The following is a 72089-nucleotide window of genomic DNA, read 5'->3' on the forward strand; positions in this document are numbered from 1 at the left end:
CCCGAGGGCAGAGTGCTGCCCAATGTCCCAATTGATGGCATTTGTAGCAAGCCGATTTAGAAGACTTGTCATGGTTTGAATACTCTTTGGCCCAATGCCCCGCCTGTCTACAGATTAGGCATTTGCCTCATGCCTTGTCCTTCAAGGACTCAGGATTTGCCATAGGGCTTTCCTGGAGAGCAGCCAGCATCTGGACATGCCTTGTCTCTTTCCTTTTCTCCCTCTCCTGGGCCTTGGCCTTCTGTTCTGTGTTATAAAAGGTATTGGTGGCTGTTTGGACCATCTCATCTAAAGAGGCAGCAGGGTCCTGCTGCTATAGTTGTAACTTTATCCTGATGTCTAATGCACATTGGGACAGGAAGTCCAGATTGGTAATCTTCTGGAGGGCCTCTTTCAGCCTTTCCAAAAAGGCAATGGGGTTCTCGTTGGGCTCCTGAGTTATTGCTGAGACTGGGCATAGTCCACAAGTAATAGGCTTCCTTCTATTTCCATGGGTGGACTTCCTTAGGGGTGAGTCTTTTTGAGACTTATCCTACCCAGTACTGTTGCAACCTAAGAGTCAGGCATCCCTGGGTCAGGGTGCAGATCCCCAGGCAAGCTGAGGTGTGACAGTCTCCTGGAGATCAAATCCCCAGGCAGGGGATTGAGGAAATCACTCAGTCATCTCCAACTCTTTGCAACCCCATGGACTGCAGCCTACCAGGCTCCTCCATCCATGGGATTCTCCAGGCAAGAATACTGGAGTGGGTTGCCATTTCCTTCTCCAGGGGATCTTCCTGACCCAGGGATTGAACCCAGGTCTCCCACATTGCAGGCAGATGCTTTAACCTCTGAGCCACCAGGGAAGGTGGTGGTCTTTTCAAATCTGAGACTGAGCCACGTGAGCTTTCTGCTGAGTTCGTTTTTTGCTGTACTGGTTTCCAGCACGCTGGGCTTCTTGTCATTTCCCCTGTGCTGGGTTTTCTTCGTGTTGCGCTTCCACTGCAAGAGCTTTCCCCAAGTTGGGCTCCTGCTGTGCTTGGCCTCCTCCTTGCTGGGGCCACGCCAAGGCTGTTTCAGCCAGGTTAAATCAGAGTCACGGCACCATAGATGTTAGGGGAGTGTAATTTCCTCGGTTCTATCTCGTCACAACAAAAATTTGAAGCGATGGACATTAAAGCCCTTGGTGCATCACAGCTCTTGGACAGTGTTACAGCTCTGTGTTACAGCTCAGTTTTATTTAGAAAATAAAGGAAAATACATCCTCAAGGAGTGAGGGCATGCTGACCCAAAAGACGTGAAGGGGAGACAGAGACCGCATGCCCATGTGTGCAAGAGAGAGCCCCAGTCCTTTGGCTCCTGTTTTGTATGTTTTTTCCTTCCCCTGGGCCTGCCCTATGTAAATTGGGTCAGCCAGGAGTGCTCTTTGTTCTACCTGAGGTCCTCACTCCAGTCTTTGGACTTTCCTTTGTTCTATTTTTGCAGGCTTTTCCCTTCCTTGTCTTTTAGCCACTGCCACTCTGGACTCCTTTTTCCTATTCTAACTACCTAACAGTGTGATAATCTCTAGCTGCATGCATATTGCAGCAAATGCACTATTGCATTCCTTTTTTATGGCTGAGTAACATTCCACTGTATATGTACCACATATTCTTTATCCATTCATCTGTCAATGGACATTTAGGTTGCTTCCATGTTTTGGCTGTTGTGAACAGTTCTTCTGTGACCATAGATGTGCATGTACATTTTTGAATTAAAGTTTTGTCCAGGTTTATTTTCAGGTGTGGGGATTGCTGGACCGTATGGTAATTCTATATTTAACTTTCAGAGGAACCTCCATACTGTTTTCCATAATGGCCATACCAGCTTGCATTTTCACCAACAGTATAGGAGGGGAAATCACTGATTTAGGGTCTTATAACTATGGTAGAGTACATCATGAAAAATGCTGGGCTGGATGAAGAACAAGCTGGAATCAAGATTATCAGCAGAAATATCAATAACTTCAGATATGCAGAAGACACCCTCATTTATGGCAGACACTGAAGAAGAACTAAAGAGCCTCTTGATGAAAGTCAAAGAGGAGAGTGAAAAAGTTGGCTTAAAACTCAACATTCAGAAAACTAAGATCATGGCATCTGGTCCCATCACTTCATGGGAAATAGATGGGGGAACAGTGAAACAGTGGCAGACTTTATTTTTCTGGGCTCCAAAATCACTGCAGATGGTGACTGCAGCCATGAAATTAAAAGACGCTTACTCCTTGGAAGGAAAGTTATGAGTAACCTAGATAGCATATTCAAAAGCAGAGACATTACTTTGCCAACAAAGGTTCGTCTAGTCAAGGCTATGGTTTTTCCTGTGGTCATGTATGGATGTGAGATTTGGACTGTGAAGAAGGCTGAGTGCCGAAGAATTGATGCTTTTGAACTGTGGTGTTGGAGAAGACTCTTGAGAGTCCCTTGGACTGCAAGGAGATCCAACCAGTCCATTCTGAAGGAGATCAGCCCTGGGATTTCTTTGGAAGGAATGATGCTAAAGCTGAAACTCCAGTACTTTGGCCACCTCATGTGAAGAGTTGACTCATTGGAAAAGACTGTGATGCTGGGAGGGATTGGGGGCGGGAGGAGAAGGGGACGACAGAGGATGAGATGGTTGGATGGCATCACTGACTCAACGGAAGTGAGTCCGAGTGAACTCCGGGAGTTGGTGATGGACAGGGAGGCCTGGCGTGCTGCGATTCATGGGGTTGCAAAGAGTCGGACACGACTGAGTGACTGATCTGATCTGATAGTACCAACTAATTACAGAACTCTCTCTGCTCAAAAAAAAAGTGTTCTCACGGAAGGATCCAGTGTGTCTTATGTGTGTCTCTAAAACCCTCAGGAACATGCTGTATGTGAACCTGGAAATCTGATTCTATGGACAAAAGATGTATTTTCTGCCTGTGAAAGTTCCAGACTGAAAGTTACTGAAATAACTCTTTGGTTGTTGGTGTGCTGTTGTTTTTTTTTTTTTTTTCTATTCAGTGCAACAAGTTCCTTAGTGTAATCAGTGCATTTTGTGAAAGAAACACTCTTCTTCCAACTCCTTGTTAGGAGGTCACCTCAGAGTACATTTTCACCTAACCAGGGTAGTTACAGGTATAGTACTAACTAATCACAGAACTCTCTGCTCAAACAACCGTTCTCTAGAAGGATCCAGTGTGTCTTGTCTGTGTCTCTACATGCTTCAGAAATATGCTACGTGTGAAGGATCATAAGAGACTACTATCAACAATTATATGCCAATAAAATGGACAACGTGGAAGAAATGGACAAATTCTTAGAAAAGTACAACTTTCCAAAACTGGACCAGGAAGAAATAGAAAATCTTAACAGACCCATCACAAGCACGGAAATTGAAACTGTAATCAAAAATCTTCCAGCAAACAAAAGCCCAGGTCCAGACGGCTTCACAGCTGAATTCTACCAAAAATTTAGAGAAGAGCTAACACCTATCCTGCTCAAACTCTTCCAGAAAATTGCAGAGGAAGGTAAACTTCCAAATTCATTCTATGAGGCCACCATCACCCTAATACCAAAACCTGACAAAGATCCCACAAAAAAAGAAAACTACAGGCCAATATCACTGATGAACATAGATGCAAAAATCCTTAACAAAATTCTAGCAAGCAGAATCCAACAACACATTAAAAAGATCATACACCATGACCAAGTGGGCTTTATCTCAGGGATGCAAGGATTCTTCAATATCCGCAAATCAATCAGTGTTATACACCACATTAACAAATTGAAAAATAAAAGCCATATGATTATCTCAATAGATGCAGAGAAAGCCTTTGACAAAATTCAACATCCATTTATGATAAGAACTCTCCAGAAAGCAGGAATAGAAGGAACATACCTCAACATAATAAAAGCTATATATGACAAACCCACAGCAAACATTATCCTCAATGGTGAAAAATTGAAAGCATTTCCTCTAAAGTCAGGAACAAGACAAGGGTGCCCACTTTCACCATTACTATTCAACATAGTTTTGGAAGTTTTGGCCACAGCAATCAGAGCAGAAAAAGAAATAAAAGGAATCCAAATTGGAAAAGAAGAAGTAAAACTCTCACTATTTGCAGATGACATGATCTTCTACATAGAAAACCCTAAAGACTCAACCAGAAAATTACTAGAACTAATCAATGATTATAGTAAAGCTGCAGGATATAAAATCAACACACAGAAATCCCTTGCATTCCTATACACTAATAATGAGAAAACAGAAAGAGAAATTAAGGAAACAATTCCATTCACCATTGCAACGGAAAGAATAAAATACTTAGGAATATATCTACCTAAAGAAACTAAAGACCTATATATAGAAAACTATAAAACACTGGTGAAAGAAATCAAAGAGGACACTAATAAATGGGGAAATATACCATGTTCGTGGATTGGAAGAATCAATATAGTGAAAATGAGTATACTACCCAAAGCAATTTATAGATTCAATGCAATCCCTATCAAGCTACCAATGGTATTCTTCACAGAGCTAGAACAAATAATTTCACAATTTGTATGGAAATACAAAAAACCTCGAATAGCCAAAGCTATCTTGAGAAAGAAGAATGGAACTGGAGGAATCAACCTTCCTGACTTCAGGCTGTATTACAAAGCCACAGTTATCAAGACAGTATGGTACTGGCACAAAGACAGAAATATTGATCAATGGAACAAAATAGAAAGCCCAGAGATAAATCCATGCACATATGGACACCTTATCTTTGACAAAGGTGGCAAGAATATACAATGGATTAAAGACAATCTCTTTAACAAGTGGTGCTGGGAAAACTGGTCAACCACTTGTAAAAGAATGAAACTAGAACACTTTCTAACACCATACACAAAAATAAACTCAAAATGGGTTAAAGATCTCAACATAAGACCAGAAACTATAAAACTCCTAGAGGAGAACATAGGCAAAACACTCTCCGACATACATCACAGCAGGATCCTCTATGACCGACCTCCCAGAATATTGGAAATAAAAGCAAAAATAAACAAATGGGACCTAATTAAACTTAAAAGCTTCTGCATAACAAAGGAAACTATTAGCAAGGTGAAAAGGCAGCCTTCAGAATGGGAGAAAATAATAGCAAATGAAGCAACTGACAAACAACTAATCTCAAAAATACGCAAGCAACTCCTACAGCTCAACTCCAGAAAAATAAATGACCCAATCAAAAAATGGGCCAAAGAACTAAATAGACATTTCTCCAAAGAAGACATACAGATGGCTAACAAACACATGAAAAGATGCTCAACATCACTCATTATCAGAGAAATGTAAATCAAAACCACTATGAGGTACCATTTCACGCAAGTCAGAATGGCTGAGATCCAAAAGTCTACAAGCAATAAATGCTGGAGAGGGTGTGGAGAAAAGGGAACCCTCTTACACTGTTAGTGGGAATGCAAACTAGTACAGCCACTATGGAGAACAGTGTGGAGATTCCTTAAAAAACTGGAAATAGAACTGCCTTATGATCCAGCAATCCCACTGCTGGGCATACACACTGAGGAAACCAGAAGGGAAAGAGACACGTGTACCCCAATGTTCATTGCAGCACTGTTTATAATAGCCAGGACATGGAAGCAACCTAGATGCCCATCAGCAGAATAATGGATAAGAAAGCTGTGGTACATACACACAACGGAGTATTACTCAGCTATTAAAAAGAATACATTTGAATCAGTTCTAATGAGGTGGATGAAACTGGAACCTTTTATACAGAGTGAAGTAAGCCAGAAAGAAAAACACCAATACAGTATACTAACGCATATATATGGAATTTAGAAAGATGGTAACAATAACCCTGTGTATGAGACAGCAAAAGTGACACTGATGTATAGATCAGTCTTATGGACTCTGTGGGAGAGGGAGAGGGTGGGGAGATTTGGGAGAACGGCATTGAAACATGTATAATATCATGTATGAAACAAGTCGCCAGTCTAGGTTAGATGCACGATACTGGATGCTTGGGGCTGGTGCACTGGGACCACCCAGAGGGAGGGTATGGGGAGGGAGGAGGGAGGAGGGAGGAGGGTTCAGGATGGGGAACACAGGTATACCTTTGGCGGATTCATTTCGATATTTGGCAAAACTAATACAATATTGTAAAGCTTAAAAATAAAATTAAAAAATAAATAAATAAAAATGCCATATATGGCTGCAAAAAAATAAATAAATAAATAAAAAAGAAAAGAAAAGAAATATGCTATGTGTGAACCTGGAAATCCGAGCCTCTTGGCTAAAGCTGTATTTTCTGCCTGTGAAAAGTTGGTGATTTTAGACTGAAAATTACTTGAAAAACACTTTGATTGCTTTTCTTTTATTCAGTTCAACAACTTATTTAGTTTAACCCTTGAATTTTCTGAAAGAAACATGCTGCTTAAATATGCTTGTTGGGAGGTCTTCTCAGAGTACATTTTCACCTAACCAGGTTAGTATAGGTATAGTACTCCCTAGTCACAAAACTCTCTGCTCAGACAATCATTCATGTAGAAGGATCCAGTGTGTCCTCTGTGTGTCTCTAAAGTCCTGAGGAACTTGCTGTGTGTGAACCTGGAAATCCAAACCCATTGGCAAAAGCTGTATTTTCTACCTCTGAAAACTAGATATTTTCAGATTGAAAGTTACTTGAGGAGGAACAAAATGGTGGAGGAGTAGGTGGATGAGGAATACATCTCTCCACGGATACATCAGGAATACACCTTCAGACACAGAAGTGCTTGCAGAACACCAGCTGAGAGCAGGCAGGAGTACCTGACCAGTGGAGAAGACAATATAGAATCATGCAAAACTCTGTAGAATGAAGGCAGTAGGTGGAAAAAAAGGAGAGTTAGTAGGACTGGACCTGCCGTCGGCAGGTTAGGGAAAAGAAGCAGGTTCCAATCCTCACACTGGAGCAATTGTTTGGAATAGAGGAGAAGCATATGAGGCTCACAGTGAAGCAACTGATTTGTGACAGTCTAAATAGAATGAGAACCACACAGACAATCCTTGCTGCAGTCATATGTACCCTGGATAAGGACATGGGCCCCCTGAAAGACACAGCAGCTGGGAGCTGGAGTGCAGGGATTGTGGAGCAATCCCAGGGCACAGTCTGCTGTTGACTGTGGAGATGACCCACAAAGATGTGGGGGAGGAGATTGTGCTGGGAAATACCTGTGGGGGAAAACCAGGCATCCATGGAAGCAAGGCAGTACTGCTGAATCGCATGTAGGGTGTGGAGCCATCACTGTAACATCTTTCTCCCCACATGCCAGGACTAGCAGCTGAACAGTAGAAAGGTTGGCCCTTCAAGCACCTTGACATACTGAACACCAGGGTAGAATCCCATTCAGCAGTGCCCCTTTATGTTCCTGTTGTGTTGAGCAACAGAGAAGACCCCAGCCAGGGGCGACCTCTAAATGCCTGCATAGGCAGAGCAACAGAAGACTAGACAAAGAGGCCTTCTGGTTGCCAGCTGCCAGAGTCTAGAAAAAGACTGTAATAGGGCCATAGTTCCTGTGGCCAAGGCAGTCCATGTTCCTGAAACACTTGGTGAAGTCAGGGTCCCCACAACCCAAGCAGCTGTGCCACTCAATTCTCACTAGGGCAGATATGCCACAGGCTAGGAAAAGCCCTAAGAGTGCCAGATCTCCTGTAACAATAGCCGCTGGTAGTCAGCATTGCCAGGATCCCTGTGATCTAAGTAACTGCACCACCTCTATGCATGATTTGCACTGGGACAGAGATGCTAGAGGCTAGAAAGAGCTCTGCATCTATGCATGCCACGTCACTCTGGTCATATACAACTGTTTATGATCCTGTGGACTGTGACCTGCCAGGCTTCTCTGTCCATGGGATTCTCCAGGCAAGAATAGTGAACGGGTTGCTATACCCTTCTAGAGCACCATATTTCCTGCTGCCCTAGCCACCAGCTCCCGTGAGTACCTGGTGCTGCCAGTGCCCCTATGATCCAAGCAGCTGCACCAGCTCCACAAGTGGCCCTCGTTGGGGCACACCCAAGGCTTCCAGAACAGCCTCAGGAGCAAACCCCTGTGAATGATCCATGTGCAGAGGTGGTGATAAAACCACAGTTGAAACCCAGGGGCAGTGTGGTAAAAGAAGAGGACCTAAACTTCCCACCAGCTGTACAAGCTTTAGATTAAATCCACATGATCAACTAGGCAGACTCTGTGTCTATGGAATATATGAAAGGACAATGAGAGTTCTAACAAAAGAAAACGCACTAGTTCTGACAGTGTGGACCTTGGAGGCTAGAACACACAGGAGTAGGAACAGATTAGAGTCTGAGTTGCCCGCACAGCAGGTCCAGAGACCAGCCCAGTGTTGGAGGGCATCCTAAGGAAATGAGGTGGACTGCGACTCTCAGTGAGGAAAGGACACTGACAGCAGAGACTCAAGAAAGACATTTATTATTCTTACATTTTGACATGTTCTTCAGTTCCTTCATTCTTGGGGGCTCCAAAATCACTGCAGATGGTGACTGCAGCCACGAAATTAAAAGACATTTACTCCTTGGAAGGAAAGTTATGACCAACCTAGATAGCATATTCAAAAGCAGAGACATTACTTTGCCAACAAAGGTCCATCTAGCCAAGGCTATGGTTTCCCCAGTGGTCGTGTATGGATGTGACAGTTGGACTGTGAAGAAGGCTGAGCGCTGAAGAATTGATGCTTTTGAACTGGTGTTGGAGAAGACTCTTGAGAGTCCCTTGGACTGCAAGGAGATCCAACCAGTCCATCCTGAAGGAGATCAGCCCTGGGATTTCTTTGGAAGGAATGATGCTATAGCTGAAACTCCAGTGCTTTGGCCACCTCATGCAAAGAGTTGACTCATTGGAAAAGACTGTGATGCTGGGAGGGATTGGGGGCAGGAGGAGAAGGGGACGACAGAGGATAAGATGGCTGGATGGCATCACTGACTCGATGGATGTGAGTCTGAGTGAACTCCGGGATTTGGTGATGGACAGAGAGGTCTGGGGTGCTGCGATTCATGGGGTCGCAAAGAGTCGGACACAACTGAGCGACTGAACTGAACTGAACTCAGTTGCTTCTGGATTTTTTTTCCTTTTTTCCCCTCTGTTGTTGTAGTTGTCAGTTTCATTCAGTCAGTTCAGTTCAAGGACAAGGTGGATAAGCTTATTGTGAGGCAAATTAGGGTGGCCGGTGTAGGCATGTGGTGGTGTGGGATAGGGATGGGCAAGTAGGTGTGTGGCAGCTCAGGTTGAAGACAGATGGGCACATGTGTGGGGGGATGGTTGGAATGAGGCATGAAGTCATGTCATAGGGCAGGTTGGGGCGTGGCGGGTAAATGGGTAGTGGAGCAGGTTGGGATGAGGCATGTCGGAGTGTGGTGGGATGGGTTGGGGTGAGGCTGTTAGATATGTGGCAGGATTGGAAGAGGCGGCTGGCATGAGTTGGAGTGATTTGGCAAGAGGCGGGTAGGTGTATGGCAGGGCGGTTACCAGCAAGGCAGGTATATGTGTCAAGGGGTACACTGAGGCAAGGCAGGTACACATTTTAAGGGGTGGGTTGTGATAAGGGGCTAGGCATGTGGAGGGCCGAGTTGAGACAAGGCAGACAGGCGTGTGCTCAGGCAGTAAGGTAAGTAAAGTAGACCTGTAGCAGGTCGGCTTGGAGTGAGACAGTTTGCTTGCAGTGGTACTTGTTGGGCAGGCTGAATATGCATGTGGAGGGGCAGTTTCATGTGGTGAGGGCGAACAAGTGGTTGGGCATGTTGGTTCAAAACAGTCAAGCATATGGCGGGGTGGCTTATGGTGAGGTAGTTAGGCATGTGCCAGGCGGGTTGGGGTACAGTGGTTAGGCCTGTGGCAGGGTGTGTTGGGTGAGTTGGGTAGGTGTGTGGAGGGATGAGTCCATATGAGTTGGGTACACATCTCATGTATACCCAACAGATGGGTATACATGAGATGTGTACCCAACACATCTCTTGGACCTGTTCAAGCAAGCTGTGTGACTGTCTGACAAAGGAATTGGGCAAGATGGATAGGTGTGTGACAAGGCAGGTTGGGCTGAAAATGGTGCATAGCAAGGCAGCTTGAGTGAGGCAGTCAGATGTGTAATTGAGTAGGCTGGGGCAAGGCAGATAGGCTTGTGGATCTGGGTAGTCATGTTACAGGGCAGGTTAGTGTGGTGTCTGTAGGCGTGTGATGGGTGGGTTAAAGAGAGGAGGGTAGGTGTGTGGCAGGGAAGATTGTTGAGTGGTTCAACAGCATGTGGTTGGGCAGGTTGAGACAATGTGGGTAGGCATATGGAGGTGCATGTTTGGCGTGGCTCTAGGTGTGAAGCAGTGTGGTTTAGGGTGAAGCTGGTAGACATGTGGTGGAATGGGTTAAGGACAGGTGGCTATTAGTTTGACAGGGCGAGTTGTGAGGTGTAGTGAAATGAAGCAGTGAGGTGTAGCAGTGAAGTTGTGTAATCTGGGGCAAAGTGGCTAGCTGTTCATGTTGCAGGGCTGGTTGGGGCAACATATGTAGGAAGTGTGATGCAGTGGGTTGGGACAAGGCAGGCTGGTGTTCAGCAAGGAGGATTGGGATAAGGCAAGTGGCACGTCGCAGGGCTGGTTGAAATGAGGTGGGTAGGGGTGTGGTGGTGTGAGTTGGTGTGAGGTAGTTGGCATGGGTGGGACAATTTGAAGTGAGGTGGGTACTCATCTTGCAGGTGGGTTGGGGTGAGTTGGGTAGGTGTGTGGTGGGATGATTTCAGTGAAGCATGTAAGCATAGGCAGGGCAGGTTAGGTTAGATGAGTAGGCAGGTCGTAGGTAGGGTTTGGGCAACATGGATAACCATTTCAAAGTCCTCGTAGGGGTGAGATAGGTAGGGGTGTGGCAAGGCAGGTTAGAGTGAAGCTGCGTGGTGGCATGCACTGGGGCAGGGTAGGTAGGTGCCGGGGTCCAGCCCCGGTGGATCCAGGGAATTCGAAGCGGGGACAGCGTCGGCGAGGATCAGGAAACAATTGCTTAAAATAAGGATAGCTCAATGAGAAAATTTAGTGGAGAAAAGAGGCTGAATAATTCAGCCAGAAGGTGAGAGAAAGAACGACATGGAGAGACCAAGTTTCAGTGAACAAGGCCCAAATATGAAAAACAAATAAAGAGATGTTGTATTACATCTTTAATTGCTTCCCCTGTGCTGGGAGCAGGAGCTCCGCCCGTGGCAGGTAGGCACGTGGTGGGCCAGGGTGTGGCATGGTGTTTAGGCATGAGATGAAGCAGGGTGAGGTGAGAAAGGTAGATGTGTTGTTGTATTTCTTGCATTAAGGGGTGTAAGCATGTGGCAAGGATGGTAGGGACAAACTGTAAGTGTGTGGCAGTATGGGTTGGAGTGAGCACAGCATGTAGATAAGTGGCTCATTGAGGCAAGGCAGGTAGGTGTATGTTGCATGAATGGGGTGAGGTGGATAGGCACATGGTAGGATGGGTTGGGGCAAAGCAGGCAGACGTGAGGCTGTCCAGGTTGGTGTGAAGCAGCAAGGTAAGCAGTGGAGCAATTGGGTGCAAAATTGGTGGACATGTGGCAGAGCAGGTTGGGACAAGGCAGGTGAATGTGAGTCAGAGCAGGTTTACAAGAGGCAGGTAGCCCTCTGGTGAAGTGGGTTGAACAAGTCAGGAAGGTGTGTGGCTTGGCAGGTTAGTGTGAGGAGGGTAGTCATGTATTTTGTTGGGTTTGGACAAAGCATGAAGGTATGTGGTGGGGAGGCTTAAAGTGGTAGGAATAGGAATGTGCCAGGGCAGATTTGGGAGAAGCAGGTATGCATTTGGCAAAGCAAGTTTGATGCGAGGCAATTAGACATGTGGTGAGATGGATTGAGTCGGGCAGGTAGGTGTGTGGCAAGGCAGGTTTGTCAAGGCATTTAGATTTGTGGTGAGTTGGGTTTGTGCAAGACATGTAAACATGTGGAGGGTTGTAGTGGGGCGAGGCTGTAGGTGTGTGGCAAGATGAGTTGAACAATGTTAGTAAGCATTTGTAGCTTTGGCTTGAGGCAAGATAAATAGGCGTATTGTGGGTGGGTTGTGGTGAATTGGTTAGTTGCATGGCAGGGCAGGTTGAGGTTGGTAAGCATGTGACATGGCGGGCAAAAGTATGTCAGGTAAGCGTGTGGAGGGGCATGTTGGGTTGAGGCTCATAGGTATATGGTGAGACAGATTGGAGTATGGAAGGTAGTCATGTGGCAGGGCAGGTAGGGGTGAGGCAGGTAGGTGTGAAGTGGAGCGAGGAGGTATGTGGAGGTGTGGATTGGGACAAGACAGGTATGGATTGGGTTGATGTGTGGAAGGGCAGTTGGGGTGAGGTGGAAGACTGGGGAGGGGCAGATTAGGGTGGCATGTGTAGGCGTGTAGTAGGTCGAGATTGAGCAAGGCACAAAGAGGTGTCCTGGGGTGGCTTGAAATGGCGGAGGTATCTTTGTTGCAGGGTGGGGAGAAGATCTAAGTGTAGGTAGAGTGAGAAATGCAAAAAAGCAAAATGGCTGTCTGAGGAGGCCTTACAAATAGCTGTGAAAATAAGGGAAGCGAAAAGCAAAGGAGAAAAGGAAAGATATACCCATTTGATGCAGAGTTCTAAAGAATAGCAAGGAGAGATAAGAAAGCCTTCCTCAGCGATCAATGCAAAGAAATAGAGGAAAACAACAGAATGGGAAAGACTAGAGATCTCTTATAGATATCAAGGGAACATATCATGCAAAGATGGGCTCTATAAAGGACAGAAATGGTAGGGACCTAACAGAAGTAGAAGATATGAAGAAGAGGTGAAGTAAGCCAGAAAGAAACACACCAATACAGTATACTAATGCATATATATGGAATTTAGAAAGATGGTACGATAACATCGTTTTCTTGTCTTGTATGTGAGACAGCAAAAGAGATACAGATGTATTGAACAGTCTTTTGGACTCTGTGGGAGAGGGCCAAGGCAGGATGATATGGGAGAAGGGCATTGAAACATGTAAATTATCATATGTGAAATGAATCACCAGTCCAGGATCTATGCATGATACAGGGTGCTTGGGGCTGGTGCACTGGGATGACCCAGAGGGATGGAATGGGGAGGGAGATGGGAGGGGGGTTCAGGATAGGGAACACGTGTACACCCATGGCAGATTCAAGTCAATGTATGGCAAAACCAATACAATATTGTAAAATAAATAAATAAATAAACATAAAAAATAAATAAAATTGCTACCAAAAGAAAGTAAATAAATAATTTTATAAAATTAAAAAAAAAAGAAGAGGTGGCAAGAATACACAGAAGAACTGTACAAAAAAAATCTTCATGACCCAGATAATGAAGGTGTGATCACTCACCTAGAACCAGACATCCTGGAATGTGAAGTCAAGTGGGCCTTAGGAAGCATCACTACGAACAAAGCTAGTGGAGGTTATGGAATTCCAATTGAGCTATTTCAAATCCTAAAAGATGATGCTGTGAAAGTGCTGCACTCAATATGCCAGCAAATTGGGAAAACTCAGCAGTGGCCACAGGACTGGAAAAGGTCAGTTTTCATTCCAATCCCTAAGAAAGGCAATGCCAAAGAATGCTCAGACTACCGCACAATTGCACTCATCTCACACGCTAGTAAAGTAATGCTCAAAATTCTTCAAGCCAGGCTTCAGCAATAACATGAACCATGAACTTCCAGATGTTCAAGCTGGATTTAAAAAAGGCAGAGGAACCAGAGATCAAATTGCCAATATCCACTGGATCATGGAAAAAGCAAGAGAGTTCCAGAAAAACATCTATTTCTGCTTTATTGACTATGCCAAAGCCTTTGACTGTGTGGTTCACAATAAACTGTGGAAAATTCTGAAAGAAATGGGAATACCAGACCACCTGACCTGCCTCTTGAGAAACCTGTATGCAGGTCAGGAAGCAATAGTTAGAACTGGACATGGAACAACAGACTGGTTCCCAATTGGGAAAGGACTACATCAAAGCTGTATATTGTCACCCTGCTTATTTAACTTACATGCAGAGTACATCATGTGAAATGCCAGGCTGGATATAGCACAAGCTAGAATCAAGATTGCCGGGAGAAATATCAATAACCTCAGGTATGCAGACGACACCACACTTATGGCAGAAAGGGAAGAAGAACTAATGAGCCTCTTGATGAAAGTGAAAGAGGAGAGTGAAAAAGTTGGCTTAAAGCTCAACATTCAGAAAACGAAGATCATGGTATCTAGTCCCATCACCTCATGGCAAATAGATGGGAACAGTGGAAACAGTGAGAGACTTTACTTTGGGGGGCTCCAAAATCACTGAGGTTGGTGATTGCAGCCATGAAATTAAAAGACGCTTACACCTTGGAAGGAAAGTTATGACCAACCTAGATAGCATATTAAAAAGCAGAGACATTACTTTGCCAACAAAGGTCCGTCTAGTCAAGGCTATGGTTTTTCCAGTGGTCATGTATATATAGAAAGCTGAGCACTGAAGAATTGATGCTTTTGAACTGTGGTGTTGGAGAAGACTCTTGAGAGTCCCTTGGACTGCAAGGAGATCCAACCAGTCCATCCTAAAGGAGATCAGTCCTGAGTGTTCATTGGAAGGACTGATGTTGCAGCTGAAACTCCAATACTTTGGCCACCTGATGTGAAGAGCTGACTCATTGGAAAAGACCCTGATGCTGGGAAACATTGAGGGCAGGAGGAGAAGGGGATGACAGAGGATGAGATGGTTGGATGGCATCACTGACTCAATGGAGTTGGCGATGGACAGGGAGGCCTGGCGTGCTGCGGTTCATGGGGTCACAAAGAGTCGGACAGAACTGAGCGACTGAACTGAACTGACTGAAGGTCACCACGTGTTTGGAGTGGCATCACTGCCAGAGATCCAGGTCCAAAAATGGAATGGCACCAGAAAACAGGCTAACTACAACATGTTAAAAGATCCTTCTCTGTAGAAAGAGCCAAGGACTCACAGTGCTGTGTTTGGATGCCCCAGGCTAAGAGTTGGCATGGGTGGGTTTTTATGGGCTCTACTGATGGAACTGTGAGAGTGATCTTGGTACCCAGCAGTGAGTGGTGACATGAAGTGAGAACTTAATTTCCTGCCCAGGAATTGAACCTGGATAGCCTGGGTGAAAACTAGAAGACTGAGCCACCAGATCAGCAAGGGCTAGAGGCTAGAAGCTATTTTTCTGGGCTCTTTCCTCCAGTGAAAAATGCATTTATTATGGAGGCAAAAACTGTAAATGCAGGTTCAAAGTTTATTATTAGAGGCACAGCACAACAACAAGTGGGGCAGCACACAGAGGAATGGTTTCTTAAGGTGGAAGCAAGGGAGAAATGCATACTCAAAGAGAAAGGGTATAGGTGTACCCCCTAGAGAGGGGGAGCACAATAAAGAAGTGGTTAAATCATTTATATATGACAGTTCTTCAGATCTTTGTTTATCTTCTGCCAATTATCTGGCTTCTTTTTCCACATCTGACCTACCCCAGAACCCTTCCCAACATGCACACACAACTGTTTTCCAAGATGGATTTCCAGTTGAGAGGCCTATGGAATCACATATTAACATCACATATTATGGGGCAGTACACCATTCTTTTGGAGAAGGCAATGGCACCCCACTCCAGTACTCTTGCCTGGAAAATCCCATGGATGGAAGAGCCTGGTAGGCTGCAGTCCATGGGGTCACTAAGAGTCAGACACGATTGAGTGACTTCACTTTCACTTTTCACTTTCATGCATTGGAGAAGGAAATGGCAACCCACTCCAGTGTTCTTGCCTGGAGAATCCCAGGGACGGGGGAGCCTGGTGGGCTGCCGTCTCTGGGGTTGCACAGAGTCGGACATGACTGAAGCGACTTAGCAGCAGCAGCACACCATTCTTTTTGACCCCAAGGAGCCTTTCTGCACATGTGAAATGTCTCTCTTGCCCCAAGGATGGTAAATATATAACCTCTTGATTTTTTACTCAAACAGGTTTAGCTCCTCTATGTTCCTGCCATAACTGTCACCTTAGGGTGTCCACAGGAGACAAAACTTGGCTTTTTATCCTGTTTCAGTTGTTAGTTCCATTTAGAAGAGCAAACAGGAGGCTGGTTGTAGATATCTAACCTGGAGCCCACCTATTGTCTATTTCGAGAAATGCAAACAGGTGGCTAGCTGTAAGTGTCTGGCCTGAAGCCCATCTTTTTCTTGCCTCAAGAAATGTAAACAGGAGACCAGTTATAAATGCCTGTCTCCTGCCTCAGTGGGAACAGCTGAGCCATGGCCAGGTTCCAAATGGACTCTCAGAGTCCCTCAGGAATGACCCAAGAAAGCTGCCCAGTCCATGCAGCATGCTATCGATGCTGGGAGAGCCACCTTTCATCCAGGTCTGGAGACCTCACTCCTGTAGTGATCAGCACATCCAGTAGTGGGTAGAAAAGGAAAACCAATGAAACATGATTCTGCTCATTGGCTATGGCAACGGTCTAGAATGGTGCAGAGGTTGAAACCCTTATCTGATGAGATCCCGGGAGTATTTATCATTCTGTTTCTCTGTTCCAGGCAAGTCATTTTCAAATTTGGCTCTGAGACAATTGTCTGGAACACTTGTATGAAATGCAGATTCCTGGACTCCACCTCCAAAGATTCTGATTCAAGAGTTGTGGAGTGTGCCAAAGAATTTATTTCTCAGTGTTCCATGTGGTTCAGAGGAGGGGCTCCAAGGACCAGTGTCTGGGAACAATCACCCTAGCCCACACCATCTCCTTATACAACCAATCACTGAGAAAGGGCTGCACTGCAAATGTAACACCCAGAGTGTCCCCGATCTCCCGCTTTGACCTGCTGCCCATTATGGGACATATATCTCTGAGCTCTGCCCTCCGTGAGCTCCATAGCTGTCCTTTTCACATATGCACTTCACATCCATTCAGTTCAGCCAGTGTTTATTGGGCGCTTCCTATAGGATAGGCACAGAACCAGGTGCTGCTGTGGGGAACAGAGAAGAGAAGGCTGGGCCTCACCCTCAAGGGGCTCACAGTCTAGTGGAAGAGACACAGGTACTGAAAATACAAGGGAGCATGAGATGAACTCTGTAACAGAGGCAAAACCAGTGGGAAGGCAGGGAACCCAGGCAGATCAAATGCTTGGTGCAGCAGGTGATGCTCTGGTCAGTCCATGGGAGATAAGCAGGATTCGCACAGGTGGAACTGAGCAGAGAAGGAAATTTCAGGCAGGAGAGAAGGTACAGAGGTGGGAAAGAACACTGAATGTTTAAAAGATAGAGGAAGAATGTATGCCTTGACTGAAATAGAGGATACTAATGGGGTAACAGGGAGCTAAAGCTGGAGAAATGTTTTGAGGGCAGATGGCAGAGGAGATCAACTTTGATCTGTAGGTGATGGTAAGTCACCCAAGGTTTCTGAGCCAAGGAGCAACATGATTTCATTTCCTCAATTCTCAGTGCTATAACATGTAATTAACTCTACTTCTGTTAACTTCACTCCATGGCCTTACACCCTCTCTTGGTCTCAAAGCAGAAGCTCTGTGGCTACACATACCTTTAGGACTGTACAAAGTTATGATGCAGTAGCCTTAGGCTAGGTAAATTTTTAGCTCACTTACCAGCTTTACACTATGTCCACAGAACAGGAGGGGCAGCCTTCTAGAATCATTTGAGAGTAAGGGTCAGGGCACAAGGAAGGTACTCAACGAACTTTTGTTGCCTAAGCATGGCATGGATAAGCTGCGGAAAAAAATGGGAGCACAAAGAGAAAATGGTAGAGAGATGCAGGTGACAAAATTAGTGTCATCTAAACCAAACCGTTTCCTAGGAGGCTTCTGCTACAACCCACTTCATTGGGTGGGGAGACTCTGCAGTCTGGCTCACTGGGATCAGTAGGTGGTTCTTCTAAGAGCTCTACATCTAGCAGATTCTCCACTGACACCTTCACTAGGATCCTGCTTAACTATGCAGTGAGGAGGGAGAATGGTGCCCACCCCTACCTGGGCTACCCCAGCCTGTAAAGGAATGTGAAGCCACTGCTGTCCAGGTGGACATGGCGATGCTGGTCAGCGAGGGCTCCCCCAGAACCTCCACACTAACCGAAGTGGGTGTCTGGGTGGAGACAGGTGAAGTCACAGCTGGGTTACCCAGGAGAAACGCTCCCGGGGAGTTGGCATGCACCTCTGAGCCCGACCCGGCGGGTCCCCCGCCACTGTTGTTGATGGTCCACAGGCATGGGTATGGGCTGCAGAAACAGAGAGAGAGAGAGAGAGAATGGTGATGATGCTCCTAGACAGGAGTGCAGTCTGAGAGCGACGCGAGTTAGAAACAGAGGATCTAATCAGGGCTTTATTTCCAGCTCTGACACACACTGGTCCCATTTCCGCAGAGAAGCAGCAAGATGTAGTAGAATAAGCATACAATTAGGTGTCCTGAGACCTGCATTTTGATGCTGGCCCTGCCTCTAGCAAGTTGTTCAGTTTTAACACAGCATTTTATTTCTCTAGGCTTCCTTTGCCGTCTGTGTAAATGGGCAGGGGAGTTGAAAGGATATTTGGGCAGTATCATCTGTGAGTAAGATCTCTCACTGGCCAAGAGAAGTGATGTGGCCTAATAACCAGGACAGAAATCTAGGTTTAAATCCTAGCATTACAGCTTATTAGCTCTGTGACTGTAAACAAATTATTTAATAGATAAGCCTCAGTTTCCTTATCTTCAAGATTTGGAGTGATAATTAAACATATCTTACCAAATATTTTTATGAGGATTGAATAAGAAAATGACTACATGAAATCCAAAATATAGCACTCAGTAAATGGTGGTTGTATAATTAATTCTTCCATTCCAGGTTTCTACCTATCAATTCTGGTCCCTGGTAGAAAGGCGGGGAACTGGACCACTTTCTTAGACTTTTCTATCCTACATCACTGGGTCACGAACTTGACTGTACATTGAAATCACTTAGCAAATTAAAAACATTTCTGACACTTGGGTTCTACCCCAAGAGATCTGATGTAATTAGTCTGGCATGAAGTATCAGAATTTTTTAAAGCTTTCCTATTGACTGTGATGTGAAGCCAATTTTGCACCTTAACATAGAACCTGGATTAAAATGACAGCAGTCAACAGGCAAAATAACTTCCAGTATTTTCATCATCAGTTTTCAGAGTCCCTACTTTGCTTGATAATAGGCTCATTACCCAATGACAGTACTGAAAACATTTTGCTTTTCTCTAGCAAAATATTTAGTCAGCAATGAGTTAAACATGCCACCGATGAAACTAGAGGTAGAAATGCACTCTGCCATATTTCAGATTCCACAGACCTCATTGGACCATATGAAGCCTGCAGAAACCTAGATAGGCCATGGGGGTTGTTGGTTTTTTTAGCCAGCTCAGCTTGCTGGGATTCTGACCCCAATTCCCCAGTTTTCAAAAGAAATTCTTCTACAGTAACAGTCAGAGCCCCTTTCTGAGGCTTCCTGGGCTGATTAAAAAACCATGGGCTCTGAGTTACTTTATTTACTGTCTTAGCTTCAGGCAGTTCTTAATGCCTCTGAGATTTAGTTTCTCCATCAGGAAAATAGGAATTTCAAAAGCAGCCTCATGGATGTCTTTGAATCCTATAAATGACTTACATAAAGGATCTAGTACAGAACTTGGCACATAGTAATTTGTCTAATAGCTTCAAGGACACTCTTTCCCTCACTTCCAATACAGCACCAATAAATGCATTTCCCTGAGGTCCTCTACTCAAGCACTGCCAACAGAAATAAAATGTGAGCCACAAATACGAGGCTAAATTTTCAAGAAGCCACACTTGAGGAAAGAATAAAAAGAAACAAATGAACTTATTATTAATACTATTTTATGTAACCAAAAATATTTAAAATATTATCATTTTTACATGCATCAGTATAAAAAATTATTAAGAATTTATTCTTTATTATCTACTGTCTTTAACATTCTGTGTGTTACAGCCCATCTAGTTTGGACCAGTTGCATTGCAAGAGTCCAGGAGCCAAAGCAGTTGGGGGCTGTTGCCTTAAGAGCACAGCACTAGATCCTCAAGGGCCATAGCAACATCAACATCAAAATCAAGATCACAGTTTACAGCAACATCAGCAACACCTGGAAGCTTGTTAAAAATGCAGAATCTTGGGCCCTATCCCAGACCTATTAATCAGATTGTGCATTTGAGCAACATCCCAGGTGATTCTAATGCACATTAAAGAGTGAGCAGCATTGATGTGAATCAACGTTCTATGACCCTCAAACTTTTTTAGATCTGCAACTCATAAGTCATCTAACATCTACCCCCCAAAAAGATAGGACATCTTTTAATTTTGAATTGCTTTTTGGACCTTCTCAAAAGTCTGCCTAATTATGTTGAACTTAACAAGACATATATATTGATACAATGTTATTGCTTACAGTACATATTATGCTCTTTTTAATTTTGGTGTTCACCATAACTCTACAGAGTAGCTCATATTATTGCCATGTTACAGATAAGAAAGTTTAAGCTTAGTGAGGCTAAGAAAATTTCCTAAAGTCACAGAGTCAATAAGAAGTGAAACCGGGACTGAAGGCCACATTTGTCAGATTCCAGGCCCCTTTCCTTTCTACTCATCACACCGATTTCCAACAGTCAGAACTGAATGCTGGTCTCTGGTATAAGAGTTATGCCATGGGTCCTACAAGATCCTCTCAGCCCTATTGCCTGGGTTGAGGCCGGGGGGCCCAAAATCTGTCTACCTGTTAGAATGAGTAGCTTGTGAGGATATAGACAATCAAGGGTCTTGAGGTTTCAGTGCATATTTACACTTTTCCCTTTAAATTCCCTGATGCTACCACCATTGTTCACAGTACTTCTTCCTGATTGAGACAAACAATCCCAGGCCACAATATCTTTTCCCTCTTAAAAAAATACCAAAGTTACAAATGAAAAGAGTACAGGACTGAGTAGGTGCTTTCTCATCACACTTTTTCCAGGGGCGAAGAGTTGACCTTGTTATTTTCACTTCTTAGTGGCTTAGAAGTCAGGACAAAAGCTTAGACCAAGGCATTCCAGGAAAAATATATGAATTCGAGGTCCCATGCCAAAAAGTAAACCTCCAAGGACAATGAGCAAGTTGATTGTGTTGGTCTTACCTAGGCCCTGGATTGACTGGTCCGCTGGTGTGGGGTACAGACAGGATGCTGGCGTGGGGTGTGGAGGATAAGGAAGTCCAATTGTCAGCTCCAGAGAAAACTTGCAGATTATTGCTGGAGCTTTCTATCAAATTCACTTTGGGGAAATAACAACAGTTCAATTTATGAAGCATGGAAAATATAAAGATGGTGACCAATGACATTATCCTAGGTCAAAATACAACCATGGCTTGTGCCACATGTGCCAACAGTGTGTTGATACTTTCTGAAGGAAACACGAGGGAGGAACTTAGGTTTATTGAAGTTTATTGAACGTCAACCATATGTCATGTACTGAAAGTGAAAGTTTCTCAGTCATGTCCAACTCTTTGCGACCCAATGAACTATACAGTCCATGGAATTCTTCAGGCCAAAATACTGGAGTGGCTAGTGTTTCCCTTCTCCAGGGGATCTTCCCAACCCAGGAGTCAAACTCAGGTCTCCTGTATTGCAGGCAGATTCTTTACCAGCTGGGTCATGTACTGTTCATCTTTTAATCTTTATAACAACTTCTCACCTCCATTTTATAGATGAGGCTCAGACAAGTGGAATGATTTTCCCTTTTTGACACAGATCTAACTCAGGTCACCATGCTTACATCCCCTTTAAAATGGGCCATGTCATCATCCCCTCAAAACAAGCCTAAGGCCACCAGTGCTTCAGATGAAATTCTGAGGATCAGGACCTATTTTTCTCAGCAACCCCAGGGAGATTTAAACATTTCAGGAATAGTGTCTTCTATGTATTTGAATCTTCATTTGCACAAATAGTGCATATATAATAGAGAGGAAGAAGGGAAAGAAGATGGGAAGGAAGGAGGGGAAAGATAGGAAGAGGATTTCATGTACATCCCTGGCCAAGTCACTCCTTTTCATGGTGTGGCCTTCAGCCTCAACTCCTGCATCCACCATATTGCCTCCCTCCTTCTCCACTCTTCCCAAACCATTCCCAGGTAACCTAGGTTCTCTCCTCCTTCTGTACCTTTGCTCATACCACTCTCTCACATGGAATGCCCTTCATTTCTGCCTGTGTCCCATGTCATCCATCTTTCACCCCTGCCCACTCCAACCTTTATCCTTTTCTATTCATTCTTCAAATCTCAACTTAAGCATTAAGCCCTCTGGTAAATCTAGTTGCCCTTTTCTTTCATTCCCATAGCACCGTGGCTTGTGTGCTTTATAGAATGTTTCTCTAACTTTAATGTGCATAAGAATCACCTGGGGATTTTGTTAAACTGCAAACTCTTTCAGAAGGAGAACCTGAGAGTCTACATTTCTAACAAGTTCCTAGGGAATGCTACAGGTCTGAGGACCACATTAAAGTTCTCACTATACTGTATTAGGATTAATTACATATATTTTCATAACCCTAAGATCCTCCAGGGAATAAATTAAACCTTAATCACCTTCCTTACCCCCCTGCTTACAAGAGTGCCTGGTGCATAGCAAATACTCAGATGTGTTTTGTGTGCTGACCCCAGGAAAGAATCAAGAAGTAAATGAGAACCCTGCTCAGTTTATGATATCATTAAGCTCCATTTTCTCCCTTCCTGGAAGCAGCTTGCTTCAAGGTTCCTGGGAGTAGCCAGCTATGGGGCACAGGGACAGGTAGCTGATGATCAGCAAAGTCATCTGCAGGTACAGAGCTCAGGATGTCCCTGAGGCTGGTATCCTAACACACTCCTCTATCTCCCATACCATGAACTTTACTTGTTTCCTTTAGTGTTAGTGTCCCCATATGAGAATAGAATCTCTGTGAGATGATTGGTTCTGTAATCTATTTTGTTCATGGACAAAACCTGGCACAAAGTCAACCCTTGATAAATATTTGCCAAATCAGACCAAAGCCTGGATGTAGGGTGAGCTAGCTTCCCAAAACTTCCTAATGGCTCTCCAATACTGGGCCCAATATTTTCTGGACTGAGCCATGTACTACAACTGTAGAAAAGAGTCATGTGAGGGCAATGAGCTGAGCGTCTCAGAACTCCATGACTTAACTTGGCTTTTAGAGTGCAGCCTGAAACTGCTTAGTACACCAGTGCCCTGGGAGGAGGACTTTCACACCCATTAGAAATTGGGAGACTGGTTGTCTCCCAGCTTTCATAATTATTTGAAATAATTATAAAACACTAATAATGCTATAATGATATAGTCAACTATTAGTATATAAAACATCAAAATTTTAATATATAACAATATTACATATATTAGATAAAATGGATTCTATCTTCAGATATTTACTTCTACTAGTTGTTTATCTACTTCTTACCACCATCCACACCCCCAAGGGTATTGTTAGCAGAATCACACACCTGAGGGAGAATGATTTCTATGCATGTATGCAGAAGGGTAGGGAGCCTGCCGGTGGTGTCCTCGGATGCCAGGATAGTGCTCACAGCCATGGTGGGTGTGGGGAGCAGACAGAGGCAAAGGAGTAGTATACTGGTAATTGGTGTTTCCTGCTGTGCACACTCCATCCGGATTGGAAAAGATCCAGCCTCCCACTGGAAGAGATAAGAGGAAGACACAGAGGAAGACTCTGTGAACTTCCACACCGAAAATCAGGTTACCAGCCACTTCGCATAGTTATATTTCTGAGTGAATGGCAATGTCTACCTGTGTGGAGTTAGATACTACCACCTCCGCTGCTACTTCCCTTCCATGTTAGCAGCAAAGTTGGCTTCTTTGGAGATGGATGACAGGTCCTATCAAGTTTGGAAAATCTCTTAAGAAATGCTGGAATCACAGCTATATAAAATATTATTTGAATGTATTGTTAATAGAAAATACAAAAGTTAAGTTGCTTCTGACTTAATTGGATTAAAAGTCAGTCCACAAAGGAGATGTCAGATGATATATTAATCATTGATTAATAGCTACTAGGGAATGTTTAATTTGGTTACCCAGAAAGAATGGAGCCCTCCCTGTTTCTGCCAAATGATAAATTATCTTTAGTTCTCACTCCAAGCAAGAGGAGACATGATGCCTCCCATCACCACCCAACAAAGAGGATTCTGAAGGCAAAGAGAGAGGGAGATGGCTAGCACAACTTGATAAGAATCTTGCAAAACATTTTGGAAAACTGCAAAATATTTCACAGAAATGTGTTTGTGAAAGACCATCTCAATTGATGCAGAAAAACCATATGACAAAATTTAACACCCTATCATAATAAAAGCGTTCAATAAAGAATACAGGAAAATTGCCTCAACATAATAAAGGCCATATAGAACAAGCCCACAGTTAACACCATGCTGCTGCTGCTGCTAAGTCGCTTCAGTCCTGTCTGACTCTGTGCGACCCCATAGATGGCAGCCCACCAGACTCCCCTATCCCTGGGATTCTCCAGGCAAGAACCCTGGAGTGGGTTGCCATTTCACCACCATACTCAATGGTAAAAAACTGAAAGCTTTTCCTCCAAGATCATGAGCAGAACAAGAATATCCACTCTTACCATTTCCATTCAGCATCGTACTAGAAGTCCTAGTCAGAGCAATTAGGAATAAAGAAAAAGAAACAAAGAAAAGGCATCCAAATTGGAAACAAAGAAAATTATCTCTGTTCATAGATGACACAATCTTGTATGTATAAAATTCTAAATATTCCATAAAAAACTTTTATAATAAACAAATTCAGCAGTTGCAGGATACAAAATCAACACACAAAAATCAGTTGCATTTCTATACACTAACAATGAACAATCCAAAAAGTAACTAAGAAAACAATCCAATTTAGAATAGCACCACAATTAATAAAGCACTTTGGAACAAAATATACCTACAGGGAAAAGACTCGTACACTGAAAACTATAAAATATAGATGAAAGAAATTAAAGAAGATATAAATAAATGGAAAGACATCCTATGTTCATGGATTGAAAGGCTTAATATTATTAAAATGTTCATACTACCAAAAGAAATCTCTATCAAAATCCATAAGACACTTCTATCAGAAACGTAAAGCAATACTAAAATTCATATAGATTCTCAAAGAACTCCAAATAGAACAATCTTGAGAAATAAAAATAAAGCTGGAGGCCTCACAGTTCCTGATTTCAAAACACATTACAAACCTACAATACTGTAAATAGTATGTGCTCAGTTGCCCATTTGTGTCTGATTCTTTGCAACCCCATGGACTGTAGCCTGCCAGGCTCCTCTGTCCATGGAATTTTCCAGGCAAGAATACTGGAGTCGGTTGCCATTTCCTACTTCAGGGGATCTTCCTGACCAGGGATCGAACCCAGTCTCCTGTGTCTCCTGCACTGGCAGGCAGATAGCTTACCACTGAACTACCTGGGAAGCCCCCTAATTAGTATGGTGCTGGTATAAAGACATATAGACCAATGGAAGAAAAGAGAGCCTATAGATAAACACCACTTATATAGTCAAATAATCTTCAACAAGGGTGCCAAGAAAGGATAGTCTCTTCAACGAACAGTATTAGGAAAACTGGATATCCACATGCAAAAGCAATAAATTAAACTCATATTACACCATATAAAAATTTTAACTTTAAATGAATAAATGTAAGACCTATAAAACTCCTAGAAGAAATGCAGGGGAAAACTTCATGAAATTGGATTTGGCGATGATTTCTTAGATATGACACCAAAAGCATGGACAAGAAAAGCAAAAATAGACAAACTATTTCAAACTTTAAAACTTCTGCACAGCAAAAGAAACAACTAACAGAGTGAAAGGGAAATCTATAGGATGGAAGAGAATATTGGCAAACTATAAAACTATAAAAGGGCTTAGCATCTAGAATATGTAAAGATCTCTTATAACTCAACAATAAAACAACAAAAATCCTAATTAAAACAAGCAAAGGACTTGAACAGACATTTCTTCAAAGATATACAAAAAGCCAATATGTATATGAAAAGATGTTCAACATCACTATTCATTAGCAAAATGCAAAACACAAATCGAAACAAGATATCACCTCGTACTATTAGGATGGCCATTATCCAAAAAAGATTAGGAAATAATAAGTGTTGGCGAGAATGTGGAGAAATTAGAACCCCTGTGAACTGTTCATGGGGATGTAAAATGGTGCAACTGGCATGGAAAACACTATGGAGTTTCCTTAAAAAATTAAAAATAGAAGTACTGCATGATCCACCAATTCCATTTCTGGCTATATACCCAGGAGAATTAAAGACATTTGCAGATTCATATTCATTGCAGCATTATTCACAGTTGCCAAGAGGTGTAAGTAAGCTAAATGACCATCAGCAGATTATGGGATAGGCAAATTTGGTATATACATGCAAGTGAATATTATTTCAGCCTTAAAAAGAAGGAAATCCTATCGTATGGTACTATATGGGTGAGCCTTGAGGAACATTAGGATAAACAGAAGCAGCCAGTCATAAAATATATATATATATATATTGCATTATTCCTCATACTAGGTATCTAAAGTCTATGGATATAGAGGTATAGAGTAGAACGGTGGTGGCCAAGGGTTTTGTTGGGAGGGAGGTGTGAAGAGATGAAGTTTGGTGAGTACATGTAGTTTTAACATGCAGGAATTGGGGTGGAGGGGGCAAGCAGGTGGTTCTGGGAATCTTTTGCACCAAAATGTGCATGTGATTTACAATATTGTACTATACATACAACTCTAGTGAAGGTGCATTTTATACTGTGGTTTTAAGCCACAATAAAAAATGTAGTTAGTATTATGAGGAAAAGGCTTTACTTCAAGTGAATTCACGGGAAAGGACAGAGAGGCCGTAGAACAAGAAACACATTCTTTCGCCAACCAGCTCTCAACTGAGGGGCCCACAGATAAAGATTCAGACAGGACCAGAAATGTTCCTTAAGAATATCGACTAGGGATTGTCACCAGGGCTTTTGTGATATGGAACTAGAACTTTTATTAAAACCATTTGCTTAATACTTCTTAAGTATAAGTAAACAAATTATACAGAATTCATATTACAAAATGTAGGTCAGTCATTCTTAATAAATCATTTTGTTATCTTCATTTTCTCTTTGTTGTATAGACATGTGGCTCAAGGGATCACTATCTGAATGACAGAATCAAGATTCAGGTGCTCAGTAAGCAAAGCCAGGAAGAACTAGACTTCTGTTGTGAAGTTTGCCACATACAAGGATGTTTACCGAGAAGGTTGCAACACATGAACTTGAAACAGTGTGGTTCCACATGTGATCCCATCCTATACAAAATAGCTTTTCATTCCAGGTCAGTTAAAAAGTGCTTTCCTTGGATAAATTGTTAGAAATGTACCATCTCCCACAACTGAATCAGGAAGAAATAGAAAATATGAACAAACTGATTACCAATAATGAAATTTAATCAGTAATCAAAAAACTCCCAACAAACAAAAGTTGAATTCTACCAAATGTTTTAAGAAGTAAACATCTATCCTTCTCAAACTATCCCAAAAACTGAAGAGGAAGGAATGCTTCTGAATGCATTCCATGAGGCCAGCATCACCGTGATACCAAAACCAGACAACAGCACCACAAAAAGAAAGTCACAAAACAAAACAAAAGATAACATTGCACCACTATTTACAATAGCCAAGGAAATGAAGCAAATCAAGTGACCACCAAGAGATAAATGAATAAATAAGGTGTGTGTATATATATATATATATACATACACACACACACACACACACAGTGGAATATTATTCAGCCATAAAAAATAATCATGCCATTTTCAAAATCATGGATGGACTTAGAGGGTATTATACTAAGTGAAATAAGTCAGGTAAAAAAGATAAATACCATATGATTTCACTTATATGCAGAATCTAAAAAACAAGCCACATGAACAAACATAACAAAACAGAACAGACTCATAGAGAACAAACAAGTAGTTACCAGACTGTGGGGAGGAAATAAATAGGTGAGGGAGATTAAGAGGTACAAAATTCCAGTCACAAATGAGTCATGAGGATGAAATGTGCAGTATGGGGAATATAGTCAATAAGATTGTAATAACTTTTTATGGTGACAGATGGTAACTAGACAAAGAAAAAAAAAGACTCCTAAGAAAAGGGTTTTTTTAAGTTATTTTCTGAGAGTTGTTTCTCTTTATGTGGCTATACTGCCACTTCTGCAATGAAAAATGCATCGAACTTTAGGGGAAGGAGGGAGTAAAGAATTTCATAGCTGGAAAACTGTAGAAGGGATCTTAGCAAACCATTATACTCTGAATTAAAGGGTATCTCAGACACTGATGCTACTGACCTTGGATTACTGCTGCAGCTTTAGAGGGCTTGCTCCACTGTGGAGCCTCCTCTCTGTTCTGAGACATGGAGAGGGTGGCACCCTATCAGGTACATCCAGTCTACCTGCAGAATTCCAGGTATATGACTCCACTAATACTGTAGTTTTCCAGTCAACAAATACAGAAGTTTCCTCATGTGCAAAGCTGTGGCCTTCCTGAGGCGTGGCAATGGTGATAAACTCAAAAACCAGAAAGTACTAAGAACAAGGAAACCCCAAAGCAGGAGTGGAGTGTCAGGGTAGAACCTATAGCCAGAATGCACTTTTATGAGCTCTTTGGCCTCCCTGACACAAAAATGGGAGTCAAAGAAATTCACTGTTTCCATTTTTGTCTCCTGCCTTGGATTTGTATACACTCCCCCAGGAGCAGTGGTTCTCTCTGGGAGTTCTTGAAAGGGCATATACTTGTCTTGAGTGGGAGAAATAACCGTTGGCTCTTGATAGAATATTGGGAACAAGCCTGAAGCAGTCATGACAGGTAAAAAGTCTGAGTGTGGTGGAGATGCTCCTAGTGTAGCCCCAGGCCCCTCCTATCCAGGGTTCACCCAACTCACAGTGAGAATAGGTCACATGCTGGCTCTCAGACATAGCTTCTGGAATATCCTTGAGGTGGTTCCTGAAAGAGCAATGAAAGTGCACCATAGCTGTCCAGCTTACCATTCATATCCAGCATCAAGTACACCCAAGATTGTCTTTGGAGAGCAATAAATTTCTCAAAATAAGAAAATCAAACACTTTTTTCCCCTCAAACTACTATCTTTGCCCCATTCTCCTTCTCCTACTTTATGTTCTTATGCAATTGCTCTTTGAATTGCAACTTTATAGTCAATCCAATTTACCTTATTTACACCTATCACTATGTAGCTTGATCTTACTGATTTGTGGTCAGTGTTTCTGCTTGCTAAAATTCAAGCAATGATTACAGCAGCTAAGATTTGCATAGGACTTCAGGGCACAGTCGCATCTGTGATATGCTAGGTCCACCAATTATCCTGTGATAGAATATTACTACATGCTTTCGCAGATTTAGAAAGTGGGTCCCAGAAAAGCAAATTGACTTATGCAAGTCAGGAAATGGTAAAGCTAGGACTCAAAGCCAGGATCTCTCTCTCTCAAAGTCCTAAATATTTTTATTATATGACTTTTCTTATCTGAAAAAAGGTATTTCTTCTACATCATCAAAATTAAGTCAAATATTGACAGGACAGACCCCTGTGACACACTATTATAAATACCTGTCCATTAGTCTAGAGCCTTTATGATGAAAAAGAAAGATTAGACAGTTATAGGAATTAGTGTAAAGATTTGAAACAGAAACAACAAAATCTCAACACTTCAAAGGAAATCATTCACAACCCCCAGAAGTCTTTGACTTAAAGACATGAGCCTCTCACCTTTATGAATTACTCACCTTTCCTAGGTGAAATCTAGCTTTAAAAAATTTATTGAAATCGTACTACTCAGATAACTGTGGTAAAGGAAGATTGAATTATTTAAAATTTAAATCACTTAGTTTTTTTTTTAATATGATTATATTAGTTTTAAGAATCTACCGTAAGATAGGGCAGATAAAACATGGCCAGTTCCAGGTCCTCCTGTTGTTTAGCTGCTAAGTCGTGTCCAACTCCTTGTGACCCCATGGACTGTAGCCCACGAGGCTCCTCTGTGCATGGGATTTCCCAGGCAAGAATACTGGAGTTGGTTGTCATTTCCTTCTCCAAGGGATCTTCCTGACTCAGGGATCAAATCACATTTCCTGCATTGGCAGGCGAATTATTTAACACTGAGCCACCTGGGAAGCCCCAGGTTCTCCTGGACCCCTATTATAAAGGACAAGTAATTATAAATTTGTTTTATCTTGCTGATTTTGTTGGACACTGAATTAAATATTAAAAACATGTTTCTATCAAAGGTAATGCAAATGCCACTAGTTAGTTCCTTCCAAGATTATTATAAACTTCATATTTGCAAAGATCATAAGATTTCCCTGAAATTTCTCTACTCACCTTTCCTTGGCATCCAAGAAGGCCTTGGCAAAAGGGTTGTACTTGATTTTGAGAGCTGTTATCTTGCATTTACAAAGACAAGTAGTGTTAGTGAAAGGAGAATATGCGTGGGGAACAGAACACTTTATCTTCACCCGTGAATTTCTGTAAAACCAGAATAATTCTCCTCTTTTTTTCTCCTCTCCATGTTTCATTGCTTCTTTCTGCACAAAATCACTATTGCACTGTCCAACAAGCAACGTTTTATTGTCACATATGGTGAAAATGGCAAATGCAGTATAAAGTGAGCAAAGAAACGACAAAGCAACAAAATTGCACAAACCTGAGGTGCTAAATCTAGCATTTATTCTATTATTCATTTTTTTCAATAGTAATTGAACACCCACCATCTGTCAGTTACTTTTCTTGTCACTGGGACACAAAGGAGAGGATACTGATGAACACCTGTCTCTAGACTCTCGAGTACAGACTAGAATCAACTCCCTGACCTCTTAAATAATCACTTACCCTTTGGGCCGTGTTTACACACACACACACACACACACACACAAACTATCAATTCCACCTATTGTCACCCTTTATCTCCCCTGGGCTTAGCCTACTTCATTTTCCTTAGAGCCATCTGACCAAATATATATTTATCATTTTTATCTCTTCTCACCAGGATATAAGTGCCTTGAGTACAGTGCAGTATTACCAGCATGTAGGAAAACATCCAGCCTGTAGTAATACCCAACAAATATTTGCTGAATAAAAGAAGATTTTTGGCTCCCTCATCCACCCCTGTACCCATTCTCAGGGTGAATTTACATTGGCAGAGATACGTTGTCAGGAGACAGAGGCTCCGAGGTTAGAGTTTCCCAGGTTTGATTCCCTTGGGGCATGTCCAAGACCAGAATTACAGCATCAGGCTAGTAGCCTGTTGAAAACATAGCCTTAGCCTTGCTACTAGTTCAGAGGGAAACCTCCAGCATGTGTCCAGGAAAATCTGAGCACTTAGCCAGAGGGCAACCAGATGACAGGTTCCACCTGCCATGGACTAAGAGAGCAGGCAGCATGTCAGTGGATAAGGGACATTGTCCAGAGAACAGAGGAGGTCAGGATGTAGCCCCCAACTCCTCCCCACTTTCTGAAGTTGCAAAAGCCCACTCAACCTTCATAAACCCAGAGGCCATCCTACAGAGAGTAAAAGGGGATGAAAGGCAATCTGAGAAACAAAATGCATCAGCCTATAAAAACAGAACAGTTTTTGAGGGCCTGTTTAAATTTTCAGATATTTGGTTAATTTTTCTTTCCACTGACCTGCTAAAGGGCTCGGCTGAGAGGCCAGATTAGTTATAGAAAAGAAATTACATTTCCCTGCACATCATCTGTAGGCACTAAGGCAGTAGTTTCCAAACCTGGATGATCATCAGAATCCTTTAAGAAGGCTCTTAAAACCAGATTCTGGGTATTCTCCCTGGAGATTCTGACTCAGTTAGCTGGATGGGAGCCTAAAAATCTTAAGCTTCCAAATAAAGAAATGCAAATTAAAGCCACAGTAAGATACCATTTTTTCTACCCTGTTGAATTATCAAAGCTGAAAATGTAGGTAATCACCAATGTTGAGATTGGTGTGGGAATTATAAATGGATATGCTCTTTGGAGGGAGGCAATGGGGCTTTGTCTATCACAGTTCTAAACATACACTCTCCTTAACAGAAAAATTCCATTTCTGAGTGCTTAATATTCTTTGCAGTGTTATTTATCATAGAAAATAAAACAACTGGAAATGACCTAAACATCATTTAGGTGGGAAACTGATTGCCTGAAATACAGTGTATCCTCTGCAATAATTTCAGAAAAGGAGATAAATCCTAATCCAATTTACATAGAAAGATATTCATAATGTACTCTTAAATACAGGGGGTGGGGAGAAATTTCATACTAATATGAACATGAGCCAATTTGTGTGAGGAAATCTATACACTGTGCATATTTATAAATGAACAGACTATGCGTGGGAAAAAAGCACACTCTAAGCTATTATTTGTAGTGTCCCTGGGGTGTAGGATTCACAAAATAGGGAAAGAGTAAATTTTTACCTCTAACTTTTCATTTCATTGTATATACTTCCATACTAGTTGTTTATCATGTGAAGTTTTTTTAAATAAACATGTATAATTACCATTAAAAAAATTTTTTTAAGGGTGGAGGAGGGATGAACTGGGAATTTAGGCTTAAATGCAAACTATTAAATACATAGAATGGAAAAACACCAAGATCCTTCTGTATAGAATGGGGAACTATATTCAATATTCTGAGATAAACCATAAAAAAAGAATACGTATATATCTATGTATAACTGAATCACTTTGCTGTACAGCAGAAAATAAAAACATTGTAAATCAACTATACTTCAATTTTTAATCTTTCAAAGTTTAAGCAAAAAGAATCCAACCGATCAGGTATCCTGGTGACCAGCAGTCCTGGAAACTCCTATAGTATGTGGATGAACCAAAAAAATTTTGCTCCCACAGAGTTTACGGAGGCCAAATGCTGGCTCCTCAGCTGTAACCCATCAGAGTGGCCCAAGTTAGGCAGGAAAAGATCTACATATGGCCCCAAAAGAGCTAACAAGTGGGACAGATAGTATAACACAAACCCAAAGAGGGTGCACGATTGGATTAATTCCCACAGACTTGCTTTAGAGCAGGAGAGATGCCTAGCTCTGTCAGGTCAAGGGCCTGGAAACAAAGACTCCTGCATTTCTGCTGGTTTTATTACAACGCACCACTGTGCCTTACTGGCACCAGGAGAAGAAACACTGGTGGAGCTTTGGCAAGCAGGGAGAAGGAGGTGGAAAGTGATTACCACACTGTTCAACTTTGTCTCTACCGAGTCTTTCTGAGTATATCTGAATGTTAGCAAACCTACCTTTCATCCAAGTTTGGTCATAGCAATAAAAGCACCACTCCCTAGTCCCACTACACTCCCCCAGGTGACATTTACACATACATACACACACACACTCACCTCCTCGTTCTGATAGGCAGTCACAGCTATGAACTGGGTTTCAGGGAAGGAGCAGTTCATCACCATTCGATGGGCATCTCCAACACGCACTATGTGAACCTGGGGTTCATATTTATGCAGAGAATTCAACATTATCTGTTTAGGTGGAAGAAGAGAGAGGACACACAAAGCCTGAGGCATCACAGGTTACAGATGACCCAGCACCTCTGATTAGTCCTAAGGTTAACATTTAGGGCCACACACATTGATCCCCAGTCATCTGAGCTGCCACTGTCTCTCTGAGAAATTATTGAAGGGAGATTTTTTAGAAACTCTTAAGGAGAATAACTTTGGAGCTGCTTATATGAGCGTGACTAAGTACATACACACATAAGAGGGTGAAGAGTGGGTTGCCAGAGAAGAGCTGGTCTAAAGAGTATTCAGTTTTCTGCCAAAATCCTGGCTTCCTTTTTTTTTCCCTCCTATTTTCAGCACAACGGTATGAATTTTGCTCTGTTAAAACATACTGTTTTTCTTCCTATGAGAAAGTGTGTTAGTGTTAGTAGCTCAGTCATGTCTGAATCTTTGCAACCAATCTAGCCCACCAACCTCCTCTGTCCATGGAATTCTCCAGGCAATAATACTGGAAAGGGTTGTCATTCCCTTCTCCAGGGGATCTTCCTGATCCAGGGATCAAACCTGGGTCTTCTGAATCACAGGCAGATTCTTTACCATCTGAGCCACCAGGGAAGCCCCCTAGTAAGAAATCCTAATTGTCTCAAAATCCTGACAAAGGGCTGAATTACCTAAAAAGTAATGATAGCTGACATCTGCTGGTTATATAACATCCACTCTTTGTGATTCAAATCAAAGGTTTATTCAAAGTCTCCTGTTGTGAAAACTGGGAGAGAATAATAGTTTACTTTTCAATTTCCTGATTCAATAAAGAACTGGAAACTTCTGAATATTGCAGAGACTTAGGAAGATGACTTACCATTCTTAAAACAAGAACCCCTACATCCCAGCTGGATTAGCACAGAGATCAGAGAAGGGGTAAAATGTCTAAGGGCTTATGAGACTGACCAAAGTGAAATCTGGGGGAATAAGACCTCTTCTCCCAACTGTGTCTAATCCCCCCAAACAGTCTACATTTTATAAAGCAAATAACAACCTTGCACAGCACACTAGTATGCACAATCCTACCAGAGAAAACAAAAGAGTAAAAAGCCTCAAAATCTTGTTTACTCTAATTGGAGACCTTAAATAAAACCCTCCTTATTTAAGGTTTGTTTGGATTCTTTTTCTGAAAACCCAAAGCTGATTCAATATTCTATTGATAATTATCATAATGCCCAAGTGGAGGGAGCAATTATTTCATTTAGGAGCAGCTTTTTATCAAGATGCCACTTACACCAGAAAAAAAAAAGGGAGAGGGAATAACAAAACCCTGGTACCCACAAACATCTCCCTCCCAGGCTTGGTAAAAAGCACCGCACACAAGGCAAAACTCTGAAAGGCCCCTGATGATTAAGTAAACTACTGCACTCTCTCACTCTCTCTTAACATCAGGAAGTCCATTAAAAACTGAAAGCACCAATTAAGAGCTGTTTATTCCTGTTCACATTTGGACTCCGGGGAATAATTGGCTTCTGTGAGAGAAGGGGTCGGTGAGGACCCCCTAATTGCCTAAATGCACCCTCGATATTTCTTGATGAGTGTTGTGGGGCAGCCGGGTGGCCAGGCTACCGAGCATACCTGCCCACCTCCGTTGAGCTTATTGGTCAGCTTCACTTTGCTGAAGGAGATGGGTGCCTTCATCCAGTGGGCACCGAAGTTGGGGGAGTCTGGGTGGATGTAGACACAGCTGTGGCTGGAGACCTCTGGCTTGCCTGCAGGCACCCATTCTCCATTGACGTACTTCCAGCGATGACTGTCCGTTGGGACAAAGTCCAGAAGGAGTGAGTACATGGCATTGGGGTCCAGCCCTGTGATGCTAATCTTTAGGACTGGGAACATCCGTCTAAAAGAAAAGGCAGAAATTGAGCCACAAGAAGGATATTAGAATGTTAGGAACATTCTAATATGTCCAGTCCTCTCTCTGCTCAGAGGAGACTGTCCTTGGACGGCTCTGGTGATGCAGAAAATGCACAGGGGAAGCCAAATAAAGAGGGGCCAGGCCAGCAGCCTCAAACTCAGTCAAGCCTCTTTTTACCAATGTATTTTATATTGAGGTTTTACTTTTAAATGTTATGCTCTGTTTTCAAGTCTGAAAATCACTGATCTAGTCGTTCGACTAGAATGAAATTCCTCCTGAAACTTGAGGTATTATAGACAGGCGGGTGCCAGGTCTTCACAGAGCTTCCTTAAAAGGTTTTTTCTCAGCATACATCAGGTTTTCACACTATTGCCACAGAGCAGACCTTCTCTGTAACAGAAAACAGTTCTAAATAATAGTAACAGTGTTAATACAGAAAACATGGTTTGTGGTAAAGGCAGTGAAGCGGACCCTTAACTCTACATATTTAGACCAGTTCCTTCCCTGCAGGAGTTGTTAGAGGCTTTAATGCACCTGTGTGCACTTTGAGACGGGTGAGGGATTCCGCATTCTGCACTTGTGTACCAGTGCAACCATCTTCTCACTGAGCATCTTGTGGGAATTTGTGTTCAAGAAATACACTTTGAGGACTTCCCTGGTGGTCCAGTGGTTAAGAATCTGCCTGCCGATGCAGGGGACATGGGTTCAGTCCCTGGCCTGGGAAGATTCCACGTGCTATAGGACAACTAGGCCCTTGAGCCACAATTACTGAAGCCTGCATGCTATAGAGCCCTCAAACCGCAACCAGAGAGTAGACCCAACTCACCACAACTAGAGAAAATGTGCACCCAGCAACAAAGACCCAGTGCAGCCAAAAACAAATGAATACTTTTTTTTTAAAGGAAGATGTATACATTAAGACATGATGATCTGGATTTCTTGGTCCTTCTCCCACCCTCTGGGGTGTTCCCAGGTGGTTCAGTGCTAAAGAATCTGCCTGCCAATGCAGGAGACGTGGGTTTGATCCCTGGGTTGGGAAGATCCCCTGGAGAAGAAAATGGCAACCTACTCCAATATTCTTGCCTGGGAAATCCCATGGCCAGAGGAGCCTAGTTGGCTACAGTCCACAGGGCCCTAAAAGAGTCGGACATGATGTAGAGATTAAACAGCTGCAGCAGCAGCTCCTACGCTCTAAGAAAATACCAGCAAGCTTACTGTCACAAATATGTGGAGAAGCCATCTTACCTGGCTTCTGATTCTCTTTAGCTTATTTTTCCTTCACCAAGCTTTCTAAGTTGCTCAAATCTCCTCAAAAGACCTAGTTTCCATACAGACACCCCTACCACCTCCTGATTGCCCCAGAAGCTATCTTTTTTGTCAATACATCTTTGAAAATCTGAGTCCCCAAGTTGAGAAGCTAACAAATTAGGGTCCAAAAACTTGCTACTCAAAGTGGTTCATGACTCAGCAGCAGAAGTAATCAGAAATGCGGCAGCTCAGACCTAACTCCAGACATACACAATCAAAATCTGTGCTTTTCAAAATCTCCAGTTAAGTCACCAGAACTTTAAAGCTTAAAATGTACTGGTCTAGGGTATCTTTAGCTTTTAAGATAGCAACTAAGGAGACATCCAAGGCAGTAAGGGGAGTCACTTGGAGGATTTGTGCTTCTATTAAGGTTGGGAAGAGAATAAAAAGGGGAAAACTGAGTATGTCCATTGCTAAAAGAAGGAGTCCAAGGATGCCAGGTATGGAAACATTAAAAGCATAATGGGTATAGATGAGGGACTGGAGGGTCACCAAGAGAATCCTCCTGTACCCAGTAGTGCCTAGTTTTGAAATAACGTACAATAAGGACTGTCACATATGGAAAGTGAAGAAATTGAGCAACAGATAATAAGGGCTGGATCTAGAGATGGACTCAAGCCATCCAGGCTCCTCAGTCTTCTGAGCTTAAATTGCATGGGCTCCCTGAATACTCTGGACAGACAGGATATTTTTCCCCTTGGCTCGTCCACCTCATCAATACTTCCTTCCAACTCTTTGCTGGGTCCTTTTCCAACTTAGTCCTCCAGCTGTGTATGAATAACGGGGATCTGTTTTCAGCAGCCGCTCTTTTCTAAATGCCCTGCCTTAGAGACTACTTCAAAACTTATGACAGAAGACAAAGAACCTGGGGGAGTTTACACCAACCAAGGTTTATACCCTGGAATGGCTCCTAGCAAGCATTTAATAGATAGTAAATAGATAGTACCTTTGAGTACTAGAGGCTGGGTGAGTGAGATAATGAAAATGAAGCTTGGTAAGTTTAAGTAAACCAACTTAAGTCCATGTATTCAGGAAGAGTGCAAGTTAACACCTAACAAACTGAACTATAACCTACATTTGAAATCATTCCTCATACTCACTAGATGGCTATAATAATAATAATAATAATAAAAGGTGAATAACAGCAAGCATAGAGAAATTGGAACACTCATACATTGCTGGTGGAATACACAATGGACCAGCCACTCTGGAAAAAAAGTGAGTCTTGTAATTCCTCTAACAAATTAAAATACAGAGTTACCATATGACCCTGTAATTCCATGCCTAGGTGTTATGTGCATGAGTAACGAAAACATACACCCATGTAAAAACTTATATACAGACATTCATAGTGGCATTATTCATTACAGTTGAAAATCGGGAACAACCCACATGTCCAATATGAGTGAATAAATAAAATGAAGTATATTTATACAGTGAAATGCTACTTGTCAATAAAAATGCTACAACACAGATGAAACATGAAGACATTATGGTATACTTTAAACAAGTTTTTTGGATTGTACAGTATGTAAATTATCAAAATAAAGCTGTTAACAAAAAAAGTAAATAAAGAAAAAGAAGTAAAGAAGCATCCTGGTTCTTAGAAGAACACATGTAAAACATGGTAGGACCATTTGTTGCTTTAATCTCTAATACTTCATTTGCTGAGAATTTTATCATTATTTTTCTTTTTTATCACTACAGAAATGAACTGAGATGCTATGTATTTTTATCTTCTTTATACCAATGATGTCATAAATGTCACCAATGTGAATAAATGTCAACTTGCCCAAAGTCTTATAACTAGCACCCTGCCTCCAAGCCAAGTTCAGCACCTCCTGCTCTCCTCTGCCTCTTTCTCTAGCCTCGCAAGGACTGGGATGTGCTATCTCTTTACTTGGGGGCAACACTCATGACCAGGCTGTTTTCAGGGATGAGCTGCACTTCTTTGATCTTTTCTCCCTTTTCTTCCAAGGTAAATCTTTTCTCCCTTTTATTCCATCTCTGTGGCTAACCACAGAGACGGCCAAGAATCTTTGAGAAGCTGAGAAATATGTAAACCAATCCGTATATCAGAGAGAGAGAAGCAAATGTAGTAGGGAATACAAGCTCTGCCCAAAACCATGCTTGAGGAACCACACATGCTTAGGCTTGGCCATGAACTCTGTATTGTTTAGCTATGAGGCTAGTTTCTCAGTTTTTATTTCTCTTACAGGGGATCTTGAGAGCCAGCACTGCTGAAAGAGGCTGTGAGGACTGAGATCTATCGGAAGAAAGAGGGCAGACAAGGCAGATTTCCTAGGTGGGGAAACAGCAGAGATGGTTAAAGGCAAAAATCAGGAAGTAAACCCCTTCTCTTTCCCACCACAGAATTTTAATAATCATAAAGCATTCATCAGCGTTTTGGAGCGTGTGTGTATGCAGACACATGGGGCATGGATGTTTAGACTTATATGAAGATGAGAGAAGGAGCAAGAAATCAAAGTAGCCTGGTTAGAGGCTGCTAAGTCTCTTCAGTCGTGTCCAACTCTGTGCGACCCTAGAGACGGCAGCCCACGAGGCTCCCCCGTCCCTGGGATTCTCCAGGCAAGAACACTGGAGTGGGTTGCCATTTCCTTCTCCAATGCAGGAAAGTGAAAAGTGAGAGTGAAGTCGCTCAGTCGTGTCTGACCCTTAGCAACCCCATGGACTGCAGCCCACCAGGCTCCTCCGTCCATGGGATTTTCCAGGCAAGAGTACTGGAGTGGGTTGCCATTGCCTTCTCCATGGTTAGAGGCAGATCACACAAAAACATATGATCCTCATAAACTGCAATTGTAAGCTTCAGAGAAAAATCTCCATAGACTACAGGGACATGGAAAATTTTTTCCTGATGTACAACATTGGTTTTCTCTGTTCTTGCACCACTATACCTTCAGGGCCCTCGTTGCATCCCACTATGAGCATTAGCTCATCGTACCAACATCTCTAAATCACTGGGAAGTTCAATTTAGTGATCCTAACATTTTATGATAACAAATAGATACACCAATTACATCAGAAATTCTTCCAATTTATTAAAATCTTCTCAAGGCAAATTTAATCTGAATGAAATCAAATTATTCAACTTCATGGAAATACACATGAAATATAGCTTTTCCCCCTAAGGCAAATATGTTACTGTAGAGAAAACAAAAGTTACAAGAGATTTCACTTATTTGCCACTGAAATCTGAAATAAATCTTTTTGTGCAACCTAAAATACAAGTTCCTAGCTTAAAGGATGGAGATGAAAGGAAGTATTTACAAGCCGATGCACTAGAGATGATTCAAATGATTCTAAGGAGGTATTATAATTGTTATTGTTATGTCTGAAAGGCTATTGAATATCAATAACTAAGCATTTTCAATAAAAAAGGAGGGGAAGAAAAGAGAGCAGAGAGAAAAGAAACGGTAAAACAGCATGAGGAAGGGACAGGAGAAGGAGAATGAAGAACCATCATAATCCCAGTTTCTGAGGCTAATTCACTGTTTTTCAGGGAAAATCTCTACTACTTCTGATCAATGTCAGAAGCAAGCCTCCTATTTATGCATATAAATAGATGTCCATTTGAAAATGAGTCCTTTAATTCATCATCCCATCTATGCTATTTTAAAACTTGCTATTACACAGGACAATTATGCTCAGGAGTACAGGAGATATCTGATTAACCCCATCAAAATTTAGAAAAGTCAGAAAGTTAACTGACTACAGGGACAGGAGGGTAACATGAATGAAAAGGGCCAAGACTAGGTATTAACTACCAGGAATGTTCTCTCCAGGGAAGGGCCACAGTTCCATCTGCCTTAGGCTCAGGAGTTAGTATGAAAGGTAAGGATGGGGCATCTGGAGGAGACATTTGGGTCTACTGACAGAGGAAAATAGGTCGAAAGCAGTGATACAAGGTTAGGAGAAAAAAGAGGGAACAGAGAGATGAAGAGGAGAATAAAGAAGACAGCAAAACAAGAAAGATGTGCCTACATCAAGAACAGGAAAGTGTTGCTAACAGTTTATTCTGAGAAACTAAACAGACTGCAAGTAATTCCAGATCACACTCATTCGTTACCAACTGCATTAATTTCTTAGAGATTTGTCTTCCCTTCTTTATCTGAAATACAAAGGGAACTATCTCCTGGCAAAATCTTGACCACGAGGGGTTCAGAGATCCTAAGAAAAGATTTAAGTCACTGAGGAGGTAAAATGTCAGCAGGACCTCCACAGAAAATAAGAATAATCACATTGACCATAATTAGACTTTTTCTACAGAGAATAATTTTCACATAGTTAATGAGTTTAAATACGTGAAGACTTCTCAACTTTAAATATGGAGAAAATTATATAGGTGCAAAAAAGCAAGAGAAAGCTCTTCTAAAATTGTAAAAGAACATATCAATATGACATAGTATTAAGTTGAATTTTATAATGGTTTTCAAAATTTTTATTTATTCCTCATTCAAATATATGGACTATATTTTTACTTGATTATTATACTTATTTTAATATCATATATGACCACTTTGACAGCCAAATAAATAGTATGAGGCTAAGTATTAGTGTAACTAAAAGAATAATAAACAGAATGGTCTACCTGTCATCAGATATCATAAAACTTTTAAAATTGTATCATCACTCATCTTTAAAAGGAAAGAAAGTATATCCAGTTTTAGGAATTAGGGATAATTCTTTGAAATTACAAACATGTTTTCTATTTCTTTTTACAGAATATAATGTGTCAATACAGATCAAAAGTAAGAATAGGTGAAATTATAATTAAAATTATTTAAAATAACAAATTCTATATATGAAATAAATATGGGACCCATTTAGAGAGAGAAAATATAAGTATCAAGCAAGATTGATATTCCTGCTACTATTAGTAATCACAATTTATTGAAAGGCCATTATCTCTAGAACAATTTTTATTTACAAAGCACTGTAATGTCACACAACAACACTCTAGTTCATAATTTTACCAGATAGAATGGTTCATTCTCTATGCCATGCATTTTATTCAGAAATGGAAAAGTGAGAAGTCAGGAATGAAAGTGTTTTTCACAAGGACAAAAGCCTGCCAGAATTTCAGCTAGCTTGGATTTTTCTCTCATTGGAAAACAGAATTTCTCTCAAAGGTCACAATCTTTGAGATTGTGCTGAAGCTAACCATATTGAAAATACCTTTCAATGTACTTTTTTGACCATGTGAACAGAAAGATCAGTATCACATTAATATTGGGAGCTGTTTGGCAAAGCTTGGGAGCAATACTTTCTAAATATTTTTATCTCCTTTACTAAACAGAAACCCCTAATATTACCTTAGACAGTCACTTGGCGGAAATAGATTTAATATAATCCAAGAAATGCCAACAGAGACTCCATTTCAGTTAATCCCTAATTTGTTGCAATGAAAACACAGAAGGCATCTTCTCTTTTCTCAGTCAGTATATTATGGTTTCATTAACTATTACTGCAATGGCTTTCATACTGTCACAGACACACACAGTTTCAAATGAACACTCACCACAAACACACAGGAAGAAGCAAGTGTAGTAATAGGAAGTGAGATTAAATTTGCCTTTTAGCCTCTGAATCTTCAGCTTGTCAGAAATGTCTCGCAAGTTTGCTATACTTCAGACAAAATCACCCAGCTTCCAGATAAAGTTGCCTTTTATTTTATCTTATCTGAATGGAATTGGGGTTCAAAGAATAGTTATCTGCTCCAGGATGTACATTCAAAAATTAACATTATTTTCTGACATTTGAGTGCATTTCCCAAACCCACGGGACATGCCCCCCTTTACAGTAATTTCAAAGTATTTCTTCATTTAAAATGCAGGCAAAACAGGTGGCTTCATCCTCCACTTCTCTAACGATCTCAGAGAAATTAATTAAGTTGGCTGGGGGAAAGCCGTAGGAGACTGTCCTCGGGAGTGTTTAATCAGACCCCGCTACCTCTGAGTGAAGAGCTGTAGCCTTTTCTATGTTCGAGGGGCCTTGCCTCCCTTGCCAAGCCCCGCCAGCCCAAGTAGAGCCACAGATAATCTCACCTGCCGTTCTTGGTCACGATCATTTCGTTAGTGACTTCCTTGAACCTCTGCCAGAGAGGGGCATCCTCCAGAATGATCTGAAGTTGCTTCTCTGTAGGGTCGCCTTTTTCCCTCCCTGCCTGAAGCTCACTTTCCACCACATTGAGCAGACGAGAAACAGTTCCATCACAGGTCTTCTGAGTGTCCAACTCACTCATGGCCACAGGCCCCTCTCAAACTTTGCTGAGAAACGGTAGTTACTTTGCCGGCTTCCACCTCTTTCCTCCTGTCACTTGCCTGCTTTTCAAATCCAGCTGGACAGTGCCTGGGAAGCTGGGGAAGAGATGCCTAGTCTCTTGCCTAAGCTCCTAGCATGACACCCTGAAAGTCTACAAATTATACCACCAACCTGTTAAGCTTTAGTTGGGGGTGGGTGGGAGGGGAGAGGTGGGGAAGAAAAAGCCCTCTCTTGATTACTCACAGGATCAGGTGGGAGAAAGCCTGGCTTTCCCATTGGCTGCTGTGTATAGAGTAGATATTTAAGAAGGGTACTCCATCCAAATTATCAGGCTTTTATCTTGCTGTACCTGAAGAGGTCTAATCGGTGTATTGAGGACCATTTTCCAGTTAATTAAAATTGTTGTGGGCCCAGACTGTAACAATCAGGCAAATCACATTTGTGTATAAATCATGGCTTGTGGTATCTATAGGGAAAAAGAAGGATCGAAAACCTTGATGCCAATACAGGATTTCCTGACACAGTTGAGAACCAAACCACTGGCTCTGAATAGAATAGAATATATGGAAGGCCAAGGGCATTGTGCCAAGGAATATGACAACTGTACCACAGAAGAAAGGAAGATGCTCTGTGTGCCATCCACTCCAGGGTCAGAAATCAGGAGAAAAGAGCTAAGGACTTCATTCTCCCAGGATATCCCCTACTGGCCATCTCTCTCCTGAAGGATCCTACAGACCTCTCAAGGTGTAGTCTCCTGCTCATCTCAAGGTCCCTCATTGCCTCCCACAAGCAGAAGAGCTCTGAACCTTGCTCCTCCTCCCTAGTATCCACAGCCCGAATATTTCTGATTTCCAATCCTAGCCAGGAGGAGAAAAAATCCTTCTAGCACCATATTAATCTAAGGAAACACTCTGTCCCCAGTGATTGAAAAATAAGCTTTTTACCTTATTGTGCAGTTGTAATCTTAAATCCAGAAAGGCATTCTGGCTTTCCCCTTCAATGGTTTGTGGCCTATCTGGCATTCTGAGGTGAATCCTCACTTTCCCTGAGGAGATACTACTGGTAGAAAACACTTCTTTTACCCACGACACACAGTGCACACAGTATACATGGGGAGGGCAGAGACAGCGCTACCTCCCCACCTGCGAGTAGATCCTGACACTTGTGGGTTTTCCTCTTGCTACAACAGAAAGCTGTAGAAAATGAAAACAAAAGAAAAATAAAAGCAAAAACATAAGATAAAGTCAGAGTAAGGATGGTATTCAAACAGTATGCTGTGCCTACTAAGTGCCAGATACTGATGAAGCCTTACATCCAACAATGAATGAAACAGAAATGGCCCTGCCTTCATGGAATTAAAAGTCTGACAGAGAAGATGAATAATATAAACAACTGAGACATTTACTCCTTGGCAGAAAATTTATGACCAACCTAGACAGATTATTAAAAAGCAGAGACATTACTTTGCCAACAAAGATCCATATAATCAAGATTGTGGTTTTTCCAGTAGTCGTGTATGGATGTGACAGTTGGAATATAAAGAAAGCTGAGCACTGAAGAATTGATGCTTTTGAATTGTAGTGTTGGAGAAGACTCTTGAGAGTCCCTTGGACTGCAAGGAGATCCACCCAGTCCATCCTAAAGGAAATCAGTCCTGAATATTCATTGGAAGGATTGATGCTGAAGCTGAAACTCCAATACTTTGGCCACCTGATGCGAAGAACTGACTCATTTGAAAAGACCCTGAGGCTGGGAAAGATTGAAGGCAGGAAGAGAAGGGGACGACAGAGGATGAGATGGTTGGATGGCATCACCAACTCAATGGACATGAGTTTGAGTAAACTCTGGCAGTTGCTAATGGACAGGGAGGCCTGGTGTGCTGCAGTCTGTGGGGTCACAAAGAGTTGGACACGACTGAGCAACTGAACGGAACTGAACTGAGTAATTACCAGTACTGATAAGTATATGAAGACTATGTTAAGGGGTGAGATGGTCAAGAAAAATGTGTATAAGGCAGGGTGGGGAGGATCCTAATTAGGTGGGGTTGTATGGAGAGTCTCCTCTGAGGAGGAGACATTTCAGGTGAGAACAAAAAAGATGACAAGGATTTAGTTAGAGAAGAGTTGGAGGAAGAGTTTCAGGCAGAGGAGGCATATATGAGAAGTGGAGCTTGGGCCAGTTAAAGAACCATGAGGAGGCCAGTATGGCTAGAACATGGTGGTACAGAGATCAGAGTGAGATGTGCTTTAAGAGGGGCCTTATAAATCTTAAAAAGGAATTTGGATTTTATTCCACATGAGATACAAAACTATTAGTGTGTATTAAAGCAGGAAGATACTATGTTTTGCTTTGTGCTTTTTTAAATCTGGACAACTTATAGAGAATAGAGTAGTAAAAGTCAAGAATTGAAGAAAAGAGGAAAATTAGAGGGTTGTTATAGTGGTTCAGGCAAGAGATGGTGGTGGCTTATCCTAGGGTGGTGGCAGTGGCCACAAAGACAGGTGGTTGGACTCTAGATTCATTTTAGAAATAGATACGGCAGAACCTCAGAGGGACTGGGTGTGGGGTGAGGGAGGGAGGGAGTGAGGAATCAAGTGTCTGTGGTGAATGGCTAGCAGGTAAGAGGGCCATTTACTGAGATGGGGAAGGATGCAGGGAGAGGAGTCTGCAGAGGTACGGCTTTAGTTTGAGGAATCAAAATTTTCATTTTCATGTAATTAATATTGAGAAAATTGTGAATAATAATTGTGAATAAGTCTGAATAATATGCCCATGCCCTAACCCCCAGAACCTGTGAATATGGTACCTCACATATGATAAAAAAGAACTTTGCTGCTCAACATTGTATGTCATCATGGAAAAGCAGGTTAAACCAATAACAAGTTACCATTATGTGCCCATTAGCAGGAACAAAACACTGACAACATCAAAGGCTAATGAGGTGGCTGAGCAATAGGAGTTCTCGTTCATTGCTGGTGGGTATGCAAAATGATACAGCCACTTCAGAAGACAGTTTGATGGTTGCTTACAAAACTGGACATACTCTTACCACATGATCTAACAATCCACGGTGCTACGCAAATAAGTTGAAAACTTACGTCCACAAAAAAACCTGCACACAGATGTTAACAGCAGCTTTGTTTATAATTGACAAAACTTGGAAGCAACCAGGAAGTTGTTCTATAATTGAAAGGGTTAATAAATGGTACACCCAACAATGATTATTCAGTGCTAAAAAGAAATGAGCTATCAAGCCATGAAAATACATGGAGGAAATTTAAATGTATATTGTTAAGTGAAAAAAGCCAATCCCAAAAGGCTACATATTGTGTAATTCCAACTATATGACATTCTGAAAAACACAAAACTATGGAGACAATTGGAGAAGGTAATGGCACCCCACTCCAGTACTCTTGCCTGGAAAATCCCATGGATGGAGGAGCCTGGTGGGCTGCAGTCCATGGGGTCGCTAGAGTCGGACACAACTGAGCGACTTCAGTTTCACTTTTCATTTTCATGCATTGGAGAAGGAAATGGCAACCCAGTCCAGTGTTCTTGCCTGGAGAATCCCAGGGACAGTGGAGCCGGATGGGCTGCCGTCTATGGGGTCTCACGGAGTCAGACACGACTGAAGTGACTTAGCAGCAGCAGCAGCAGCATGGAGACAATAAAAAAAACAGTTGTTGCCAGGGACTGGGAGAAAGAGGGATGAATAGACAGAACATAGAGGAATTTTATTTTTTTTAAGTTCTTTTTTTTTTAAACTTTACAATATTGTATTGGTTTTGCCATACATTGACATGAATCCTCCATGGGTGTACACGTGTTCCCCATCCTAAATCCCACCTCCCACCTCCCTCCCCATCCCATCCCTCTGGGTCATCCCAGTGCACCAGCCCTGAGCATCCTGTATCCTGCATTGAATCTGGACTGGTGATTCATTTCACATATGATAATATACACGTTTCAATGCCATTCTTCCAAATCATCCCACCCTCGTCCTCTCCCACAGAGTCCAAAAGACTGTTCTATACATCTGTGTCTCTTTTGCTGTCTCGCATACAGGGTTATCGTTACCATCTCATAAAGGAATTTTAAAGCAGTGAAAACACTCTGTGTGATTTCATAGTAATGAACACCTGTCATTATATACTTATCCAAACCCATAGGACATACATCACCAAAAGGGTACAATACCAGAATGTAAATGATGGACTTTGGGTGATAACGATTTGTCAGCATAGGTTCATCAGTGTGACTCTGGCCCAGAATATTGACAGCTGGGGAGGCTATGCATGTATAAAGTTAGAAAGTATATGAGAAATCTCAGTACTTTCTGCTCAGTATTCCTATAAGCCTAAAACTGTTCTAAAAACTAATTGGTGGGGGGGAGGAGGCTTTACAGATATGACTCAGTTAAAAATTTGAGATGGGGGGATTATCCTGGATTATCTAGGTAGGTTCAAGGTAATCACAAGGGTCTTCATAAGAAGGAAACAAAAGGATCAGAGTCAGAGAAAAAATATGTAGGCACAGAAGCAGAGGTCAGAGAGAAGGGTATCTTACTGAGCTGCTGGCTTTGAAAATGGAGGCAGGGGTCACAAGCCAAGCAAGTTGTAAAAAGAAAAGGAAATGGATTTTCCCCATTTCCCCAACAGCCTCCAGAAAGAACTCTCACCAATACCTGGATTTTAGTCTAGTGAAGCTGATTTAAGACTCCTGACCTCCAAAACTGTAAGATAATAAATTTGTGTTACTTTAAGTCATTAAGTATATGGTAACTGTTATAGCAGCAATAAGAAACTAGTTCAAAGATGACAAGACTTCTAAGCAAAGATTTCAAGAAGAAACTATTTAAAACTATGGCACAAGTGTGGCTCTGATCTTCCTAGCAGCCAGTACAAGCAGGGGGAAATACAATCTGACATACATTGCACTGTGTTCCTAAAATAAAAAACAAGCCATTTGCCCAAGGGAAACTTCTCCTATGAGTTTTTAGAAGAAAACCCTGTGTGATATGCTGAATAACGTTTCCTCAAAAGGTCCATAAATGCCAGTAGGATGAGGATCCCTACCGTCAAAGTATGTAACAATCTAAAAGAGAGAAAAGGCATGTTGTTGTCCTGTCACCCCATTGTGTCCAACTCTTTCTGACCCCATGGACTGCAGCATACAGTTTTCCCTGTCCTTCACCATCTCCCGGAACTTGCCCAAACTCATGTGCATTGAGTCGGTGATGCCATCCAGCATCTCATCCTCTGTCGTCCCCTTCTCCTCCTGCCTTCAATCTTCCCCAGCATCAGGATCTTTTCAAATGAGTCAGCTCTTCACATCAGGTGGCCAAAGTATTGGAGTTTCAGCTTCACCTTCAGTCCTTCCAATGAACACTCAGGACTGATTTCCTCTAGGATGGACTGGGTGGATCTCCTTGCAGTCCAAGGGACTCTCAAAAGTCTTCTCCAACACCACAGTTTGAAAGCATCAATTCTTTGATGCTCGGCCTTCTTTATGATCCAACTCTCACATCCATACATGACTACTGGAAAAACCATAGCTTTGACTATTACAGACCTTTGTTGGCAAAGGAATGTCTCTGCTTTTTAATATGCTGTCTAGGTTTGTCATAGCTTTTCTTCCAAGGAGCAAACATCTTTTAATTTCATGACTGCAGTCATATACCCTGGGAACTACAATACAGAGATGTATGAAGTGTACCCACAAGGAAGAAAAGAAATAAAGAGTGTTATTTTTCTTATCCATTACATCCAAATCAGTGTGCTCCTAAAAACTAGGTTAACACACAAATATCTTCAACCAGTATGCCCAGTAAAGAATGATCCTTGGAAAACAGTACATGCAGTGGTTATGGGGTGAAACTAGCAGTCAAAAATGGTTTACACTCTCTTGGCTTTGAGTCTAGCCTATCTAGACAATGACTCCATTTTCCAGACTATCACCTCTAAGGTCTGTGTTATATTAGACAGTTTAGATTGAACCACATGAAACTGCTGCTATTCAACCCTTGTTTTATTTGAAAAAAAAAAAGTTTCATATAGTTCAACTAATTATTGGATTTGAAACTAATATAAAATGCTTTCCCTGAAACAGCTATATATTGGGCTGTCCAAAAAGTTTGTTTGGATTTTCCCATGCCATCTTATGCAAAAATCCAAATGAACTTTTTGGCCAACCCAATAATATCATTTTACTTGAATGATCTTTCTTTAGTTACTAAGTATCTTGCTACAGATAATTTTGAAAAATTAAGTAAAGAAAAACTATCTATAATTGCAGCACCAAGAGATGACCTCTGCTAACAAGTTTGATGAAGACACTTTTATTTATAATACATGCATACTTCTTTTAAAATGGAATTTTTAAAGGCTCTTGATTAAGCATGGCAGATTAAACACATTCTTTTATATATGCTCCTCAAACCGCTCTAAAATGGCACTAAGGTAATATGAAATGTAAACCCACAAAGTTGAGGAGTGCAACAGAGCAAACAACAGCAGAAAAGAGATGCCACCAAGATTTTGGGAACTGCCAAAAAAATGGCTGAGTTACTGATGAGGCAGATCAGAGAAAGTTGAAATATAAAAAGCTTCAGGGGAAGAGACAAGAAGCAAGCCAGTTGTACCACAGAACCCTGAAATGCCTCAGGGATTTGATACACCATACACCTCTGAAAAGAAGTTGTTCAGTTGCTCAGTCATGTCCAACCTTTTGTGATCCCATGGACCACAGCAAGCCATGTCCTTCCCTATCCTTCACTATCCTTCCCTGTCCTTCACTATCTCCCAGAGTTTGCTCAAGCTCATGTCCATTGAGTCAGTGATGTCATCCAACCAACTCATCCTCTGTCAATCTTTCCCAGCATCTTTTCCAGTGCATCAGCTCTTTGCATCAGGTGGCCAAAGTATTAGAGCTTCAGCTTTAGCATCAGTCCTTCCAATGAATATTCAGGGTTGATTTCCTCTAGGATTGACTGATTTGATCTCCTTGCAGTCCAAGGGACTCTCAAGACTCTTCTCTAGCACCACAGTTCAAAAGCATCAAGGCGCTCAGTCTTGTTTATGGCCCAACTCTGTTTCTGGCTAGGATCAAATAGGAAAATATCTTGAAATTTTGTTTACAAAAACCATTAATTTTTTTTTTAGCTTTCTCAAACTGAAGTTTTATTTACAGATTATTATTGTTTTTCAGCTGTTCTTGGAGTACACAATTTGCTCAACAATCCCAAATTTGATGAAGAAACGACTAACATGAAAGGTGGCAAAGGGCCTTTGAGAAGTAAGTTGACATGAAATCTGTGGTAAAAAAAAACCATTAACTTTTGAGATCTTCATTTCTTAGCCAGACAACTGTACCTCCCCGTTGCAGGAGAAAACAAGAGAATGACTTTCAGAAGAGAGGGGATTTGGAAGGATTTGTACTCAGAGACAATTGCTGGTGGAGGCAGGGGTGAGGAACATTCTGAAAACAGAGTGTTATGACACACTCCTTAGGTAATAGACTTAGTGATTCCTCAGTGAAATGACCCATCCTCAATTATCACCAACCTCAATCAAATGGGAAAACCAAACTTTGCAAAACTGCCCATGAACATAGGAATTGCATCAGCATTGACAGGCATACTTCAGTGGTTCAGTTCCAAACCCCCAAACAAAATGAATACTGTGATAAAATGAGTCACATAAATGTTTTTTGTTTCTCAGTGCATATGAAAATTATTGTTATGCTGTACTATAGCCTATTAAGTATGCAACAGCATTGTGTCTAGAAACATAATGTACATACCTTAATTAACTTATATGCAGAGTACATCATGAGAAATGCTGGGCTGGAGGAAGCACAAACTGGAATCAAGATTGCCAGGAGAAATATCAATAACCTGAGATATGCAGATGACACCACACTTATGACAGAAAGGGAAGAAGAACTAAAGAGCTTCTTGATAAAAGTGAAAGAGGAGAGTGAAAAAGTTGGCTTAAAGCTCAACATTCAGAAAACAAAGATCATGGCATCTGGTCCCATCACTTCATGGCAAGTCGATGGGGAAACAGTGGCTGACTTTATTTTTCTGGGCTCCAAAATCACTGCAGATGGTGATTGCAGCCATGATATTAAAAGACACTTACTCCTGGGAAGGAAAGTTATGACCAACCTAGATAGCATATTCAAAAGCAGAGACATTTGCCAACAAAGGTCCATCTAGTCAAGGCTATGGTTTTTCCAGTGGTCATGTATGGATGTGAGAGTTGGACTGTGAAGAAAACTGAGCACCGAAGAATTGATGCTTTTGAACTGTGGTGTTGGAGAAGAGTCTTGAGAGTCTCTTGGACTGCAAGGAGATCCAAACAGTCCATCCTAAAGGAGATCAGTCCTAGATGTTCATTGGAAGGACTAATGTTGAAGCTGAAGCTCCAATACTTTGGCCACCTGATGTGAAGAGCTGACTCATTGGAAAAGACCCTGATGCTGGGAAACATTGAGGGCAGGAGAAGAAGGGGACGACAGAGGATGAGATGGTTGGATGGCATCACTGACTCGATGGACATGGGTTTGGGTGGACTCCGGGAGTTGGTGATGGACAGGGAGGCCTGGCATGCTGCAGTTCATGGGGTCGCAAAGAGTTGGACACGACTGAGCGACTGAACTGTACTGAACCGAACAGTATTTTATTGCTGAAAATGCTAATCATCATCTGAACCTTCAGAAAGTTATAATCCTTTTATGATAGTTACAACATCAAAGAACACTGATCAGAGATCACCATAAAAAATATAATAATAATGTAAAAGCTTGAAATACTATGAGAATGACCAAAATGTAATGCAGAGACATGAAGTGAGCAAATGCTTTTGGAAAAATGGCACTGATAGTCTTCCTCAATGCTGATTTGCCACAAACCTTCAATTTGTAGAAAACACTATTTCTGTGAAGCACAATAAAGTTAAGTGCCTGTATGTGCCTCAAAATAAGAGATTATCAGACATCAGACAGGGAAGTCAGAGATCAAAGCAAAAAGTACATTTAAAAAGGAATTTTGAGTAAACAGAGACCACGTAGGGAGCAAAATATAACAAAAGAAAACTATTTTCCACCTAAACATAAGATAAAATATTGCATTCATAAAATAAGACAAGGAAATGGAAGGAAGGAAGGAAGAAAAGAAGGAGATAGGAATCACAATAAGAGAGGACGGGAGGAGGAAACAAAGGAATAAAGAAAAAGGGGATGCAGAAAGGAAGAGAAGGAAGAACTGGAGGACAACATAGAGGTCTTGGGAATTAAAGACATCAAAATGTATATTTAAAATTCAATAAGAGCTTGGAAGTCAGAGTTTGTGAAATTTCTAAGAAAGTAAAAGAGTGACAATGAATTCCAAAAAGAAAGAACAGTGAACATAAAAGTGCAGAAATTCTTCAAGAAATAATACAGGAGATGTTCTTAGAATTGAAGAACATAAGTTTCCATATTGAAAAGTCCATGAAGGGCACAGAATAATGAATAAAAAATATTTATCTGCTCCAAGACACATACATCATCATGAAATCTTCTAGAGAAAAAGCAATTTGTTACAATAAATAACAAATTATAATGCTATCAACCTTCTCAATAACAACCTGAAAGCTACAAGAAAATTAAACAATGCTCTCAGAACTGTGATGGAAAATTACTATTCATTCAGAATTCTATACCCATTCAAAATACGTGGTTTGAGAGTAAAGACATTTCAGACCTACAAGGTATTTAAAAATTTACCTACCATGCACTTTTTCTCAGAAGTTGCTAGAGAACGTCCTTAAGTGAAACAAAAGAGTAAAATAAGAAAAGAGAGCAAAATACGAAAACTGGGAAACAGGAGACTGAACACAAGATAAAAACAAAGGAAAGCCCCTGGAATGATAAGTGTATAGACAAATGACAATTTACAGACAAATGTCAGTGGTAGGCTAGGCTTTATGAAGAGATCAGAAACTGAGAACATTTGGATAAATCAAAGTTTGTTTGCCTAACAGTTATGGAAGGCAGTGAGCACACAGAGCAGAGAAGTCAGCAACATTCCCCAGAGTACACAGAATGCAAATTTCTGTGTCCTAAAAAGTCCTCACCAGTAAACATATTGTTGACTGATGAATTTGAGTAAGTATGCCGACACACCTGCTCCCAAGACTAAATGCTCCCACATATACATCTATATTTTCTTCCAGTAGTCACGTATGGATGTGAGAGTTAAACTATAAAGAAAGCTGAGGGCCAAAGAATTGATGTTTTTGTACTATGGCATTGGAGAAGACTCTTGAGAGTCACTTGGACTGCAAGGAGATCCACCCAGTCCATCCTAGAGGAAATCAGTCCTGAATATTCATTGGAAAGACTGATGCTGGAGTTGAAACTCCGATACTTTGGCCACCTGATGCGAAAAACTGACTCATTTGAAAAGACCCTGATGCTGGGAAAGATTGAAGACAGGAGGAGAAGAGGACAACAGAGGATGAGATGGTTGGATGGCATCACCGACTCCATGGATATGAGTTTGAGTAAGCTCCAGGAGTTGGTGATGGACAGGGAAGCCAGGCATCCATCGGATCACAAAGAGTCGAACATGACTGAGCTACTGAACTGAACTGATACATCTAAATTTGAAAAAGTGCTACGCATGTATCAAGAACCGCCAGTAACCCCAGAATTCTTTAAGTTGTGCAATATTACAATAGCCAATGAGAAGTATAGCTCGTATTTGAGCCTAAGGACAGGTTATAATCTTAACCATTATGTTTTACTGACCGTTTATTATGGACCAGGCACTGTATTATGTTTTTATATACATGATTCATATCATAGTCATAACTTTGTAAAAAATCATTGCCACTCTCTTTTTTTAAAATGAGGCAGGTACTCCAATTCCGAGAGATTATGAATCCTCCCAATGTCACATAATAAGTAAATGGAAAAGTCATTTCAGTCTAGGTCATTCTCATTTTGAGTACAATTTATAGTCTAAATAGATAGACTTCATTTTAGCCCATCTATCTCCAGGAATTCATTCATTCAGCAATTTAATGATCAAATCAGGAGATGATAATTATCTCCATATTATAGGTGAAAAAACTCGGTAAGGGAGGAAAAATTATTTATCCAATCAGAAATGAACCAGGGAAAGAGTTAGAAAAGAAATGACCCTCCCACCCCCAAAATACAGTGCAAAAATAAGTGCATTTTTCAGGATCCAGAAAGAAAGACCTCATGAGTGGTCCTATATCCCCTTGCTGGGCTGAAAGGTTACCAGGGAACTAGCAGGTAGGATTCCCCACTTCACCCTCCCCTTGCTCCACTGAACATCCTTCAATCACAAAAATTCTTTTTCTACATTGGGTTGCCATGGAACTTCTTGTTTTAAAGAAAGGTGAGAAAAATGGTCTCATAACACAATTTGTAAAGTTTAAAAATAAAATAAAATTTAAAATTAAAAAAAAATACATTTCAAAATCCCTGGTATAAATGATGCCAAAGGTGTTTCCCAGCTCTAGCAATCTAGCATTCCTTTGATATATATTGGTGGTACTACTATAATTGTTGCTATTTTACCTACTAGCAAGGGACCAATTGGTTCATGTATTAAAAAAAAAAGGGGGGGGTCAAAAATCCCTCATGGAAATCTTGTCTTCCTCAGATATAATATACTATTCTGACTTTCCATGGCAGTGTGTTACCACTTTCTGATGTTCTAAGGGCCTCACATTGGGGTCCTTGGCACATTTTATAAGTAGAGATGTTAATCAAGCTTCTTAAAAAACAAATCATTCATTTTATTCTCCCTTCAGTTGTCTTAACAGCACAATGCCTTCCTAAAGTACAGAGTTAAATCTTATATAATATGTAATTCACTATCAAATTTTCAATAGTTCAAATAGACCTTCATATCTACATTTTAGGATTAAATTGCTAAGTTGTTTTGCCTCCAATATCATGTCCTTACCGCCTTTATCCATAAAGTTAGTAGCCAGCCCATAGTAGATCCTCTATACTTACTGTTTGATTTATTGCTTAAGGTCAGGTTGCAATAAGGTAAAAATTCATATTTATTAAGAAAAACCATTGTGTTTATTTAATAACAAACTTTAAGGGGAATCACAATATATTTTTTATTAAAGTATCAGTTCAGTTCAGTCACTCAGTCGTGTCCGACTCTTTGCGACCCCAGGGACTGCAGCACGCCAGGCCTCCTTGTCCATCACCAACTCCTGGAGTTCACCCAAACCCATGTCCATTGAGTTGGTGATGCCATCCAGCCATCTCATCCTCTATCATCCTCTTCTCTTCCCGCCTTCAATCTTCCCCAGCCTCAGGATCTTTTCAAATGAGTCAGCTCTTCACATGAGGTAGACAAAGTATCCAGGTTCGATGCACGATACTGGATGCTTGGGGCTAGTGCACTGGGACGGCCCAGAGGGATGGTATGGGGAGGGAGGAGGGTGGAAGGTTCAGGATGGGGAACACATGTATACCTGTGGTGGATTCATTTTGATATTTGGCAAAACTAATACAATTTTGTAAAGTTTAAAAATAAAATAAAATTTTAAAAAAAAGTATTGGAGTTTCAGCTTTAACATCAGTCCTTTCAATGAACACTCAGAACTGATTTCCTCTAGAATGGATGGGTTGGATCTCCTTGCAGTCCAAGGGACTCTCAAGAGTCTTCTCCAATGCCACAGTTCAAAAGCATCAATTCTTTGGCACTTAGCTTTATTTATAGTCCAACTCTCACTGGAAAAATCTGGAAAAATCATAGCTTTGACTACACGGACTTTGGTTGGCAAAGGAATGTGTCTGCTTTTTAATATGCTGTCTAAGTTCTTCATAATTTTCCTTCCAAGGAGCAAGCATCTTTAAATTTCATGGCTGCAATCACCATCTGCAGTGATTCTGGAGCCCAAGAAAATAAAGTCTGACATTGTTTCCACTGTTTCCCCATCTATTTGCCATGAAGTGATGGGACTGGATGCCATGATCTTTGATTTCTGAATATTGAGCTTTAAGCCAACTTTTTCACTTTTCCTCTTTCACTTTCATCAACAGGCTCTTTAGTTCGTCTTCCCTTTCTTCCATAAGGGTGGTGTTATCTGCATATCTGAGGTTATTGCTACTTCTCCCAGCAATCTTGATTCCAGCTTGTGCTTCATCCAGCCCAGAATTTTGCATGATGTACTCTGCATAGAATTTAAATAAGCAGGGTGACAATATAAGCAAGGTGACACACTCCTTTTCCTATTTGGAACCAGTCTGTTGTTCCATGTCAAGTTCTCACTGTTGCTTCCTGACCTGCATACAGGTTTCTCAAGAGGCAGGTCAGGTGGTCTGGTATTCCCATCTCTTTCAGAATTTTCCACAGTTTATTGTGATCCACACAGTCAAAGGCTTTGGCATAGTCAATAAAGCAGAAATAGATATTATATTAAAGTGTAGTTGATTTTAAATATTTTATTAATGTCAAGTGAACAGCATAGTGATTCAGTATTTTTATAGATTGTATTCCATTAAGAGTTATTGCAAGATAATAGATATACTTCCCAATTTTATGCAATATATCTTTGTGATGCTAGTGGTAAAGAACCTGCCTGCTAATGCAAGAGACATAAGAGATACAGGTTTGGTCCCTGCCTTGGGGAGATCTTCTGGAGGAGGACATGGCAACCCACTCCAGTATCCTTTCCTAGAGAATTCCATGGGCAGAAGAGCCTGGCAGGGTGCAGTCCAAAGAGTCACAAAAAGTCGGACAGGACTGAAGCAACTTAGCACAGCACACGCAGCACAGTCTGTATTTCTTACTCCCATCCCCATAACATGCCTCTCCCCCTCCCCCCCACCCAATAGAAACCACCTGTTTGTTTTTTTAATTTATCTATTTTTAAATTGAAAGATAACTTCTTTACAGTATTGTGTTGGTTCCTACAAAACATCAACATGAATCAGTCATACGTTTACCTATGTCTCCTCCTACTTGAACCTCCCTCCCATCACCTGCCCCATCCCACCCCTCTAAGTTGTTACAGAGCCACTTGGTGTTCCCTGAGTCATACAGCAAATTCCCATTGGTTAGCAGTTTTACATATGCTATTGTAAGTTTCCATGTTACTCTCTCCATGCATTTCACCCTCTCCTTCCTCCCATCATCCCAACATGTCCATAAGTCTGTTTTCTACATCTATGTCTCCACTGCTGCCCTGCAAATAATTTCATTAGTACCATCTTTCTAGGTTCCATATATATGCATGAGCATACGATATTTATCTTTCTCTTTCTGACTTACTTCACGTGATATATATATATAATAGGCTCTAGGTTCATCCACCTCATTAGAACTGACTCAAATGCATTCCTTTTTATGGCTGAGTAATATTTCATGTAAATATGCACCACAGCCTCTTTATCCACTCATCTGTCAATGGACATCTAGATTTCTTCCATGTTCTAGCTATTGTAAATAATGCTGCAGTGAACATTGGGGTACCTGTGTCTCTTTCAATTTTGGTTTCCTCAGGGTATATGTTTAGTGGGATTTCTGGGTCAAATGGTGTCTTTATTCCTAGTTTTTTAAGGAAACTCCATACCGTCTTCCATAGTGGCTATATGAATTTATCTTCCCACCAACACTGCAAGAGAGTTCCCTTTTCTCCACACTCTATCCAGCATTTGTTTGTAGACTTTTTGACGATTTTTTTACACCAGCCATTTTGTCTGGTGTAAGGTGTTATCTCATAGTTTTGATTTGCATTTCTCTAATAATGAATGATGTTGAGTATCTTTTCATATATTTGTTAGCCATCTGTATGTCTTCTTTGGAAAAATGGCTGTATAGGTCTTTTCCCCATTTTTTGATTGGATTGTTTGTTTTTCTGGTATTGACTTGCATGCGCTGCTTGAATATTTTGGAAATTAATCCTTTGTCAGTTGTTTCATTTGCTATTATGAGGGTTGTTTTTTTACCTTGTTTATAGTTTCCTTTGATGTGTAAAAGCTTTTAAGTTTAATTAGGTCCCACTTGTTTATTTTTATTTTTATTTCCATAACCCTAGGAGGTGGGTCATAGAGGATCTTGCTTTAATTTATATCATCAAGTGTTCTGCCTATGTTTGCCTCTGAAGTTTTATAGTTTTGGGTCTTACATTTAGGTCTTTAATCAATTTTGAGTTTATCATTGTGCGTGGTTTTAGAAAGTGTACCAATTTCATTCTTTTACATGTAGCTGTTCAGTTTTCCTAGCAGCACTTATATTGAAGAGGATATTTTTACCCCAATGTATATTCTTGCCTCCTTTGTCAAAAATAAGTTACCTATAGCTTTGTGGGTTTATTTCTGGGCTTTCTATCTTGTTCCAATGGTCTATATTTCTGTTTTTGTGCCAGTTCCATGCTGTCTTGATGACTGTAGCTCTGTAGTATAGTTTGAAGTCAAGAAGATTGATTCCTCCAGCTTCATTCTTTTTTTCTCAAGATTCCTTTGGTTATTTGGGGTCTTTTGTGTTTCCATATGAATTGTGAAATTTTCATTCTAGTCCTGTGAAAAATGCCACTGGTAGTTTGATAGGGTGGAGAAGGAAATGGCAACCCACTCCAGTGTTCTTGCCTGGAGAATCCCAGGGACAGAGGAGCCTGGTGGGCTGCCGTCTATGGGGTCGCACAGAGTCAGACATGACTGAAGAGACTTAGCAGCAGCAGCAGCAGCAGCAGTTTGATAGGGATCACATTGAACTTGTAGATTGCATTTGGTAGTATAGTCATTTTCACAATATTGATTCTTCCAACCCAAGAACATAGAATATCTCTCCATCTGTTTGTGTCATCTTTTATTTCTTTCATCAGTGTCTTATAATTTTCTGCATACAGTTCTTTTGTCTCCTTAGGTAGGTTTATTCCTAGATATTTTATTCTTTTTGTTGCAATGGTGAATGGAATTGATTCCTTAATCTCTCTTTCTCATTTTTCATTGTTAGTATATAGGAATGCAAGTGACTTCTGTGTATTGATTTTGTATTCTGCGACTTAGCTAAATTCAATGATTAGCTCTAGTAATTTTCTGATAGTATCTTTAGGGTTTTCTATGTATAGTATCATGGCATCTGCAAACAGTGAGAGCTTTACTTCTTTTCCAAACTGGATTCCTTTTATTTCTTTTTCTTCTCTGACTGCCGTAGCTAGGACTTCCAAAACTGTGCTGAATAACAGTGATAAGAGTAGGCACTCTTGTCTTGTTCCTGATCTTAGAGGTAATGCTTTCAGTTTTCAACCATTGAGACTAAGGTTTGCTATGGGTTTATCTTATATGGCCTTTACTATGTTAAGGTAGGTTCCTTCTATGTCCATTTTTTGAAGAGTTTTTGTCATAAATGGATACTGAATTTTGTCAAAGGCTTTTTCTGCATGTGTAGAGATTACCATACGGTTTTTCGTTTTCAATTTGTTAATATGGTGTATCACACTGATTGATTTGCATATATTGAAGAATCCTTGCTTCTCTGGGGTAAACCCAATTTAATCATGGTGTATGAACTTTTTTAATGTGTTGTTGAATTCTGTTTGTTAGAATTTTGTTGAGGATTTTTGCAACTACGTTCATCAGGGATATTGGTCTGTAATTTTCCTTTTTTGTGTGTTGTCTTTGCCTGGTTTTAGTATCAGGATGATGGTGGCCTCATAGAATGAGTTTGGAAGCATTCCTTCCTCTGCAATTTTTTGAGAGTTTTAGAAGGATAGGAATTAGCTCTTCACTAAATGTTTGACAGAATTCTTCTGTGAAGCCACCTGGCCTTGGGCTTTTGTTTTTGGGGGAGATTTTTTTATCACAGCCTCAATTTCAGTGCTTGTAATTGGGTTGTTCATAATTTCTATTTCTTCATGGTTCAGTCATGGGAGGTTGAACTTTTCTAAGAATCTGTCCATTTCTTCCAGGTTGTCCATATTATTCCCATATAGTTGCTCAAAATAGTCTGTTATAATCCTTGTGGCTTCCCTCATAGTTCAGTCAGTAAAGAATCTGCCTGCAATGCAGGAGAACTCGGTTTGATTCTTGGGTTGGGAAGATCCCCTGGAGAAGGAAATGGCAACCCACTCCAGTATTCTTGCCTGGAGAATCCCATGGAGAGAGAAGCCTGGCAGGCTACAGTCTATGGGGTCACAAGAGTCATGCACGACGGACCAATTAAGCACACATACACACACATACACAAATCTTTGTATTTCTGCATTGTCTGTTGTAACCTCTTCTTTTTTCATTTCTAATTTTGATGATTTGACTCTTCTCTCTTTTTTCTAGATGAGGCTGGCTAAAGGTTTGCCAATTTTGTTTATCTTTTCAAAGAACTAGCTTTTCATTTTATTATTGTTTCTTTCATTTCTTTTTCATTTATTTCTGCTCTTATTTTTATGATTCTTTCCTTCTGCTAACTTTGACAGGGAGGGGGAGGGGTTGTTCTTTTTCCAGTCATAGTAGGTGTAAAGTTAGACTATTTATTCAATGTTTTTCTTGTTTCTTGAGGTAGAATTGTATTGCTATATAATTCCCTCTTAGAACAGCTTTTTCTGCATTCCATAGATTTTGAGTTATCATGTTTTCATGGTCATTTGTTTCTAGGATTTTTTTTTTTTCCCTTTTGATTTCTTCAGTAACCTGTTCATTATTTAGAAATGGATTGTTTAATATCCATGTGTTTGTGTTTTTACAGTTTTTTTCTTATAATTGATATCTAGTCTCTCAGTGTTGCAGTCAGAAAAGATGCTTGATACAATTTCAATTTTCTTAAATTTACCAAGATTTGATTTGTGACCCAAGATGTGGTCTATCCTGGAGAACGTTCCATGTGCACTTGAGAAAAACGTGTATTCTTCTGCACTAGGATGGAATGTCCTGAAAATATCAATGAGATTCATCTGGTCTGTGTCATTTAAGGCTTGTGTTTCCTTATTAATTTTCTGTTTTGATGATCTGTCCATTGGTGTAAGTGGGGTGTTAAAAGTCCTCTACTATTATTGTGTTATTGTCAATTTCTCCTTTACTGTATGTTAAGTGTTTGTCTTATGTATTCAGGTATTTCTATGTTGGATACATAAATATTTATAATTGCTATGTCTTCCCCTTGGATTGATCCCCTTGATCATTATGTAGTGTCCTTCCTTATCTCTTGTAATATTCTTTATTTTAAGGCCTATTTTGTCTGATTTGAGAATTGATACTCCAGCTTTCTTTTGCTTTCCATTTGCATGGAATATATTTTTCCATCCTCTCACTTTCAGCCTGTACATGTGTTTAGGTTTGAAGTGGGTTTCCTTTTTTTTTTTTTTTTTTTAATTTTAGTTGGAGGCTAATTATTTTATAATATTGTAGTGGTTTTGCCATACATTGACATGAATCAGCCATAGGTGTACATGTGTCCCCATCCTGAAACCCCACCCACCTCCCTCCCATTCTCATCCCTCTGGGTCATCCCAGTGCACCAGCCCTGAGAACCCTGTCCCATGCATCAAACCTGGACTGGTGATCTGTTTCATATATGATAATATACATGTTTCAATGCTATTCTCTCAGATCATGCCACCCTCGCCTTCTCTCACAGAGTCCAAAAGACTGTTCTATACATCTGTGTCTCTTTTGCTGTCTCGCATATAGGGTTATCTTTACCATCTTTCTAAATTCCATATATATGCATTAGTATACTGTATTGGTGTTTTTCTTTCTGGCTTACTTCACTCTGTATAACAGGCTCCAGTTTCATCCACCTCATTAGAACTGATTCAAATGTGTTCTTTTTAATGACTGAGTAATATCCCATTGTATATATGTACCACTGCTTTCTTATCCATTCACCTGCTGATGGACATCTAGGTTGCTTCCATGTCCTGGCTATTGTAAACAGTGCTGCGATGAACATTGGGGTACATGTGTCTCTTTCAATTCTGGTTTCCTCACTGTGCATGCCCAGCAGTGGGATTGCTGGGTCGTATGGCAGTTCTATTTCCAGTTTTTTAAGGAATCTCCACACTGTTCTGCATAGTGGCTGTACTAGTTTGCATTCCCACCAACAGTGTAAGAGGGTTCTGTTTTCTCCATACCCTCTCTAGCATTTGTTGTTTGTAGATTTTTGGATCGCAGCCATTCTGACTGTGTGAGACGGAACTTCATTGTGGTTTTGATTCGCATTTCTCTGATAATAAGTGATGTTGAGCATCTTTTCATGTGCTTGTTAGCCATCTGTATGTCTCCTTTGGAGAACTGTCTGTTTATTTCTTTGGCCCATTTTTTGATTGGGTCATTTGTTTTTCTGGAATTGAGCTGCAGGAGTTGCTTGTATATTTTTGAGATTAATTCTTTGTCCATTGCTTCGTTTGCTATTATTTTCTCCCATTCTGAAGGCTGTCTTTTCACCTTGCTTATAGTTTCCCTTGTTGTGCAAAAGCTTTTAACTTTAATCAGGTCCCATTTGTTTATTTTTGCTTTTATTTCCAATACACTGGGAGGTGGGTCATAGAGGATCCTGCTTTGATTTATGTCAGAGAGTGTTTTGCCTATGTTTTCCTCTAGGAGTTTTACAGTTTCTGGTCTTATGTTTAGATCTTTAATCCATTTTGAGTTTATTTTTGTGTATGGTGTTAGAAAGTGTTCTAGTTTCATTCTTTTACAAGTGGTTGACCAGTTTTTCCAAGTACTGCATTTCGGACTCTGTTTTTGACCATGATGGCTACTCCATTTCTTCTAAGGGATTCCTGCCCACAGTAGTAGATATAATGGTCATCTGAGTTAAATTCACCCATTCCAGTCCATTTTAGTTCGCTGATTCCTAGAATGCCGACGTTCACTCTTGCCATCTCCTGTTTGATTTCATGGACCTGACATTCCAGGTTCCTATGCAATATTACTCTTTACAGCATCGGACCTTGCTTCTATCACCAGTCACATCCACGACTGGGGATTGTTTTTGCTTTGGCTCCATCCCATCATTCTTTCTGGAGTTATTTCTCCACTGATCTCCAATAGCATATTGGGCACCTACTGACCCGGGGAGTTCCCCTTTCAGTATCCTATCACTTTGCCTTTTCATACTGTTCATGGGGTTCTCAAGGCAAGAATACTGAAGTGGTTTGCCATTCCCTTCTCCAGTGGACCACATTCTGTCAGACCTCTCCACCATGACCCTCCCATCTTGGGTGGCCCCACACAGCATGGCTTAGTTTCATTGAGTTAGACAAGACTGTGATCCGTGTGATCAGATTGGTTAGTTTTCTGTGATTATGGTTTCTGTGCGTCTGCCCTCTGATGCCCTCTTGCAACACCTATCATCTTACTTGGGTTTCTCCTAACCTGGACATGGGGTATCTCTTCACAGCTGCTCCAGCAAAGCACAGCCGCTGCTCCTTACCTTGGATGATGGGTATCTCTTCACAGCCACCACTCCTGACCTTGAAGGTGGAGTAGCTCCTCTAGGCCCTCCTGCACCCATGCAGCCGCCTCTCCCTGGACGCGGGGTACCTCCTCTTGGCAGCCGCCCTCACACGCTAGTAAAGTAATCTCAAAATTCTCCAAGCCAGTCTTCAGCAGTATGTGAACTGTGAACTTCCAGATGTTCAAGCTGGTTTTAGAAAAGGCAGAGGAACCAGAGATCAAATTGCCAACATCCGCTGAATCATCAAAAAAGCAAGAGATTTACAGAAACACATCTATTTCTGCTTTATTGACTATGCCAAAGTCTTTGACTGTGTGGATCACAATAAACTGTGGAAAATTCTGAAAGAGATGGGAATACCAGACCACCTGACCTGCCTCTTGAGAAACCTATATGCAGGTCAGGAAGCAACAGTTAAAACAGGACATGGAACAACAGACTGGTTCCAAATAGGAAAAGGAGTACGTCAAGGCTGTATATTGTCACCCTGCTTATTTAACTTCTATGCAGAGTACATCATGAGAAACGCTGGGCTGAAAGAAGCACAAGCTGGAATCAAGATTGCCGGGAGAAATCTCAATAACCTCAGATATGCAGATGACACCACCCTTATGACAGAAAGTGAAGAAGAAATAAAAAGCCTCTTGATGAAAGTGAAAGAGGAGAGTGAAAAAGTTGGCTTAAAGCTCAACATTCGGAAAATTAAGATCACGGGATCTGGTCCCATCACTTCATGGGAAATAGATGGGGAAATAGTGGAAACAGTGTCGGATTTTTTTTTTTTTTTTTTGGGGGGGGGGTGCTCCAAAATCACTGCAGATGGTGATTGCAGCCATGAAATTAAAAGACTCTTACTCCTTGGAAGAAAAGTTATGACCAACCTAGATATCATATTGAAAAGCAAAGCTATTACTTTGCCAACAAAGGTCCATCTAGTCAAGACTATGGTTTTTCCAGTGGTCATGTATGGATGTAAGAGTTGGACTGTGAAGAAAGCTGAGCACCGAAGAATTGATGGTTTTGAACTGTGGTGTTGGAGAAGACTCTTGAGAGTCCCTTGGACTGCAAGGATATCCAACCAAGCCATCATAAAGGAGATCGGTCCTGGGTGTTCATTGGAAGGACTAATGCTGAAGCTGAAACTCCCAATACTTTGGCCACCTCATGCAAAGAGTTGACTCATTGGAAAAGACCCTGAGGCTTGGAGGGATTGGGGGCAGGAGGAGAAGGGGACAACAGATGATGAGGTGACTGGATGGCATCACCGACTTGATGAACATGAGTTTGAGTGAACTCCAGGAGTTGGTGATGGACAGGGAGGCCTGGTGTGCTGTGATTCATGGGGTCGCAAAGAGTCAGACACGACTGAATGACTGAACTGAACTGAACTGACCAGTTTTCCCAGCACCACTTGTTAAAGAGATTGTCTTTTCTCCATTGTATATTCTTGCCTCCTTTGTCAAAGATAAGGTGTCCATAGGTGTGTGGATTTATTTCTGGGCATTCTATTTTGTTCCATTTATCTATATTTCTGTCTTTGTGCCAGTACCATACTGTCTTGATGACTGTGGGTTTGTAGTAGAGCCTGAAGTCAGGCAGGTTGATTCCTCCAGTTCCATTCTTCTTTCTCAAGATTACTTTGCCTATTCGAGGTTTTTTGTATTTCCATACAAATTGTGAAATTATTTGTTCTAGTTCTGTGAAAAATACCATTGGTAGCTTGATAGCGATTGCATTGAATCTATAGATTGCATTGGGTGGTATACTCATTTTCACTATATTGATTCTTCCAATCCATGAACATGGTATATTTCTCCATCTATTTGTGTCCTCTTTGATTTCTTTCATCAGTGTTTTATAGTTTTCTATATATAGGTCTTTTGTTTCTTTAGGTAAATATATTCCTAAGTATTTTATTCTTTCCATTGCAATGGTGAATGGAATTGTTTCCTTAATTTCTCTTTCTGTTTTCTCATTGTTAGTGTATAGGAATGCAAGGGATTTCTGTGTGTTAATTTTATGTCCTGAAACTTTACTATATTCATTGATTAGTTCTAGTAATTTTCTGGTGGAGTCTTTAGTGTTTTCTATGTAGAGGGTCATGTCATCTGCAAACAATGAGAGTTTTACTGCTTCTTTTCAATCTGGATTCCTTTTCTTTTTCTGCTCTGATTGCTGTGGCCAAAACTTCCAAAACTATGTTGAATAGTAATGGTGAGAGTGGGCACCCTTGTCTTGTTCCTGACTTTAGGGAAATGCTTTCAGTTTTTCACCATTGAGGATAATGTTTGCTTTGGGTTTGTCATATATAGCTTTTATTATGATGAGGTATGTTCCTTCTATTCCTGCTTTCTGGAGGGTTTTTATCATAAATGGATGTTGAATTTTGTCAAAGGCTTTCTCTGCATCTATTGAGATAATCATATGTTTTTTATCTTTAATTTGTTAATGTGGTGTATAGTTTGATTGATTTGTGGATATTGAAGAATCCTTGCATCCCTGGGATAAAGCCCACTTGGTCATGATGTGTGATCTTTTTAGTATGTTGTTGGATTCTGCTTGCTAGAATTTTGTTAAGGATTTTTGCATCTCTCTTCATCAGTGATATTGGCCTGTAGTTTTCTTTTTTTATGGCATCTTTGTCTGGTTTTGGTATGAGGGTGATGGTGGCCTCATAGAATAAGTATAGAAGTTTACCTTCCTCTGCAATTTTCTCAAAGAGTTTGAGTAGGATAGGTGTTAGCTCTTGCCTAAATTTTTGGTAGAATTCAGCTGTGAAGCCATCTTGACTTTTGTTTGCTGGAAGATTTCTGATTACAGTTTCAATTTCCATGCTTGTGATGGGTCTGTTAAGATTTTCTATTTCTTCCTGGTTCAGTTTTGGAAAGTTATACTGTTCTAAGAATTTGTCTGTTTCTTCCAAGTTGTCCATTTTATTGGCATATAATTGCTGATAGTAGTCTCTTATGATCCTTTATATTTCTGTGTTATCTGTTGTGATTTCTCCATTTTCATTTCTAATTTTGTTGATTTGATTCTTCTCTCTTTTTTTCTTGATGAGTCTGGCCAATGGTTTGTCAATTTTATTTATCTTCTCAAAGAACCAGTTTTTGGCTTTGTTGATTTTTGACATGGTCTCTTTTGTTTCCTTTGCATTTATTTCTGCCCTAATTTGTAAGATTTCTTTCCTTCTACTAACCATGGGCTTCTTCATTTCTTCCTTTTCTAGTTGCTTTAGGTGTAGAGTTAGGTTATTTATTTGACTTTTTTCTTGTTTCTTGGGGTAAGCCTGTATTGCTATGAACCTTCCCCTTACCACTGCTTTTACAGTGTCTCATAGGTTTTGGGTTGTTGTGTTTTCATTTTCTTTCATTTCTATGCATATTTTTATTTCTTTTTTGATTTCTTCTGTGATTTGTTGGTTATTCAGAAGCGTGTTGTTTAGCCTCCATATGTTGGAATTTTTAATAGTTCTTTTCCTGTAACTTAGATCTAATCTTACTGTATTGTGGTCAGAATAGATGATTGGAATAATTTCAATATTTTTGAGTTTACTAAGGCTAGATTTATGGCCCAGGATGTGATCTAACCTGGAGAAGGTTCCGTGTGCACTTGAGAAAAAGGTGAAATTCATTATTTGGGGGTGAAATGTCCTATAAATATCAATTAGGTCTAGCTGGTCCATTGTGTCATTTAAAGTTTGTGTTTCCTTGTTAATTTTCTGTTTAGTTGATCTATCCATAGGTGTGAGTGGGGTATTAAAGTCTCCCACTATTATTGTATTATTATTAATTTTCCTTTTCATACTTATTAGCATTTGCCTTACATATTGTGGTGCTCCTATGTTGGGTGCATATATATTTATAATTGTTATATCTTCTTCTTGGACTGATCCTTTGATCATTATGTAATATCCTTCTTTGTCTCTTTTCACAGACTTTATTTTAAAGTCTATTTTATCTGATATGAGTATTGCTACTCCTGCTTTTTCTTGGTCTCCATTTGCCTGAAATATCTTTTTCCAGCCCTTCACTTTCAGTCTGTTTGTGTCCCCTGTTTTGAAGTGAGTCTCTTGTAGACAGCATTTATAGGGGTCTTGTTTTTGTATCCATTCAGCCAGTCTTTGTCTTTTGGTTGGGGCATTCAACCTATTTACATTTAAAGTAATTATTGATAAGTATGGTCCCGTTGCCATTTACTTTGTTGTTTTGAGTTCAAGTTTATACACTCTTTCTGTGTTTCCTGTCTAGAGAAGATCCTTCAGTATTTGTTGAAGAGCTGGTTTGGTGGTGCTGAATTCTCTCAGCTTTTGCTTGTCTGTAAAGCTTTTGAATTCTCCTTCATATCTGAATGGGATCCTTGCTGGGTACAGTAATCTGGGTTGTAGGTTTTTCTCTTTTATCACTTTAAGTATGTCCTGCCATTCCCTTCTGGCCTGAAGAGTTTCTATTGAAAGATAAGCTGTTATCCTTATGGGAATTCCCTTGTGGGTTATTTGTTGTTTTCCCCTTGCTGCTCTTAATATTTGTTCTTCGTGTTTGATTTTTGTTAATTTGATTAATATGTGCCTTAGGGTGTTTCTACTTGGGTTTATCCTGTTTGGGACTCTCTGGGTTTCTTGGACTTGTGTGACTATTTCCTTCCCCATTTTAGGGACGTTTTCAACTATTATCTCCTCGAGTATTTTCTCATGGCCTTTCTTTTTGTCTTCTTCTTCTGGGACTCCTATGATTTGAATGTTGGGGCATTTCACATTGTCCCAGAGGTCCCTGAGGTTGTCCTCATTTCTTTTAATTCTTTTTTCTTTTTCTTTTTTCTTTTCTTTCTTTCTTTCTTTTTTTTTTTTTTTTTTTTTTTTTTTTTTTGCTCTCTGCTTCATTTATTTCTACCATTCTATCTTCTACCTCACTTATCCTATCTTCTGCCTCCGTTATTCTACTGTTGTTTCCCTTCAGAGTGTTTTTGATCTCATTTATTGCATTATTCATTATTAATTGACTCTTTTTTATTTCTTCTAGGTCCTTGTTAAACATTTCTTGCATCTTCTCAATCCTTGTCTCCAGGCTATTTATCTGTAACTCCATTTGTTTTCAAGATTTTGGATCATTTTTATTATTATTATTCTAAATTATTTTTCAGGTAGACTCTCTATCTCTTCCTCTTTTGTTTGGTTTGGTGGGCATTTATCTTGTTCCTTTACCTGCTGAGTATTTCTCTCCCTTTTCATCTTGTTTAGATTGCTGTGTTTGGGGTGGCCTTTCTGTATTCTGGCAGTTTGTGGTTCCTCTTTATTGTGGAGGTTCCTTCCTGTGTGTGGGGTGGGACGAGTGTCAAGGTTTTCTGGTTAGGGAAGCTTGTGTTGGTGGGTGGAGCTGGATTTCTTCTCTCTGGAGTGCAATGAAGTGTCCAGTAGTGAATTTTGAGATGTCTATATATAGACAGCCTGTATATTGAAGAGCAGCCTGTATATTGAAGGGCAGCCTGTATATTGAAGCTCAGGGCTATCATTGCTGGAGAATTTGAGTGGTATGTCTTTCTCTGGAACTTATTGGCTCTTGGGTGGTGCTTGGTTTCAGTGTAGGTATGGAGGCTTTTGGATGATCTCTTATCAATTAATGTTCCCTGAAGTCAGGAGTTCTCTGGTGTTCTCAGGTTTGGGGCTTAAGCCTCATGCCTCTGGTTTTCAGTCTCATTCTTACAATAGCCTCAAGACTTCTCCATCCATACAGCACTGATAATAAAACTTCTAAGTTAATGGTGAAAAGATTCTCCACAATGAGGGACACCCTGAGAGGTTCACAGAGAAGAGGTTTTACATGGAGAAGAGAACAGGGAGGAGGGAGATAGAGGTGACCAGGAGGAGAAGAGGGGGAATCAAAAGGGGAGAGATAGATCTAGGCAGTGCTGTTTCCTAAGTGATCTCCACAGCCCAGAACACCCACAGAGATTCACAGAGTTGGGTTGAGAAGAGAAGGGGGAGGGAGGAGATAGAGGTGACCTCCTTTTGAAGACAATGGGCTGCTTTTCTCGGTGCCTGATGTCCTCTGCCAGCGTTCAGAAGTTGTTTTGTGGAGTTTGCTCAGCGTTCAAATGTTCTTTCGATGAATTTGTGGAGGAGAAAGTGGTCTCCCTGACCTAATTCTCTGCCATCTTCCCATCCCCCTGAAGTGGGTGTCTTATAGACAGCATATATTTGGGTCTTGTTTTTGTATCCATTTAGCCAGTCTATTGGAGAATTTAATCCATTTACATTTAAAGTAATGATTGATATAAATCTTCCTATTGCCATTTTCTTTTTTTATTTTTATTTTATTTAACTTTACAATATTGTATTGGTTTTGCCATATATCAAAATGAATCTGCCACAGGTATACATGTGTTCCCCATCCTGAACCCTCCTCCCTCCCCATACCATCCCCTCAGGTCGTCCCAGTGCACCAGCCCCAAGCATCCAGTATCGTGCATTGAACCTGGACTGGCGACTCGTTTCATATATGATATTATGCATATTTCAATGCCATTCTCCCAAATCATCCCACCCTCTCCCTCTCCCACAGAGTCCAAAAGACTGTTCTATACATCACTGCCATTTTCTTAATTGTTTGGGGTTTGTTTCTGTAGGCTTTTTTCCTATTGCATTTCCTGACTACATAAGTCCCTTTAACATTTGTTGTAAAGCTGGTTTGGTGGTACTAAATTCTCTTAACTTTTGCTTGTCTGTAAACCTTTTGATTTCTCCATCAATTTTGAAGGAGATCTTTGCTGGGTATAGTAATCTTGGTTGTAGATTGTTCCCCTTCAGTATTTTAAATATATCCTGTCATTGACTTCTGGCCTGCAGAGTTTCTGCTGAAAGATCAGCTGTTAAATATACGGGGTTTTCCTTATATGTTACTTGTTGCTTTTCCCTTCCTGCTTTTAATATTCTTTCTTTGTGTTTAATCTTTGTTCAAACTGATTTTAGAAAAGGCAGAGGAACCAGAGATCAAATTGCCAACATCTGCTGGATCATCGAAAAAGCAACAGAGTTCCAGAAATACACCTATTTCTGCTTTATTGACTATGCCAAAACCTTTGACTGTGTGGATCACAATAAACTGGAAAATTCTGAAAGAGATGGGAATACCAGACCACCTGACCTGCTTCTTGAGAAACCTATATGCAGGTGAGGAGGCAATAGTTAGAACTGGACATGGAACAACAGACTGGTTCCAAATAGGAAAAGGAGTACACCAAGGCTGTATATTGTCACCCTATTCATTTAACTTACATGCAGAGTACATCATGAGAAACGCTGGGCTGGAAGAAGCACAAGCTGGAATTAAGATTGCCAGGAGAAGTAACAATAACCTCAGATATGCAGATGACACCACCCTTATGGCAGAAAGTGAAGAGGAACTAAAAAGCCTCTTGATGAAAATGAAAGAGGAGAGTAAGAAGTTGGCTTAAAGCTCAACATTCAGAAAACTAAGATCATGGCATCTGGCCCCATCACTTCATGGGAAATAGATGGGGAAACAGTGGAAATAGTGTCAGATTTTATTTGGGGGGGGGGGGGTGCTCCAAAATCACTGCAGATGGTGATTGCAGCCATGAAATTAAAAGACGCTTACTCCTTGGAAGGAAATTTATGACCAACCTAGATGGTATATTCAAAAGCAGAGACATTACTTTGCCAATAAAGTTTCATCTAGTCAAGGTTATGGTTTTTCCAGTGGTCATGTATGGATGTGAGAGTTGGACTGTGAAGAAAGCTGAGCGCCAAATCAAAGAATTGATGCTTTTGAACTATGGTGTTGGAGAAGACTCTTGAGTGTTCCTTGGACTGCAAGGAGATCCAACCAGTCCACTCTAAATGAGATCAGTCCTGGGTGTTCTTTGGAAGGAATGATGCTAAAGCTGAAACTCCAGTACTCTGGCCATCTCATGCAAAGAGTTGACTCATTGGAAAAGACCCTGATGCTGGGAGGGATTGGGTGCAGGAGGAGAAGGGGACGACAGAGGATGAGATGCTGGATGGCATCACCGACTCGACGGACGTGAGTTTGAGTGAACTCTGGGAGTTGGTGATGGACAGGGAGGCCTGGCGTGCTGCAATTCATGGGGTTGCAAAGATCAGACACAACTGAGAGACTGTTTGATTAGCATGCGTCATGGCACGTTTCTCCTTGGGTTGATCCTTTATGGGACTCTCTGTTCTTTTAGGGTTGATTGACTATTTCTTTTCCCATGTAGGGGAAATTTTCAACAATAATCTCTTCAAAAAATTTCTCACACCTTTTCTTTTTTTTCTTCTTCTTCTGGGACCCCTATAATTTGATGTTGTTGTGTTTAATACTGTCCCAGATGTCCTTGAGACTATCCTCAGTTCTTTTCATTCTTTTTCTTTTATTCTGCTCTTCAGAAGTTATTTCCACCATCTAGCTTCCAGCTCGCTTATCCATTCTTCTGCCTCAGATTCTGCTATTGATTCCTTCTAGAATATTTTTAATTTCAGTAATTGCCTTGTCTCTGTTTGTTTATTCTTTATGTCTTCTAGGACTTTGTTAATTGACTCTTGC

The 72089-nt window shown here is 40.9% G+C and overlaps 1 protein-coding gene across 6 annotated transcripts; it reads right to left on the bottom strand.

Moving 5' to 3' along the window:
• Positions 1-16927: 16927 nt before the first annotated feature.
• TBX19 (T-box transcription factor 19) lies at positions 16928-56940 on the bottom strand. Of its 6 annotated transcripts, XM_010802707.4 has the most exons (10): positions 42872-56940; positions 35219-35483; positions 33485-33619; positions 30470-30531; positions 29018-29079; positions 23508-23741; positions 21158-21293; positions 18105-18249; positions 17624-17744; positions 16928-17208 (listed from the first exon to the last, which is right to left on the bottom strand). In XM_010802707.4, the coding sequence occupies exons 1-9, from the start codon at positions 43066-43068 to the stop codon at positions 17670-17672; spliced, it is 1311 nt and encodes a 436-aa protein (XP_010801009.1). In that variant the 5' UTR covers positions 43069-56940; the 3' UTR covers positions 16928-17208; positions 17624-17669.
• Positions 56941-72089: the final 15149 nt, after the last annotated feature.

Source organism: Bos taurus, chromosome 3 (assembly GCF_002263795.3).
Source record: "Bos taurus isolate L1 Dominette 01449 registration number 42190680 breed Hereford chromosome 3, ARS-UCD2.0, whole genome shotgun sequence".
In the NCBI taxonomy this organism is placed as follows: domain Eukaryota; kingdom Metazoa; phylum Chordata; class Mammalia; order Artiodactyla; family Bovidae; genus Bos; species Bos taurus.

Bases quoted from the DNA above. Each gene is read 5' to 3' on its own strand.
- TBX19 (XM_010802705.4), bottom strand. From the start codon at position 43,068: ATGAGTGAGTTGGACACTCAGAAGACCTGTGATGGAACTGTTTCTCGT. The intron at 21,294-23,507 runs GTGTGTGATTCT...ATTTCCCCAAAG, and splicing joins TAGAAATCATTCTCCCTCAG to TGAATTTGATAGAAAGCTCC. The intron at 18,250-21,157 runs GTAAGACCAACA...CTGTTTCTGCAG, and splicing joins CCAGTCAATCCAGGGCCTAG to CCCATACCCATGCCTGTGGA.